The sequence below is a fragment of the Nelumbo nucifera genome, chromosome 1 (genome assembly GCF_055504915.1).
Source record: "Nelumbo nucifera cultivar China Antique chromosome 1, China Antique-T2T, whole genome shotgun sequence".
Classification (NCBI taxonomy): Eukaryota; Viridiplantae; Streptophyta; class Magnoliopsida; order Proteales; family Nelumbonaceae; genus Nelumbo; species Nelumbo nucifera.
This window is the reverse complement of record NC_142649.1, coordinates 160,532,014-160,604,102: the sequence shown is the minus strand read 5'-3', so window position 1 is coordinate 160,604,102 and position 72,089 is coordinate 160,532,014. Positions and strand designations below refer to the sequence as shown.

The window sequence follows — 72,089 nt, the reverse complement described above, 5'->3', positions numbered from 1 at the left end:
GTTATTTGGACTGTTTTTGGTGATTTCCACTAGTTGATTGTGAGTAGGGGCGTGTGGTGAATCCTTTTGTTTGGAGACACTTTGATGTACTTATTATATCTTTATAGTGAAGATTTTAGTGGTTTTTACTCCTCACGTTGAGAAGGTTTTCCACGTTAAAAAGTGTGTGTTCCCTTGCCTATTTTTGTTGGTGTCTTCTCTTTCCCAACAATTGGTATCAAAGCAAGGTTATTTGTTTGTGGATTTGTTTAATTGCATGATAGAGCCTAATTATGGTAGAATGATTAGTTTGAATGGCACCAATTACCACAAGTGGAGAGGAAAAATGAAGGATCTAGTATTTGTGAAAAAGTTACATTTACCAGTATTTACTACTCAAAAACCTGAAATTAAATCTGATGAAGAATGGGCTTTTGAGCATGAGATGGTTTGTGGCTTTATTCGACAATGGGTAGATGATAATGTTTTGAATCATATTGCTAATGATTCACATGCCAGAACCTTGTGGGATAAGCTTAAGACTTTGTATGCCTCTAAATCTAGGAAAATAATTATTTTTGCTAAAACATGCTATGAATTTGAGGTACAAGGAAGGTACTCCTATTTCTGATCACATAAGTGAATTTCAGGGGTGCTTTGATCAATTGTCCAATATGGGTATTAAATTTGAAGGTGGAATTTTGGGACTTTGGTTGCTTAATACTCTACCTGACTCTTGGGAAAATTTGCACGTGACCTTGTCCAGTTCTGCTCCTGGTGGTGTAGTGACCTTGGAATATGTAAAAACTACTATTTTGAATGAAGAAGTCAGACGATGAACTCGGCAGGCATCATCTTCTCAATCAGAGGTTTTGATTACTGAAAACAGGGGGTGAAGCTATGATAGAGACCAAGGACAAGGTAGTAGAGGTAAAAGTAAGGTTAGAAGCAAATCAAGGTCTAAGTACAAAAACCTTGAATGCAACTATTGTGGTAAAAATGGACATATCAAAAGATTTTGTTTTCAGTTGAAGACGAACAATAAAGGTAACAAAGGTAAGCAGCAAAATAAAGATAATGACAATGATGATCGTGTTGCCACCACCACTACAGGTGATCTTGTGATTGTCTGTGATGAGAATTTGATTAATGTTGTTTGTGATGAGACAAATTGGATTGTTAACAATGGTGTATGTTTTCATGTTACATCGAGAAAGGATTTTTTCACATCTTATACTCCGGGTGATTATGGGGTTTTAAAGATGGGTAATAATGGTTTGTCAAAGGTGATTAGCATTGGCACTATTTGTCTAGAAACAAATAATGGGACTAAATTGATTTTGAAAAATGTCAAACATACACCAGACATTCATTTGCATCTTATTTCTATTAGTGTTCTTGATGATGATGGTTATGTTAGTACCTTTGGTAATGAACAATGGAAACTCTCTAAAGGTTTCTTGGTTGTGGCACGTGGAAAGAAGTGTTCTGGTCTGTACTGAACCAAGACTTCAGTTTCCATTGATGGTGTGAATGCAGTTGAGTGTGATAACCCATCAGTGTTATGGCACAAGAGACTTAGCCACATCAATGAGAAGGGACTTGATTGTTTGGCTAGGAAGAATCTACTTTCAGGTTTGAAAGGTGCAAGGCTAGAAAAGTATGCTCACTGCTTGGCTGGGAAACAAAATAGAGTCTTTTTCAAGAGTCATCCTCCCTTTAGGAAATCAGAGTTGCTTGAGTTGGTGCATTCAGATCTCTATGGTTCGATGAAGACAAAAACGTTTGGTGGTGCACTTTATTTTGTTACTTTTATTGATGATCATTCAAGGAAGCTTTGGGTTTATGTCTTGAAGAGTAAAGATCAGGTACTTTGTGTCTTTAAGCAGTTTCAGGCTTCTGTTGAGAGGGAAACAGGGAAGAAGCTGGTATTTGCACTGATAATGGTGGTGAATACTGTGGACCGTTTGATGAGTACTACAGGCAGTAGGGTATTAGACACCAGAAGACACCCATAAGACTCCTTAGCTTAATGGCCTGGCAGAGAGGATGAATAGGACATTGATGGAGAGAGTTAGATGTTTGCTTTCAGAAGCAAAGTTGCTTTGATCTTTTTGGGGTGAGGCTTTATATACTGTTGCACAAGTTATTAATTTATCTCGTGTTGTTGCTTTGTAGGCTGATGTTCCTGACAGAGTGTGGTACAAAAAAGATGTGTCCTATGACCACTTACGTGTCTTTGGATGTAAAGCATTTGTGCATGTGCCAATAGATGAAAGGTCCAATTAGATGTCAAGACAAGACAGTGTATCTTCATTGGCTATGGTCATGATGAATTTGGCTATAGATTGTACGATCTAGTTGAAAAGAAGCTTATAAAAGTCGTGATGTTATTTTTATGGAGGATCAGACCATTGAGGATATTGATAAGGCAGAGAAATCAGAGTCTTCGAGTACTGATGGGTTGGTTGATCTTAATCTAGTTCCTGAGACACATATGCCCAGTGTAGCTGAGTTTGGTAATCATGATGATGGCCAGAATCATATTCATGATGATTTGGTTGAAGATAATGATGATGATGTTGCTGATGATATTGATGCTTTTGCCAGTGGTGCTATTGGTGAACCTGTTGCCCCACTTAGAAGGTCTTCTAGACAGCATATTCCCTCTACTTGCTATTCGTCTAATGAATATAAGCTTCTCACTGATGGGGGAGAACCTGAATGCTACAAAGAGGCTATGGAGTCTGAGCACAAGAAAGAATGGGTTGCCGCTATGAATGATAAGATGAAATCTTTGGTTGACAACCATACTTTTGAGCTAGTCAAGTTGCCTAAGGACAGGAAAGCTTTGCAAAATCGATGGGTTTATAGGTTGAAAACTGAGGATAATACTTATAATTCACGATACAAATGTAGATTAGTTGTCAAAGGCTACCATCAGAAAAAGGGAATTGACTTTGAGGAGATTTTCTTGGCTGTTGTCAAAATGTCTTCTATCCGAGTAGTTCTTGGTTTGGCAGCCAGTCTTGATTTAGAGGTTGAACAGATGGGTGTAAAAACTGCTTTCCTTCACGGTGATTTGGAGGAGGAAATTTACATGGAGCAACCAGAAGGTTTCGTGGTGAAGGGTAAAGAAGACTATGTCTGTAGATTGAAAAAAAGTCTATATGGGTTGAAACAAGCCCCGAGGCAATGGTACAAGAAATTTGAGTCTGTTATGATCCAGTAGGGATTCAAGAAGACTACCTCTGACCATTCTGTTTTTGTGCAGAAGTTTTCTGATAATGACTTCATCATTTTATTGCTCTATGTTGATGACATGTTGATTGTTGGTCATAATTGTTCTAGAATTGACAGGTTGAAAAATGAACTTAGTAAGTCTTTTGCAATGAAAGACTTGGAACCAGCAAGACATATACTTGGCATGCAGATTACTCGTGATAGAGAGGCCAAGAAGTTGTGTGGTTATCTCAAGAGAAGTATATTGAGAAAATACTTCAGCGATTTCATATAGATAAAGCAAAAGTGGTAAGTACACCTCTTGCTTTACACTTTAAGCTTAGTACTAGACAAACTCCATCTACTGATAAAGAAAAAGAAGACATGCAATGTATTCCTTATGCATCTGTAGTAGGAAGTTTAATGTATGCAATGGTTTGCACAAGGCCTGATATAGCTCATGCAGTTGGTGTTGTTAGTTGTTTTCTATCCAATCCAGGTAGAGAACATTGGACTGTTGTGAAGTGGATATTGAGATATCTCCGGGGTACTTCCAAATTAAAACTCTGTTTTAGAATTGGGAAACCTATTATTTGCAGTTATACAGATTCAAACATAACTGGAGATGTTGATTTTAGAAAGTCTACTTCTGGCTATTTGATTACCTTTGTAGGGGGAGCTGTGGCTTGGCAGTCTAGGTTGCAGAAGTGTGTTGTATTGTCTACGACTAAGGCTAAGTTCATTGCTATTACTGAAGCATGTAAGGAGTTGCTTTCGATGAAACAGTTTGTGCATGAATTTGTTTTCACTCAACAGAGGTATGTCTTATATTGTAATAGTCAGAGTGCTATCCATCTTGGCAAAAATCCTACTTTTCACGGTAGATCTAAACATGTTGATGTGCGGTATCATTGGATATGGGATGTTCTGGACTCTAAGGTGATAGAACTTGAAAAGATTCATACAGATGATAATGGTTCAGACATGTTGACAAAGACTCTGCCGAGAGGAATGTTTGAAGCTTGTCGTTTGATTGTCAGTTTGGCATTTGCCTCCACTTGAGTTGGAGGGGGATTTATTGTGGGTCCTCCTTAAGTGGGGGCCCATAACCCTTTAATATAAAAGAAAAACAAACCCTATCTTACGAAACCACCGAATTCATCGAGGGGAATGAATCTTTTTGAAAAGGGGACTGGTCATTGTCCTTTTTTCTTGCGAACGGAATAGGGAGCTCTCGTCCTCCTTGCGGTGATCGTGAACCAGTGGCGGCAGCGAAACCTTCCTCATTCCGGTCAAATCTTTACACCGAAGCATGCGTGCCGCGTCTTCAACCTTCAACGAGAGAAGAATTTTGCTCACTATCTTCATCAAATCGGGTAAATCATTTGTGCTCCGTTTTTTGTGATTTTTTAGTATATTGTTCTTGACATCGTGGGCTTTAATCTGTACGATTAGATTTTCATTTCTTCGTCTCTTTTGGTTGGGGTGTTTGTACCCTATTGTGGGTTATTTGGACTATTTTTGGTGATTTCAACTAGTTGATTGTGAGTAGGGGCTTGTGGTGATTCTTTTTGTTTGAAGGCACTTTGTTGTACTTATTATATCTTTATAGTAGATATTTTACTGGACTAGGTCCCGTGGTTTTTACTTCTCACATTGAGGAGGTTTTCCACGTTAAAAATTGTGTGTTCCCTTTTCTATTTTTATTGGTGTCTTCTTTTTCCCAACACCTATTTCCATAGATAAATCCCCACAAAATTCAGTGTTGTGAATTCAATAATTATAGACCCGACAAATAAACTAAAATCTATACATATCAACGAATTAGGCTGCTTTTCAATAATTATAGCTCAGCCTGACACGCCAAGTCCGCAACGGATCGAGCTCGGATGACCAGACCACCTCGGGACAGGACCACCTCGAGACAAGTCCACCTCGGGACAAGTCCACCTCGAGACAAGTCTACCTCGGGACGAGTATACCTCGGTGCAAGGTTACATTAGGACCACCTCGGTCCCAAGGCACTTCGACATTCATATCAGGTTGGATCTAAAGAGCACGAGTTCAGGCAATGCTGACCGACCACAGCATGGCAACCCCGGGGATCTCGTCACTGTACTCCGCATCTTACGGGATCATACCTTGTAACGGCTAAATATTATCTCCCCACTCCCTGATTCAGGCGGAAATGGTCAGCCTTACCGGTTGGTAGCATTATCCCCAACTAACACGGAAACGGATCCTGTCGCAGCGAGAATTCCAGAACTACTCCACCGAACCCGCCAGGACTCTAGTATATAAAGGCTTCACCCCCTGGGGGTGAAGAGAGGCGTAATCTCTGCTCTCTAGCTCTCTCACAATCTAATATCATTTTCAGCTCGCAACCAAGTGCTAACTTAAACATCGGAGAAACCCCGGGTTCTCTGGTTCACCTCTTGCAGGTTCATCAAGCCCGTCGTTGCTGGTAGCCAGATCATCTTCTACAGGGAGCAGCTGGATTGCGCTACATCATTTGGCGTCATTTGTGGGAAACGCTACAAAAAGCTATGTTCTCACCCTCTGAAGGGCTAAGTCCTCTTCTTCCAGAAATCTAAGTTCTCACCTTTTAGAAACTAAAAGCTCTTGCTTTCTAGTTTCCATTTTTATGAACTCAAAGACTATGCAGGAAGTTGATGGCCAACAGACTAAGCAACTCTGCCGACTTTATGTCAACTCAGATAAAGCCTCATCAGTCCTCTTCGCGAGGTCCCCTCTACAAAGATGGGCTCTTCGTGGCTTCCGTGGGAATTGGCGGCCAACAGACTGAATGGACGCCCTTGCTGGTCAAGCCTTCCAAGGCTCCCGTGCGAGCTAACGTCCTAAAGTCAGTAATGCTGCCCCCGTAGGTCGAGCTCCTAGTAGCTTCTTGTAGAAGTGGGTGACCAGCGTCGCGAGGCTGATTTAATGCAGCCATAGCACTAAAGTACCGAACTGGCGAAGACCATAGTACCACATAAGACCCAGTCGCCCCTTCGGCATGGGCAAATTCAAGGAGAGTGGACTACGAGTCGCTCCCAGAGCGTAAGGGCCAAAATACCGAACTAGGGAAGACCTCCTCACCATATAAGACCCAGTCGCCTCTTCGGCATGGGCAAAATCAATGAGCAGACTACGAGTCGCTCCCAGAGACTAAGGAATTGAATCAACGCTTACGAGCTCATCGAATTATTCATTTCGGGCCAAAAGGAGAAATTTACTCCCTTCGCCGAGTTACTTTCAGCTCGGGAGTGGGGGGCAAATGATGAGGGCAGATTTGGCCCTCCAATGATATTGTGACACATGGCACCTCGGAACAACTGGCTGACACCCGGAACCACTTAGGCAACAACTTAGCCAAGATGATGGTGTCCCGAACTGGCGACCAGGCACAGGCGCCGACTTGGTGACCTGGCACAGGCGCCGACCTGGCAACCTATCTAGTAGGACAACAGCTCAGCCTGACACGCCAAGTCCGCAACGGATCGAGCTCGGATGACCAGACCACCTCGGGACAGGACCACTTCGAGACAAGTCCACCTCAGGACAAGTCCACCTCGGGACAAGTCTACCTTGGGACGAGTATACCTTGGTGCAAGGTTACATCAAAACCACCTCGGTCCCAAGGCACTTCGGCATTCATATCAGGTCAGATCTAAAGAGCACGAGCTCAGGCAATGCTGACCGACCACCACATGGCAACCCCAGGGATCTCGTCACCGTACTCCGCATATTACGGCATCATACCTTGTAACGGCTAAATATTATCTCCCCACTCCCCGATTCAGGCGGAAATGGTCAGCCTTACCTATTGGTAGCGTTATCCCCAACTAACACAGAAACGGATCTTGTCGCAGCGAGAATTCCGGAACGAACCCGCCAAGACTCTAGTATATAAAGGCTTCACCCCCGGGGGGTGAAGAGAGGCGTAATCTCTGCTCTCTAGCTCTCTCACAATCTAATATCATTTTCATCTCGCAACCAAGTGCTAACTTAAGCATCGGAAAAACCCTGTCGGGTAAACAACCCCAGGTTCTCTGGTTCATCTCTTGCAGGTTCATCGAGCCCGCCGTTGCTAGTAACTAGATCATCTTCTGCAGGGAGCAGCCGGATTGCGCTACATCACCTACCTATTTTGCTATTCATCAATCCCTGTGGCAGTGAACCCCAATAGAGCTATAAGAGCACCTACACCAAACTCCATTGCATCAAGCCAGTGCCAGAGTTGTTGATCATGATGCTTTTATATAGAGGAAGGATGCTCTATATTGACATGAATTACAAGTAGATTTCACAAGCAGTAATGAATTTTAATAATTTTCAAGAGCAAGTCATTCTCATTAGTTATCTATGTTATTGTCAACATAAAATTGGCATTGTGCTATTGCCTTGTTCCATTATCCTTCTAAAGAATAAGGGCCAATTTGGTTTGAGGGAATAGTAATCTGGAATAGGCCATTCTGATTCCAACTGTTTGATTGGACAGAATTGAAATCTCATTCTCATTCATGGTGGAATGGCATTCTCCCATTTAAGGAATGGTCATTTCCTCTCCCTCCCTTCGGAATGAAATCTCATTCTAATTTATTTCAATTCTCATTCTGATTTTTGTCTGGACCAAACAGATTATTGGAATAGAATAGACCATTCCAATTTCGATTACAATTCCAACTATGAATAAAATGGACCCTAAGATGCAATCTTCTATTTACTCTTGGAGTCTAGTCCATGCTCATTTTATTTGATAATTCCTGGTCCATAGTCATTGGTCCAAAGAATCCAGACTCCCTTACTTAATTTGCATCATGGAGGTGGTATTGTTTTATAAGAAGTTAGATATCAATTAACCTCAGAAAAATATCCCGCTCCTCTGCACCCGAAATTGATGGACGCAATAGAAATGGACCAAAGTAGGAGCTAGAGGCCACACTGGAGGATAAGTGATGATTTGATCAGATTGATTGCTTGTCATAAGCAGTTGCTAGCTTGTAGATCAGATCTCATTGTTTCTCCATAATTAATTTCCAATTTTTTGCCCTTCTACGAAGAAAGAGTGGAAGATGGAAGGCATTAGCATACAGAAAACTTAGCCACAACACAGAGAATTGCAGGCACAATACAATCCAAACTTGATGAGACAAGAGAAGGACGAAATAGGACATAAAAAAACGTGTTTATTAAGCAACCCTTGCTTTACTAATCATCAGCCAAACTAAGCTAAAGTTTGGCAAGTGGTAGCGGTGGTTGAGAACTGGGTAGAGTCGGTGACGATGGAGGAACCTGCACTCGAACTGCAGGGTTGGCCACAGGTGGTGGTGGTGGAGACGTTCTTCTGGTTCTCCCTGCTTTTATTCGCACAAAGAAATGATTATAAGCATCTGCAACTAGCTCATACTGTGGCATGGATGATTTCTTGGTGTTGGTGGAGGACAAGTAAGAAGCTTCGTCAACAGCATTACTCTGGACCGTGTGAATAGTGAATATCACCATTCCCATCATCAACACAAGGCCACATAAACGGAAGTACCCCATTGATTATCTCTTGTAGCCAAAAAGCTGAATACGTTATGTGCTTTATACAGACACAACAAAGTAGATAGGCTGTAAGGGCTAGCTTTCACAATTATAACCCATTAGAATGAACAAGACTAGTGATTTCAAGGGATACAAATAAGAAGTTGATCTAATTGATAATTAGCTAGCTCTCCCGCATTCATCAAGTCAAAACTGTCCGACGGTAGCAGGTTGGTGGATCTCTGACTTTCTGGTCTGCCGACTCACAACGTGTTGGGTGCTTGCTTGGACATTTCAGTGGACCCCATGAAACTCTGCCTGATACTTCTAAAGTCTTGAGCTTTTGTTCTTGTTCCTTCTTTATATACTGTCATGAAACGATTTGTTTTGGGAAAGAACAATTAAGGATGGAAAATGGTAATGGGTATAGGCTGTAGCTATATGAAAGCGAGTCGGGCTTACAAGCTATTCGAACTCGATTAGCAGATAATTGAATTCAATTCAAGTTTGAATGAGTTAGTTAATTGAGTTCGAGATTCGTAATACAAAGGTTAGCAACTCGCAAGCCTAATCTTTAAAATAAATTTTTATTTATAGTATAAAATAATATTAATTTTTTTACAATTGAGTCAAGTTGAGTCAATACACGAGTATACCCAGTATCGATTCAAGTCGAGTTCAAATAGGAAACTCAGTCTAGCTTGAATAAGAATAACTATTCGACTCGACTAGGTTAACACCACCACCATATATGTGGACAGAATTAGTCTGAAGGTAGGAAGCGTAGTGGATTCAAAATTCTGTAGCCAGGTACAGCTCTGGAGTCTGGATAGGTGACTGTTTTGAATTTTGTCTAACCACCTTTAGAACCCTCTAGTCCGCCAGACAAGTTCTATATGTCCATATGTCCCACTTTGTTTAGCAATTCCAAGCTTTTATTTCTTGTTGAGAGCAACAGAAGCATTTGGTAAATTGTTTTTCGAGAATGAATTTTTGTTCTACAAAAACAGAAATAGCGTTTGGATTACAAAATTATTCCTTTAAGTTTGTGAAGATAACAAAGCATGGAAAAAGTTTGAGTTTGTGAAGATAGCAACAAAGGAGGAAATATGTTTAGGAAGAAAAAACAGAGCATGGAAAAAGTTTTAGGATGACAAAAAAACTGAGCATGCAAAGTTAGAAACGGACACCAATGAAGAAAACCTTACCTGTGTATGAGATTCTGACATGAAAATGGTTGTTGGAGATGATAAACTGGTCGTTCGCCATTGATCCTTGATGCACAGTGGATTTGCAGCAAAAGCACTGGGAACAAATGAAGAAGATTGCTCGAGACTAAGGCTTGGAGGGGTGAAAAGTTTATATCATTAATCTGAAATGATAATGTCCCTTCTCTCATGTGGGAAGGGCGAATACATGTTCGTAAATAAACTGAGAAGATGGAATTGCACGTTCCTTCAGAACATTTTCTCCAAAAGTGTCAATTTGTCACTCCCAAAAACATGTTTCTGTTCCACGGGAACATCGGGAACAAGAAAAACACCCCCGCAGAATGTTGCCAAACAGGCCCTTAATTTTTTGACATCAAAATCGTTTTTCATTGTAAACCAAATTATGTACCGAGTTTGAGTAGTTTATGTGTACCGACCCAAACTCAATGAACCAAACCCAAGATAAATATAATTACCAACAAGGCCCAGTTTAAACCCATCCCATCATCGTATAGGAAAGTTTTGGCTCAAGTTCAGACCAATACAACTAGCTAGTGCTCCATGTACTAGTCAGATTCATAGCTATTGGGTACAGTACTGAAAAAATCTCGTTAGATGCTCGGACTTTATGCCAATACCAATGAGATGAGTGAGTTGATATCGGTTATTAGACAAGCTGCAAAAGACCGATCGAGTCATGTAGTCAATGTTCAATTTGAATTTCATATTGACTCGTTCGGCTCTAAAACTATGGAGATTCACCAGAAATTGCAGGGAGAAAATTAAATGGAGAGATAAAATTAAACATAAAACACAATCTGGAGTAGAAACATTCATCACGAGAGGAAACTCTGGAAGAATTTCCATTTCCCTGTAATACATTAAATGCCGATCGCGTAGACTCTTAAAAACAGCGAATAATTAAACAGATATATTTTCGCGCGATCAATGATCTGAGAATTGATGATCAAGATAGTCCAAAGTGAAAACATCGGTCACTTGCTAATTCAACTCAAAGAAGGCATAAACCATCACTTATTGCTTGTCAGATATCTATCTATCCATAATTCTACAGATTAGGTGGTGGTGGTGGTGGTGAATAAGGATATGAGATAGGTCGAGCGGGTGACATTGGAGGAACCTGCACTTTGACTAGAGGACTGAGTAGTGGTGGGGGAGGTGAAGGTAGTCTTCGTCTGAGACAAGGAAGAGGTGGCGCCGGTGATCTTCTTCCGCGACAAGGAAAAGGTGGTCGAATAATAATCCGATAAGCTATCCTCACATAATAAAAGTGGTGATGGAGATCGGCAGCTGGTTCATAATGTGACATTGACTTGGTCGGCGACACCAAATTGGGGACTTCATCATCGGCATAAACAGCGAGCGTCACCGCCCATATCATCAATAACGCATGTATACACAGCCGGAAACCCATTTGCATCAAGAGAAAGACATGTTCTTTCATCTCTGGTGCTTCAACATCTCTATATATACAAAGAACGAGAAGGGTAATAATTAAGCGTTTCCACTGGAATAAACAAGATTAATATTTTGGTATTGGTCTCTGTACTGGCAGTGGCAGACAATCTGGCCGGTGGACCTCCTTCCTAGCGATAGGACGTGTACCTAGTCTGTTAGGATCATCAATAACCATCTTATCTAAAAGTTCATTTATTAGAATAGGCCTTATAGTTTCACCGATTTGCTTAAACCAATCTTATAGTTTTCATTTTACTAAAACACCCTTTATAATTTGTAACCTATTTACTTAATTAACTTTTCATTAAGAACTATTTGTTTTGTCATCTAAAAATAGGTAATATGATCACCTAAACTAAGCAGAAAAATGTTAAAGGGCATGGGCACATGATTGTTTATTCCAAATGCTTAAATCGAATTGTACACACAAAAGTTTCACTCACTTCTCACTATACAAACACTCTCTTAATCTAATTTGCTACTATTTCACACAGTTTCTTTAAAGATTCTTCAGTTTTGTTGGTTGTAATTTCTCATCCTATGCTCTATTGTATCTTGGTAATGAATTTACTAGTAATCCAATTTGTTATTCAGTAAAACTGAGTAGAGGCAAATTTCTGTAACCATTTTCCCAATAACAAATTCAATAAAACTGAGTGGAGACAAATTTCTATAGCCATTCCCAATAGAAATCTCCATTTGATGTTGGTAATAATGTGGTGAACAAATGGATTGGATGCCAAGTGGTATTGCATTACGTGTAAGGCACAAAATCCTTGATGTTTCAATTTTCCAAGTTTTCATTACCAAAACCACCACCATTTGACTTCTGCAAAATTGCAAGGAAAACATAAAGTGGAAGGAATTTGGGTTGAAAAGATATAGAACTGATTTGGGCCCATGTTGTTTATTCCAAATGTTTAAATCGAATTGTACACACAAAAGTTTCACTCACTTCTCACTATACAAACACTCTCTTAATCTAATTTGCTACTATTTTACACAAAGTTTCTTCAAAGATTCTTCAACTTTGTTGGTTGTAATTTCTCATCCTATGCTCTATTGTATTTTGGTAATGAATTTACTAGTAATCCAATTTGTTATTCAATAAAACTGAGTAGAGGCAAATTTCTGTAACCATTTTCCCAATAACAAATTCAATAAAACTGAGTGGAGACAAATTTCTATAACCATTTTCCAACAGAAGTCTCCATTTGATGTTGGTAATAATGTGGTGAATAGATGGATTGGATGCCAAGTGGTGTTGCATTACGTGTAAGGCACAAAATCCTTGATGTTTCAATTTTCCAGGTTTTCATTACCAACACCACCACCATTTGACTTCTGCAAAATTGCAAGGAAAACATAAAGTGGAAGGAATTTAGGTTGAAAAGACATAGAATTGATTTGGGCCCATTTTGTATGGGTGTGGTTACTAGCGTTGAAAAATAAAAGAGTTGTTGGTTTCACAAGAGGCATGGTAACATCCCCTACTTTCTACTAGGATTTACTTGGAGTTCATTCAGTTGCTTCCAGAATTGGAATCAGAATTAGAATCAAAATCGTAATGGTTTATTCCAATAGCCCTATTTGGTTCAGATGGGAATTGGAAATAGGTAGAATGAAATCTAATTCCCAAGGGGGAGGGATTGGCCATTCCCTCAAATGGAGGAATGTCATTCTATAAGTACATGGAGTTCAATATTACAAAACCCGCAGTGGAGGATGTGTGCACTGTCGAAACATAGGTATAATTGTGTGTCCAAAAACCAAAATTGCAAATCTACATATATCTCAAAACTAAGAGCACAAAAACATTAAAGTTTACGATGTGTGTAGAAATACTAAAGTCTACAACGTGCAAAAGAACACTCATATAGGAAATATCACATTAATTAGATTAATTAATTATCTTCATCTCATAATTAATTCAATTAATTCCATTAAGTATATTTAAAACTAATATTGTATAAAATTAGATATTAAAGGGATTTGAACCTAGGTTGCTTACTTGAAACATAACTATTTTAACCACTAAGCCACTTCATGACATCTTTTTAAACTAGCATTGATATGCAATCATATTATATCCATGTGTATTAAAGTACAGAAAATATTCATTTGATAATACCTAGGTCTTGAGCCAAAAATCCCATAATCAAACCAGCTCTTAATGCTTTTGACTCTATGTACTTTTCTACTACACAACACTAATATTTATTAAACTTTGTTTATTTTAAATTTTGTAACCTTTTACATGATCATTAATGAGATTTATAGTATTAGTTTGTTAAGCTATGCAAATATGTGCATATTGATATTTTCTTAGGACATTCTCATGATTTATACATCCTATTTTTATGGTGAAATTACACTTCACGTAAATTCATAAACTAATAAAATGCATTTTTTATGTATATAGAGTTATTAGAGCTACAGATCATATAAAATTCATATATTTTTAATATATTTTTGAATTTTCATGTTGTATTCATGTGTATCTTAAACTTTCCATTGTATTTATACATATCCAAGCATATCCAAAGTCTAAATACTTTTCTTTTAATTGCATTGCTAATATTCTTTGCATTTTTCAATACTTTGATCCTTGCACCTGATTTTATGTCACATAATAAAAAGTGATTCCCCTCTTAAAAAGAAATAATGTGTTATGTCAATGCTAAAGATGCCTATAATGGGATACAATATATATGTAGATAGATAGATAGATAGATAGATAGATAGACGGATTTATAATCGGGTATCAGGAACGGGTACCAATGTTAGGTATAATTGGGTTCGGGTATTGGGTATCCTATGGTCAAAACCCAAATCCTATAAGTTTTGATAAATAGGTCCTATTACGGTCAAAATAGATTGGATACCCTAAAATTCCCACAAAATTATTATCCCTATATTCAATGGAAAAACTAAAATTATCTATCAACTACCAAAGTGGAAGCTTATCCCAACCTCTTATCTAAGCCTATGGATTTAATTTGGACGGGTAGTATGGGATGTGGAGAGAGAGAGAAGAGGCGTACCCCCCTATGGTTCAGTGGCAGGAGGAAGATGAAAACAGTGTTTCTCCCCAAATCAAGATCGGAGATATTTGAAGGGGTAATATGAAAAATTTCACGAATATCTTTTAAGGGTGAATCACTATCAAAGGCTCTTTGAAGGTTTTGAAAAGTCATGGCAAGCTGAAGAGAAACGTGTAAAAAGTCTTTATGAGTTTTTGATAAAATCCCTTAATATTATATAAAAAAACTTTTGATTCTATAGAGGTTTATTCCTTCCGCCCATAGGGATGGTAGTGTTAAGTTAATGTTGGTCTCTTTTCACTTTTTCCTTTTATTAAGACCCCACAAATTCTTCACTTTCCTCATCTTTGCTGTTTGCAGTCAAACTCTGAATTTCAGCTTTCAATATACAAAGTTGAGCATTAGCTCACATTCCAACTTTTAATCGACCAGAGTACATGATATTGATATTAATATAACTTATCTCATATAATTTAAATATATATTACTGAATAAATAAGTAAAAGCAATGAAAAGAAAAGAAAGTGAGAGGTACGCATTATTACAAACAAGTATTATAAAAAGTAGGGGTGTTCATCGTTTGAGGGCGGTGGTATTGGCTTTTTCATTTTTTCAAATTGAAATGGAATTGGTACCACCGGTTAATCAGTCCGTTGGTTTTGGTTTTTGATTTATTCGGTTTTTTGGTTTTTTGGTTTTTTATATTTATAATATATTATATAAATATATGTATAATATTATATTATAAATAATAAATGATATATAATATATTATAAATATTTTAAAAATATATAATATATAATATATAGAAAATATGTGACATATATTAAAAATATATATATAATATACATATAAATATATATATATATATCGGTCGATTCGGTTAACCGTTGATTTTTTGTAGATTAACTGAAAACCAAATTGGTCCTTCAGTTTTTCAAAAAATTCAAACCGAAACTGAACCGATCGATTCGATTAACCGTATTTTGTGGTTCAATTTTTTCGGTTTGATTCGATTTTTCAGATTTTCGGTTTTTCATGGACACCCCTAATAAAAAGAATCGAACTATCGTTTATTTGAAAATTTTTAATGCATGTTATATAAAAATTACAACCAATCAGATAATGATGTTACATGGCTTATGTACTTTTTCATTGGTTTTCAGTAAGATATATTTATCATTAAAGATTTTAACAAAATTAAAAATGTCACTATAATGTACACTTTATCATTAATTTATTCACCTTTTGAGTTATAATATATTATATTAAAAATGTCACTATAATGTATTGATGAACAGGTCATTCATTATCCAAATTCTCACTCAATTTGGTTGCACGCAAAATGGAAGAAGAAAACGATTATCAGCATGTAAAATGCCTATGGAAAAGAAATGCTTAAATTTCAACAAAGCGAGTAGATCAAGCAGGAAAATGGTTTAATTAATATATAAAATGCAAAACAAGAAGGTGGGTAACCTGAAGGAAATTCATATTCATTGGCAATTCCTGAATAACTTTTTTTTTATTTTTGAAAAATAATCCATGAATAACTAAAATTCATTTCAAGGTTTTAGCTGATAAAAGGTCATGTCGGAACCTGGAATAGGATCTACAATATAACTGGCTCGTTGGCCTGAAGAGAGGAAATAGTAATGGAGCAATAACATAACAAGTGGAAGTTTACCATTATTGTAATATTATTTAATACTATAACCAAGCTCCTACTTTGTTTGATTAACTTAATGCATATGAATCGAATCACTATGCTTGGTTTGAAAAGAGTATAAATATAAATATATACATTGCAAATATATATAAAATAATACAAAATACAAGATTTTGCATTTTATACATTGATATTTATACTCCTTCTAAACTGAGCATTAGATCCTATGTATTTCAAAATCTTGTTAGGATTTCTGGGTTGATTTTCGGCCCAATACTATATATCAAGAGGATCTGGGCTTGGACAATAGGTCTGATTCGAGTGCGGTGTGTGGGATGGGGATGCAAGTTTTTGGTGGGTTACGTCCAACAGATATAAAAATATGCAATTACCCTTAGCCCATATTCAACCCAACCCAATTGGACAAGCTAGATTTGAGTATATCCATTCCTTTATGCGGACCTAAGATTTTCATGTGGTCTTTCAGGCTTTTCAAAGCTTGGAAAACAAAAATTTGGTCTTTCTGTTAAGCTATGAAGCCCAAAATGACTTATGCCCTAGTTAAAAAATTCATAGAAGTCCAAAATGGCCAAAAATCTAAAAGCTTCAAATGAAGCTTTATGTATTTCTGTATTTAAAATCCTTCATTTAACAACTCTAGATCATGATAAACTAGGATATTTACTAAAAGGTCTAAATTTTTAAATACATTACCCCAAATGCTCATTATATCTTTTAGCCATATAAACTTTTAGAAGATCTTCTTAAAAAGACATTACCCCAAACCTGTTTGAGTATCAATTCCATCAAGACGAAAAGGTAGTCTAACCGTAACTTTGTTCAGCCTCACAATTTTCCTTTGGTTGTGTTTGGTTGCAGTGCAATTTTATTTGCATTAAAATAAATGCATGGGAGTGCAAATGTAAAAAATGCAAATTCTTGCTTAATTTTATTTTGAATTTTACTTTATTCTGTTTTATGTCTTAATTTACTTCATTTGTACTGCAATCAAATAGAATAAGCTAAAATTTGAAACAAAAATAGGTCAGAATTACACTCAAATCATTTGCACTATTATGATTTTACATCAATACAAATTTATTTGCATTACAATCAAACACAGCATTTGTTGTTATATGCCCTTCCACGTAAAATTCAATCACATGATCATTCAATAAATGGTTCATTACAAATTAATCACGTTAGGTGGCGCTGGTTGAGTCCTATATTCATATATGATTTAATCTCTTAAATCAAATAACAAACCTACAACTCATATTAACTATGGCTTTCAAACAATATAGGTCAAATTAATTGCTAATAATACGATGGCCAAATAATTAAAAAACATAAAATTAATATTTAATAGATGATTAAAAAATTAGAAAAAACTATGCTGCCGGAAAGAAATGATACCGTAAAGGCTTTGATCTATCAACCCTCCCCACAATGAATTTGATAAATAAGTAATAACCATTGGAGTGGTTATCACTTTTATAATATCAATTGATTGGTTACAAGTTAAATTAATTTATATAAGTTAAATTAATTTAATAATTATTATTTCATTATTATATAAAATAATAAATGTGTTTACAAATTAGAAAATGATATTTTAATTTGTATTAGTAATAAAATATAAATGACTAATAATAATATTATAATGTATATTAATAACTAACAATTATTATTCATTAAGATTACTAAAACTTTATATATAACAGCGAATTTCCATATACTTTTATTATCAACCACCTTTACTAATTTTAATGATAAATAATAATTACTCATTTATTAACTACCTTTTTTACCCTCCCATCTATCCACACTCATTAGTTAAAAAGGTGCTGATGCATGGGTAGGTATGGCAATTTCCGCCCTACCCTCCACGAGAGTATGGATTCAGTCATCAAAACCATCCTCACACCGTGCTTACAGTCTTCTGCAATCATGCATCGAAAATATCTACGTATTCGTATGTTTTTATTTATGGAGAGATATTTTCAAAGCACAACTCCAAGTGGCTATGAGCACCGTATGAGGAAGGTTTTGTGAAGACTGAATTTGAATTCCCTCTCCAGTAGGGTGGATTTTTTTGGTTGAAGAATGGGTTTTGGGGCAGGGATAATGTTAGCACCCAAAATTGAACACCTCACCCCCTAAAACCGTAAATCACCCATATGGATGCTTCATTCAATCAATTGAACATTACTATAAGACTCTACATACCCTAAAACCCTTTCCTATCAAGTTTCACCTCTATACTCCTTCATTTGCCCCCATGATCAAAGCAAGATTCCTTTTCAGTTCTTCTCATTGATTAAGAGCCTAGTGCATCAAACAAAGTTGATGGTATAACCATCTATTGTTCTCTGTCATGGAGGTTACACCTACTTTGTAGTTTATTCGTGTGTGGCAAGTGGCAACATGTCTAAAAGCTCCAAATCCTTTCACTCACCACACTTTACCTTATCCCAACAGTGTCCTAGCCAAGGGCATTGGGATTGTTTAAGACTATTACCCTATGGCTTCTCATCACCAAGGCACAAGACAAATTAACCACATGTTTATCGAGGTTTTCATGCATGAACTGCCAAACACCTGAAAGACACTCTATGTCTCTTAAGAAAGGCAAAAATGCTATATTGAGAATAGGACTGTTGTCAAGTTTTTTTTAATAACTTTATTCAAAATGAAATAGTTTTCTAAATGTTTTCGTCGTAGCAGACAAGCCCTAACTTCATAGGACGCTTAATACCCATTAGAAGGAATATTCTACCTAGAGTAAATACATTTTGTAAGTCTTGAGAGGTTTCTTCACTCCATATCCTTCTGTTTGATGTGGGCCTCTTTAGATCGATTTGACTCTGCCAACGAGTCTATGACCCTTGAAAAGCTCACCCCACCAAATTTCATCTAAAAACTCTATCTCTAGCCTTAAAACCAAACAAGATTCTATTTCACAAATTGTAATTTGCTCGCACAACTTTCTTGTGATATAGCATCAATGCAGTAGCCTTTCTTGAGAAAAATTTTGGCCACCCAAACGTTGCTAACCCTTGGATCAGAATACCTCCAATATCACCTCATTTAGACCATTTTACCCTTAAAAACCCTCAAAAAAACCAAAATACCCCTCACCATTCTTCCTACCCAGAATGCCCCTAAATTCACCTCAGTGGGACTATTTCAGCCCTGAAAACTCTCAAAATATCCAAAATACCCTCCATCCTCCCTCTCCCCAAAATACCTATATTCTCACCACCTATGTACACTTCCGCCCCCCCCCCCCAAAAAAAAAAAAAAAACATCAAAAACACCTAAACTACCCCTAATTTCCCTTTACCCCAGAATGCCTTTGCTTATCAAATTTTTGGACCCTCCTACCCTTAAACATTCTCACAATACCCAAACTACTCCCGCCCTAAGCCTATAAATAGGGGTGGGAGGGGTGACCAGAGGAAGAAAAAGAACTGGAGAATTGAACCATCCTTCATCTCAAGACACATTATTATTGCCACCTCAGCTAGATTTATTTCATCCCTTGAGAAATTTTATTCTCTTGATTTTTTTTATTTACTTAATTCCTTTCCCCATTCCTCTTTTCGTTGGAAAAGGGAGGAAGAGAATTCAAAGAAGGGAAAAACCGTCATCGCTGGTCTAAAACCAGCTTACAAGGTTTTTAAAATCGACTCGGAAAATAAATCGGTCAGGGGTCTGGTTTCTGGGTTAAACGGTCCAATTGTTCGAACCAAATGGTCGACCCATTCTGACAAAAAAATAAAAATTTTAAAAACAAAAAACGATCAAAATCGTTGAACAGTTCAAACGGTTCAACTGCCCTAATCAATGGTTTGCTGACCAAATTAACATTTTTTGGCAAAAATCAGATTTAAAAAAAAAAAAAAACAGAACCAGCCACCGGTTCCCTGTTTTTCCGGTCCGGTCCACTTTTGAAAACCATGCCAGCTTGAACGAGGATCTACAATTCTACATCATCACCCCTTTGTCGTTCGGTGCTACCAACATTAATCCCCTATTTCCCCTCTCTTCTTTTCACATTCGAAGAAGAGTGGCAAGATTTTGGAGTGACAAGACGCCTGTTTATACCGACTTTTCGTCTCCTACCTTACACCAACTAATAGTAAAGGCATCTAGGTTTCAATCGAATTAAAACTTCCAAGAGTTCTTCCTTCAGTCCTATGCGTAGGTAAGTCTTGTCTTGCTATTAGCTCTCTTTTTTTGTCGTTCTATTTGGACTAAGATAATGAAGAAGGGTTAGGGTTTCATCCATAGCTCGATACCTTCCCATTCACGAGTACAAGCTGGCCCTAAGAGAGGTCAAAAGGAGGGACCTCCAGTAACACCCCCCTCATTGGGTTCCAGTCAAAGGAAGGACACATTAAGCAAATAGACGAAACCCAAACCCATCAAAATGGTTGCATCTATGTTTAAACCTAAGGTTGATCATATTCTGCGCTTCTTCACCTGGAGTAATAGGTCGTCCCGTGAGAGGTGTGAGGGAGGAACCCGGTACCACCACCTTCATTGGGTTCCAACGTGAAGTGTGTTTGAATGCATGGAGTGATGAGATCCTAGCTTATCTACTCGATGACCGTAAACTTTCTATCCTTTATTTCTTTACTTATTTATTTATTTATTTCTATGTTCTAACTAATCTTGGGAATTACTTGAGGAGGAAATCATCATTGCATTTTTTAGGCCCTGTTTGCTTTTCGGTAAGTTATTTCTCCGGGTAAATACAATTTATATAGGTAAGTTTTTCCTGGGAAACACTTACCCGAGTAAGTGCATTTATCCATGTTCTTTAATTTCTCATGTAAATAAGGTAATGACCATTTTAGTCATAAAAATTCATTATTAAAAGAGGCATTTTTGTCCCATTCAAGTGTTGACAACTTTCCCTTAGGTGGGAAAGTTATCTATCCACCTAAGAGATGGGTAAGTGATACCCAGGAAAATAAATTTTCCCTGGTCCCCACATAAATCTGAAAAAAGAACATAAGATTCTTGGTCAATGAGATTCCATTGACCAACTTTCCCCCTCTCAAAATCCAAAAAAAGAACACCCCCTTAATATTTGCTTAATTGACTGTAAGGACTCTTCTAGAAGCTTAACCCCCTTATTAATGACAGCCACAAAATTCAATTTCCGAACTATTTTCTTGTGATATTTTTGAGAAAAAAAAAGGAAAGAGGAAGCATCATTATTATCATTTAGGTTTGTTGCAACATTTGATTATAAAATAATTCCCAACAACAGGAGTATGCTATTGAATAAATTAGCATATTCTTGCACATTTTAGAAGTCTACCACACTTTGGGGACTGGCATTCACATCGACAGGGGAGAGGGTGCCTAACACCTTCCCTTTTTCCTCACCAGCTTACCCGGATAGCCCTCTTATCCTAATGTTGGAGTCACTATAAATCAAAAATTATTTTTTGTTCGAACACTGGGAGTCCCTCACTCCTAGACTCCCTTTTCTCTACAATGATAGGTGGTGATTCCAACAAATCTACCATGAAGTGGGTCACTTTCCGGTGCCCACAAATGAGTCTTGGGATTTTATAACACATACAAGTAACAGGGTAATGATTATGAAAGCATGTGACATCAAAACTTAGAGTCTGTTTGGTTCATTGGAATTGGGATATGATCATTCACTCCCCCTAGTGGAATGGCATTCCCCCATGGCATTCCCCCATTTGAGGGAATGGTCATTCACTCCCCATCCCCCAGAGTGAAATCCCATTATAGTTGATTCCAATTCCCATTCTGATTTCTGTCTGAGTCAAACAGACCAATAGCCCATTTTAATTCTAATTCAGAGGGATTTTGATTATGATTCCAATTCCGATTTCAACTGTGAACCAAATAGACCCTTAAAAGTTGGCTTTGCTCTAGGACCTAATGTTTTAAAAACCGAGCTGGAAGCCGAACCGCTTTGATAACCGGTTTCCAGGTCAGCAGTTCAACTATCCAGATTAAATGGTTCGACCTATGTTGTCATAAATATAATAAAAATATAAAATATATAATATTGAAACATGCCATAAAACATTTATAAATAATAAAATTACCATAAAATTAAATAATACAAAAAATGAAAAAAAAAAGTCTCAACCAAGCTTCCTCCGAATCACTAAATCCCTTTTTGGTGGAAATACAAAAGGATGGATAGATTGGGTTTCATGGACACAGCGGGTGATTAACATTGTTAGTTCCCTCCATTTTCATTGAACCAGGCATTCAGTTGAGGTTCCAAATTCCAATTGCTGGTCAATGAATATGTGCTTGTCTTCTTATTTTCCTTCACCCTTTAGTCCTATTAATTCCAAACCCAGCTATAACTAGTAGAAAGATTCTTGTCATTTTAACCTAGAAAGATTCTTTCCATTCCAAGCCCAGCTGTAACTAAGAGGATGAAAAAAAAAAACACAAATTCATTTTGGGTTACTGACCTAGGTCCCTTGTACCCATCCCTATTTAGTATTATATAAAACACTGAGGAACTTGGTCACCGCCACAATTTCAGGGTTGCTAGCAATAGAAAAAACGACCCAGGAACTTGAAGGCCGCCACTGCAAGCCCAAGCACCGAGTCATTGCTACATATGGCGGTCGTCGTGCAAGGTTTAGACTCCTCCCGGCATCGATCTATTCGGCCAAGCACTGTAAATGGTAGTCTCCTTGACTCCCTCTGCCCTCCATCGCCATTGAGTCTCAGAGGTGAAACTTGAGCAAGAAAGGGGAAACCTCAATGGTAAAACCTTAAAAGGCTAAAATGTAAAAAAAATAATAATAATAAAAAATAAAAAATAAAAATAAGTTATATAATGAAATTTGGACTGGAATGTCATTTTCCAACCTGGGTCAGTGGTTTTTCAACCTTTTCAATGTTTTTTTTTCACCAAAAAGCATAACCGGACCCAGAACAATGACCGGTTCCCAGGTCGAACGGTCCGACCATCCAGTCGGGTCCGATTTTCAAAACAATGTTAGGACCAAGACCTTTCCTCGTTTATAGAGAGCGCTGTAGAGGTCAGTCAGCATGTCACCGCAACTCCATTAAAAAAAATACTGATTATTACCAAATAATACGCATTCATTATTTCAGTAAACTGATTTATCGAATTCTTGAGCATGACAGACACTACAACTAATTTTGATATATACTAAAAATCCCGAAGAAAAAATAATAAATTACATAATTTACAACTCCATCTTCCACCGATCAAATGGCCCACCAACTAGGGGTTATTTCAGCTCTTTCTCCTCATCGATTAGACACTGTTCACACTATGATTTTCAGATTCAAATGTTTTCTCCCAAGAATAGATAGTAATGCCTGAACATGTGGTTGTCATACTTGTGCCGGCCTCATCCCTCTGATCGCTGCAGCAAAAATCTGAAAATTCATGCAATTAGACACAAGTTTGAACTCATGAAGTAGCGAGTATTTCGAATAGAGAAATGATCTGAAACATAACTTGCCACATGTTCCCAATCCAAAGTAAAAATAATGCTGATATGTAGGGGCGTCAATGGACCGGATTTGGGTTGGACCCGTCCAAATCGCATTTAAATTGGATGGGTTGGACGGTCCATGCTTTGGCATCGGGTTGGACTGATCCGTATTATTTTGTTCCTAAGTAATTGGTGGACCAAAATGGACGAAGTTGATTAGTCCGCATATCACCTGGGGACCGATTTTACTTCAGACTCAAAGTCTCCAACCTAGGGTTTCTCCAAGGGAATTCTCGCCAACGGCTCTTTTTTTCTGACGGTTCTCTCACCGGCAAGTCTGTGACTATCTCTGTCAGTTTGCTTGAGCTGCATGAGAGAGAATATATTGTCTTCACTTCGGACTCCAACTCTCCAAGTCTCCAACCTAGGGTTTATCCAAGGGAACTCTTTCCAACGGCTTTTTTTCCGATGGTTCTCTCACCGGCGAGTCAGCAACTATCTCTGTTAGTTTGCTTGAGTTGCATGTGCAGAAAATGTATTGTCTTACTAGCGGCTATCTCTGACATTTTTCTCTCCATCTGTTTCTCTCTAACATTTTTATCTCCACCAGTTTTCTCTCTCCAACGGTCATCTCTCTTCTGTGAACTGCAATCAATCGTTGAAATAGGAAATATATCACCCCTCAGTTGGCTTCCTTGATGGTGCAGCTCATCTGTCTTGTAGTCTAGTTTGTTATTTGATCCATTTTTGAAGTGGTTGTCTAATTGTGTTTGTGCTAAGTCTAGTGATGTTTAATGTTGCTTTGTCTTAGGTAGTATCGGTCTGTTTTCTGTTTCGTTTTTTTTTTCTAGAAAATTCAAACTTAAGATGCCTGATTGTTAAGTAGTGGTTGTTCTGGCCAGTTGTTTGCTATTTCAGTTCCACCAATTACAAACATCTTTCACATCTTTTGCTTTTTGAACCAAATCATGAGCATCTCTGGTGAAAGACCTAGATTTATATACAAAAGTAACCTTGGGTCTGTTTGTTTTCTGTTGTTGTGTTGCTTTTTTTTAGTTGTATTTATCCTTTTTTACAATGAAGATATTGCTTACCCAAAAAAAAATGGATTGTTCAAGATTTTCATTTCAGGCACTGATTGGCAAGAAAAAGTAGGCAATACATCCATTTTTTGCAGTTGACAAACCAGAAATAGAGATACATTTTTATCTGAATCAGAGGGTTTTCTCTTTTAGTGAGAGATTGTAACAATAAAATTCACAGTTTTTCGTTTTAGGAAATTTATGGGCCATCTTGCCATTCCATTGTAGGATTGCATCTAAAAACATCTAGAGATGATTCTCAAAATATTGAAAGAAAAAGATGAAGGGGGCGTTCTATGTGAATTATTTTTCATGTGAATTCCAAAAACAAATGAGAACCATCTGGTTTGAAAATAGATTGGGTGTGCATGTGTTGTTTCCAAAATTGAAAGATGAAGGGGGTGTTCTATGTGAATTATTTTTCATGTGGATTATACTAGTCCAATCCAGTCCAGGTTGAATAGTCCAATAAGATAGTGGATTGGATTGGACCAGTCCAATAAGACTAGGTAAATGTAAGGATTGGCTGGATGTGTAGTGATGGAAGGTGGTGGTACTGTGTGGGTTCCTAAATTTTGCAAAATCTTCTTTGATTGGGAGCTGGGCTTTGTTTGTGAGGTTTTACAGGTCTTAAAAGATAGAGAAGTCGAGGAGGGGCAGCTAGATATGTGGAGCTAGAAGTGGAACACGAGTGGAGAGTTTTCAGTTATTGTTCAGTGGTCATTCTAGAATTGCAACAGTAATATACGTTTTAATTTACTGCTTTTTTTCAGATAACATGATTGATTAGTTTTAGTGAACTATCCATTGCATTCTTAGGAATTTTGCCTTGTTAATTGCTCTGTTTCTTTGAATGTGTCTTAAATGTTGTCATACTCTAGTTATTCTTAATTTCACTAGAGCAGAGAATTAAAAACTAAAATTCAGTTGTTTTCTAAATCCCATTTCTTATATTTTTATATAAGAAGAATTTATAGATGAATTACTAATCATATAAAAAAGGGCTACTAGTTGGTAAGATCCTTATTAAAGATCTTTTTAGACTATTAGAAAATTCTTAATAAAAATCTTTCTTTGTCCTCTGCCTCCAACACCCACCTCCTGTGCTATGATATTTTTACTCCAGAACCAAAAGGGATACCAAATAGAAGATGTGTGTTCCATTAAAGATAGCATGTTCTGTTCTGTCTAATTCATATTGTTGTCTTTGGATTTAATCGTTTCTGCAACACCCTCATAGTTCAAATGTTTCTGATTCCCAAAACCATTGATAGAAGTAGCACACATGAACCACTTACTACTCAGAGTCAGAGATGAGCATCTCACCCACCTAGTCCATCATCTGTCATGTGAGTCTGACAACAATAACATGGTTGGGTTGTGATGATATTAAAAATAACATGGTTGGGTTGCTGTCCTGTGACAGCAATATCTTTTGGGTTAACAAAGAAAAGATAAAATAAGGCAGAGCTTCTAGTCCAAACAGTGTTCTCAGATTTGGATCGCACAGAAAATCAGACCAGAATGCTGATGGAGTGATGGGTCATGGAGCTCATGGATTGGTTAACTAGTAACCAGGTCAAAATTTAAGGTTCCAGACATAGATCATGGGGGAGATTCTACTAACTTATTTGAACTGTGCAAGTTGGATTGAATCAAATGGTTATTAGATGTTTGTGTTGATTGTTTCTTGTAACTTTGTGGCTTAATTGGCTGATAGAGTAGTCAATGCAAAGTTCATTTTGAAATGGTAAAACATATTGTTTGAAGTTTGGTAGCTTGAGCATTTTTCATGTCCATAGCCGTTTCCACTGATTAATTAATTCTTTCACTTTCTATACATTTGTTTTACAGGCATTGCAGAACTCAGAGTGATGATGACGACAACTTTTTTGGGTAGTTGTTTCCTCCAAGTAAGCTGTGTTTGGAGACTTGGAGTGATGATGATGATTTGTTGCAACACAAATCTTAGGTAATAAATTGGATAAAGGGTCGGATGATCTTGACAGCAAAGATTCATGGTGATTATCAATTTAATATCTTGATTTTCTACTTAAAAAATCTCCAACTCTATGGTGTGACCGATTTACTGTGTTTTTTTTTTGTGTGAGTCCTCACTCCTCTCCCTATTAAAATCATGTTCCTGGTTTGGGGTGTTCATCATGAGTGTACCTGGCTAGTGGCTCCTCAAGAAGCCGGAAATAGAAAGCAGAATCTGTTTGGATTCAATTGATAAGTAATAACCTGGCATAAGAACAGTATGCAGTAGCTCTTGTGTATTCTTTGGTTAAGAACTTATCAAGATGGTTGGAATTTGGTTCATCTTTTGTTTGTTTTTTATTAAATTCTAAAAGATTATATTGACAAACTCTTAATATGGAATGAAGTGTTGCATTTCAATCTGGTTTGGACTGTAAATCTGTAATTTTTAAACAATATCCGTGTTTCATGTATAGAGGCTTCATTTATTTGGACTGGATTGGATCCGAATTGGATCCGGTTTGTATGGGGTTTGGACCGGTCCATTTGTAAATGGACCAATATTGGACTGGATCGGATTGGACCAGATCCAGTCCAACTGACAGGCCTACTGATACGTGCTAAATTCATTCTCATTATGTTGAGTTATCTCATACAAATACCTACACAGGTCGAACATTACCTATACAATAATGACAGAAGAGTACAAATTTGAAATAAATCACAGAGCTAAACACCTCCAATGCTAGAGTATAAAGCAGAAGTAATATATATTTTATTTTCTATTTTATAGGACGTGTAAAACCGGCCATGCTTCGGGAAGCAAAATGCCAGAGAATATCCATCAAAAAAGAAACAAGGGAGCAGAAAATGAGTGCCATACTTCTGTTTACCATTCGTAACTTTTGAAGGACTTTGCTTCATGCATTATCACTCATGTATCATGTGTATATCTTGTGTTCTGCCAGCCTGTCAAGCCTGATTATGGTTGTTTTTGGTACCTTAAAACATTTTGTTTTAACCTTAAAACATTTTGGTACCTCATTATCACGTGGCTTTTGTTTTTACCTTAAAACATTTTGGGTTGATAGAAACATGTGATGTGACATCACATAAGAGAGTCAATTCAACTAGAAAAAAAAAAAAAAAAATCGTGTGGGAGTGATCATTGGCATTATAGTTGAAACGTCAAATTGGATATTTCAGACAGAAAAAATCTCTCGCAAATTTGTATTGAACAACCCAAAACGTTCAGGTAGAGACAGCAATGGTACCAAACACAACCTGTTCTAATATGAATCAGATTCCTGTATTCCCTTTTATCTTTTTTTTATTGTGGATGACCTCTGTCCTAGTTATTTAGATTCAGAAAATATTTGACATGAAAATACAGATTAACCAACAAAATGAAAAGGTCTACAAGGCTTTTTATGACATTAGCGCAAGCTGGCCATATAGATATATATACATATTTTGTCGACTTTGTGTTATGAACGTGTATCCTTTCATAATGGAATCTGACAAAAACAAAAACAATTCAAGATAACAGGCTACGTACCTTAGAAGGAGCTCCAAGATGCTTATTCAAATCTCTCTGAGGAACTTGACTCTGGCTACTGCTATTTCCTTCATAACCCACCGGACTACTTTGTTCTTTATTGGTTTGTGACAACAATCCCTTACCAGATTCATATAGAACAGCAGTTGCACTACTGTCCAGTTCTGTAATTTTGTTCTTTGATGATTGACTTCTCGTGGAATAAGACATATATTTTTCTGGGGTCATATTGGTTGGGGACTTCAGCTCCTTCTTTGAGAACTGTGTAGCTGCAGCTCGTGCACCAGCTATGGCTGCAGTAAGACTTGGTGGCTTCTCCAAAGATGGTTTAGAGCCAGCGAAACAAGGTGCAAGTGATCCTGGCTTCAGCGAGAAAGGATCACGTGGATCTGGGAGTGGAAACTTTACTGGAAGTGGCCCCTCAACTGGACAAAGACCTCGGACTGCTGCCTCAAAAATCTGATTCAATTTTAAGAGAAATAAGGACAGAGAGAGAAGCAAATGAGTTTTCTCCTGTTTAAAACTATTTTAAAATAATATAAACCAACATTTTGTGGGTACCTTAATTGGAATTCTCCATGTACCTTTTTTTCCAAATTATAAACACCTTGATACCCCCGCATCTCAAATGGAATTACTAATTTCTGCATTTGATTTAAGGAAATAATTCAATCAATAGAACAAAGTAGCCATTCAATCAATAGAATAGAATAGTTATGCAGAAAGATGCATCTTAAGTGATAAAATCTCCAATCTATAGCAACTGCAAAGTTCTGATTGCATGAGTATACCTGTGGCTTCTCACATAGCCAGCAAAAATCTGTTTGTCCTTCTAGCCTTACCTGTAAATAATAGTGCAAGCTATTAATAAGTAGAAAACACTATACTATATTTCACATGCAGCATTTATTTAAACATGGAATACAAAAAGATGGTACAGTTTGGAACCCACCCCTTCAGGTACCTCCTCCCAGCATACCAGTTCTTCACATTTAACACAGCCAACCACATCAACACAACCTGTCACAAGGACCAAAGTTTAGAATATTTAAAGGAATGTGAGATGTTTCTATAGAGAACATATGACCCCAGAATTAATTCGTAAATTTGCAATATACATTAAAAAGTGAAAAAAAAAAATATTGCAAAACACTCCACACACAGTTCAAGCAGTTATTATTTAGTTAGAACATAATGTTAAGGCTTAGTAGCATTCTGACACCGTTGATAAAGAGTTCAAACTTTAGCTTCAGGATCAAAACAATCAAATGACACTTATTTTGGGAGACACAAATTACAAGACTGGAGAAAAGCGATGCCTGCATCATCCTCTCAGAAGTCATAATAAGCATATCATTGTCTATGTTAGAGAGCTTAGGAATACTAGCATAAATATTTTTTTTTTTTTGATAAATGAATACTAGCATAAATATTTCCAAGTTATATTACCTTAGGATATCAGCAGTATAAAAATACCTCCTCTTCAATACATAAACAAAATGCATTGCAACAATATACAATTTCATCCATATTTCTACCTCTAATTTTTTATCATACAAGGCCTCGGCATCAGTTCAGTGAGGACACAATTTCAGTCGATCTATCTTGTCTAGCATATATTTCATTTTTCGAAACCAAGCAAAGAGTCTGAGAATGACATAAAATCATGATAATGTCTATTCTTCCTCTCTCTCTCTCTCTCACACACACAAATAAAAATTAAAGTATAACAAATATAAATACGAAGATATATTTTTTGTTACTTCAAGTACCTAAAAGTCTTGAAACTGGATAGTGTTCTGGAAACTTGAGATCAGTTATTCCATTAACAGCATAAATCTCCCTGTAGAAGTCCTCCATTGCTTTAATTGTATCTGGCTCTGGCACCTTACTTGCAGCATGAATCCAAAGTCGTCCTTCAAAATGACAAGAGATTGTATATTCAGGACCAGCATCAAGGACAATTGTAAACACCAAAAAGGAAGTCTTTCAAGAACAAATTAAAATATGGTAGCATTAAAAAACAATTCCACAAGATTGATCAAAGGGAGAGGGAAAAATGAGGGCTGGAGGATTTTTGTTTGGATTTCCTGTGCTTAGAAGTTTAGAAACTTTAGATGCATTGCCAATAACATTCTATACTTGTTTCTTCCCAAGTATTCATGTTTCACTTTTCCTTGCTATAAAAGGCTCATAAGAGATATGGACAAATTACACCTATTGAACTGCTGATCCATAAACATCTCAGCATGCAAACAGCCATCAGCCAAGGATACCAACTCTAATCACATTCCTTAGTTTACCTTGGACAGTTTATATACCAACTCTAATCACTCTTTCGTCAGTTACACTTTATCCACATAATCTAGTGAACTTGGATAGAATGTATATGAATCAATAATGGTTCATCTGTGAGACTTCCTAGAGTTAAGAATTTTATTCAGTTATTTTCTCACTCTCATTCCACATCCTTTCAAGCTAATACTGAACCCTTCTTTAGTGCTTATTGAGCAACCGCTACATTCCAGGATTAGCATCTTTCCTAATCAAAATCAACTTATGGGAATAAAGACCCACTTCCTCTGACAGCAATAAAATGGAGTTCAGAAAAATCAAGGTACATCGACAAACATGAAACAGAACCACAATGGCAATCAAAATTACCTCTCCAAACCTGGAGATCGTTCTTAATCTTACAATGTGAAACACTATAGTCTCAAATATTATATTAAAATACAAAAGAGATGAATGAAGATATCTACGAATAGGAAAGAACCAAAGACACATAAATATGTAAACACCAACTTGCCCACCTGACTTTCGACTCAAACTCCGCAATCTGAAAATCTATGTCACATAAGCTTAACATTACTCTCTAAAACCCATTTACTCAGAATCCAGAAAATAAAATAAAATAAAATTAGTTGCAGTGAACTAGACATAAAAGCTCAAAGGAAAGATGGAAATAAGGCTTACCAACAGAAAAAAAAAATACAAAAATAAAAAATAAAAAGCAAATCTCAGCCTCCCTACCTGGTCACATTCTAAGACCATAAATGAGGAAGAATAGCCCTACCAAAAAAGAATGAAGAAGAATAATAATAATGAGGAAGCATAACCCAGAAACAAGAAATCGTGACTCGTCCAAAATATCAATTCAATCTTTCAGGCTCTCTAATTAGGCGAAACCAGAAGAACAATACTTCTTGTGATCAAGTTTACCCAACATTCTAAATGTAGTCCATGTCAAAACTTTTCTAACTCAACCAAACTCAAACCAACAATAAGGATTTAATATAGGGTTTTATTTGAATCACTAGCAAGTAATATTAATTACCCCTGATAGGAGCAGGCCATGATCTCCCTTCAATGCGCTTGATGCCGTAGACAAGCAGCGAAGCCCATGGTTGATGCATCGTCAAGCAAGGGTTTCTGTAGTTCCCCTGTGTTCTTCCTCCCATCTCCCGACTTTGTTTGTATGTTCGGTTTGCAGTAACTTACTGGAATTGACAGGGGGAGAGGGTGGCGTTTGGTGTTTGGCAAATTTGACGAAGGCAATGGCAGAATTGATCCTGAGAGGCTGAGAGAGGAAAGGAAAAAATCGACAGAAGTCAAATAGGGAAAGTAACGCACGTTTAATCCGAATTCGAGTCTGACAAAACTTGTGATACCGAAGAAAACACAGAAAAGAAATACTTGAAAGTATTTCCGGTATCACGTCTTTTCGGCATCATAGATTTTTCCAATATAGAAAGAGGAATTGCAAATTTGCAACAAGAAGACTCCAAAGTTTTTTAGGAATTTTTAGGGGAATGTTTGGAATCGTGGCCGTTTTTCAAAAAAATGGTGCCATGTCGGTTCTATATAGGCGTTTCAACAAGTGCTCATATATCTCATTGTTTGGTTCAATCGATTATTAAAAATCGGGTATGCCTCGAAAATCGGGACCCCACTGATGCATGAAACACTAAATTCATGCATCAGTGAACCGTTTCCCCCAACGGTTGACTGATGTGTATCCTAGGTGGTGCTTACCTGTCAGCACATACGTGAAAATCAGTGATGAAAATCACCTTACCAAATAGTATAGTATCGATCACTGCCTACTTGGCAGAAGCGCTCACGCTTCCAAACACCATGTAGATAAACAACCCTTCTAAGGTATAATATATATATATATATATATATATATATATATATATATATATATATATATATATTAAAAACAAAGCGATAAAAAAATTTCTCCTTTTTTGAATTTTTTGTTTTTTATTTTATGTCATTTTTGAAAGGGTTTTTAGTAGATAAGGGCAACTTTTTGCCCTAAATATCAATAAAAAATAATATTTTTATAAAATAACAAAAATAGGATAAATTTTTTGGAAAAATATCTATTAAGGTCAATGAAACTATTCAGTGTCTTCCTCTCTGCCTCTATATTCATGGGAATACAAATTTGAAAAGCTTAGTAGGTTCCTGGTCTGTATTGCTTATATTCTCTTTCTTCTTTAACTTATCTTCTCTCTTGATAAAAACAAGGCCCTGGAAGCTACGACAGAGCAAAGCTGCCAAATCTACCATGTACCTCCAAGTCCAACATCTTTGCACCCTTGTTTGTCCTTGTTGGTATACTGATGGTATAGAAGAGTAGAGTATATGATAGGAAGTAGGAGAGAGAATGCTAGTAGCTTCTGTATTTTTTCTATTTCTCTCATTCACATTTGAAATACAAGAGGTTGTATTTATGGTAGCTAGAGTTGGTGGTTGAAAGGTAAAGCGACTTTACATTTGTGGTTAATATTATTTGCTCTAGATCCTTCTTTTACTGAAGGAATTTTGACCACACTAATTTACTTGCTTCTTAAGTAAAGTATTCTAGAAATGTGTAGCAACTTCTAATACTCCTCCTTGGTGCACATTTCAGTAACTCCAATCATGTCTCGTAACAGTTCGAACTTGCCTTTTAGTAGTACCTTTGAATATGTCTGCTAATTGCTCTTCAGTCTTGCAGTGTTTGAGTTCTATTTCTTTGTTTGCTTCAGCTTCTCTGATGAAGTGATCCTTGATGCCTATATGCTTGGTTCTGCTGTGAAATACAGGATTCTTTGCCATTGCTATAGCTGATCTGCTATCACAGTAGATTTCTGTAGCTTCCCCTTGTGATTCTCCCATGTCTTCAAGTATTCTTTTTAGCCATATAGTTTGGCTTGTTGTCATTGTTGCTGCAATATACTCTGTTTCGGCTGATGATTGCGCAACTGTTGCTTGTTTCTTTGATGCCCAAGAAAATATTCCTAATCCAATTGTGAAAGCATATCCTAGCGTGCTTTTCATGTCGTCTACTGATCCTGCCCAGTCACTATCTATGTAGCCAATTAGTTTTGAGTCATGCGTGACTCCGTACCATATTCCATAGTTCTTTGTTCCTTGCAAGTATCTAAGTATCCTCTTAGCTGCTCCATAGTGAATTTGACTTGGACTCTGCATGAATCTTGATAGCAGACTAACTACATACATGATGTCTAGTCTTGTAGCTATTAAATAGAGTAAGCTTCCAATTAAACTTCGAAATTGTGATTCATTTGCTTTTGGTGAGCCGTCTTCTTTCTTGAATGCTTTATTGTTGTCTAATGGAGTTGATACTATCTTGCAGCCTTCCATTTTGAATTTCTTCAAGAGAGTCTCTGTATACTTCTTTTGTGAGATGAAGATCTCATCTTCTTCTTGAGTTATTTTGATCCTGAGAAAGTAGTGCATTAAACCCAAATCGGTTATCTCGAAAGTCTTCATCATGTCTTCTTTAAATTTCTTGATCATCTTCTCATTATTTCCTGTGCAAATGAGATCATCGACATATAAAGAGACAATAAGTGTGTCATTTGTACCTTGAGTCTTGATGTAGAGTGTTGGCTCACTTTTGCTCCTCCTGAATCCTTGCTCAGTGAAGTAGTTGTCGATTCTACTGTACCAGGTTCGCGGAGCTTGCTTTAGGCCATATAATGCCTTCTTTAATCTGAGAACTTTATCTTCTTGTCCTTGCACCACGAACCCTTGAGGTTGCTCCACATAGATTTCTTCCTTAAGGTAGCCATTAAGGAATGTTGACTTCACATCTAGTTGGAAAATCTTCCATTTCTTCTGTGCAGCTAGTGCAATAAATGCCCTGATTGTGTCAAGGCATGCAACTGGAGAAAATGTCTCATTGTAGTCGACACCATATTGTTGTGAGTATCCTTTGGCAACTAACCTTGCTTTATGCTTCTAGATTGAGTCATCTGAGTTAAGCTTTGTCTTGTAAACCCACTTAACTCCAATAGTGTATTTGTTTTGTGGACGATCTACAAGCTCCCATGTCTCATTTTCTCGATCATCTTTATCTCTTCGTCCATAGCTATTCTCCATACTTCTTTCTTAAAAGCTTCTTAAAAGCTTCTTCAAAGCTTTCTGGCTCCATAAACATCAAGTTGCATGTCTCGTATATCTTTGTTAAGGATTTAGTTCGTCTTGGTGGCGAGTCTGGAGGAGATTCTGAGGCTTGTACTGGATCTAATTGTGTTGCTGGTTGAGTTGGCGATCCAGTTTGATCATAACCTTCTTCAATTTCTTGTCTTGGTAATAAGGGCATGTTGTTACTCTTTCTTTCAACTTCTTCTGTCTCCCAATTGTATGCAACAATTGTATGCAACATCTTCATCGAATCTTATGTCTTGACTGATTATGAGCTTCTTTGTTCTTAAGCTATAGACTTGATAGCCTTTTGATTGAGTGCTATAGCCTAAGAAGATTCCTTTCTCAGTCTTCTCGTCCAGCTTGCCTCTTTTCTCTTGTGGAATGTGAGTGTAGCATATGTAGCCAAAAACTCTGAGATGCTTTGCTAATGGCTTTTGCCCACTCCAAGCTTCGATCGGTATCTTATCTTGCACAGCTTTGGTTGGACATTTGTTGAACAAGTAGACTGCAGTGCTTATTGCCTCTGCCCAAAAAGTTTTTGGAAGACCCTTCTCCATGAGCATGGCTCTTGCTATCTCCATAATTATTCTGTTTTTTCTTTCGGATACTTTATTTTGTTCTGGTGCGAATCCGACTATGAGTTGATGCTCCATGCCTTCATCTTCACAGAACTTGTTGAATTCAATAGAAGTGTATTATTTGCCTCTGTTACTTCTTATCGTCTTGATGTTGTGACCATTTTGCTTCTTGACACGGGTTTTGAATTTCTTAAAAATATCGAAGACTTGCAATTTATCTCACAAAAAGTAAACCCATGTCATTCTAGTATAGTCATCGATGAAGAGAATGAAGTACCTGTTCTGATCATTTGATGGAGTACGCATTGGACCGCAAACGTCTGTATGGATTAAATCTAGTGGCTCTTTGGCTCTCCAAGCTTTTCTGGATAGTAAGGGTTGTCGATGTTGTTTCCCGAGCATACACCCTTTGCAGGCATTGTTGAGCTCCTTGATTGCTGGTAGGTCTCGCATCATGTTCTTCTGCTGAAGGATCTTTAACCCATGGAAATTGAAATGTTCGAACCTTCTATGCCATAGCCACGACTCGTCCACTTGCGCTTGCATTGCTACATTGCTTGCATATCTCCATTGTATGGGAAAACATCTGTTTTCTTTCATTTTTATTTTTGCAATTTCAAGGAATTTGTCTTGCTTGTCATAGATTGTGCAAGAATCTCCCTCAAAATGTAAAGATTATCCTTTCTCCATCATTTGACGTACACTAAGTAGGTTTTGATCAATGTTGGGGACCAAGAGTACATCATTGATGTATTTCTTGCATTGTCTGGTGTCAATGACAATGGTGCCTTTTCCCGTTGCTTCCATGAAGTCGCCATTACCAATTTTGACTTTGTCTTGACTTTATCAAGACTATAAAAGATGCTTTCATTTTTTGTCATGTGGTTACTACACCCATTGTCTAGATACCAAGTATCCTTCTTTTCTTCTAATGCAGCTTGGTAGACGTAGAAGAGATTATTCTCATCATTTTTCTCTTCTGAAAAGTTAGCTTGATGGAATTTCTTCAAACGACAAGTTTTTTCAACGTGCCCGAACTTTTTACAACTTTGGCACTGGGGTTTTCCTTTAAACCAACAATCTTTCTCCACGTGGTTTTTTCTTTTACAAATACCACATGGAGAATACTTGTCATTATTTTCTTTTTGTTTTCCTTGTGACTTTCTCCCATCAGCTTTTGATTTATGAGACCGCGAATTAATTTTAGACTGAAAGGCATTTTCAGTCGAATTTTCGTTCTGCCTATCTCGCCTATTTTCATGTGCTTCGAGAGAGCCCATTAATTCAGTTGGTGATAAAGTTTCTAAATCCTTTGTTTCTTCTATCACATAAATTCTTGCATCATATTTTTCTATACAAGAAATTAGTATTTTTTCGACTATTTTCTTGTCAGAAATAATTTCCCCATAGGCTCTCATTTGTTTTACTATTTATTTTATTCTAGAGTAGTAATCTTTTGCGGTCTCATTATCCTTCATCTTAAGATTTTCAAAATCTCTTCTAAGCTTCTACAGTTTAACAGTGCGTACCTTGATAGTTCCTTGGAACTCCTCCTGCAATGTGACCCATGCTTCTTTTGCAGTTGACGTGCCCATAATTCATGGAAATATATCGTCTGCCATTGCTTGCTACAAGCAAAATAACGCTTGAGAATCTTTTTATTGATTCTCTTCTTGGACCTTCTTTTGATTTGCTGAGAGAGTAGAAGTGTCTTCAGGAATACTAAATCCTTCTTCAACAAATTTCCATAGATTTTGTGATCGAAAATAGGTCATCATTTTGATGGACCAAAAAACATAATTTTCTCCATGGAAAATTGGAAGAGAAAGAGAAGAGTGGTTGGAATCGGTATTCATAATGAGTAGGAAGGATTACGCCCAGTGTTGATCAAACAAAACTCTGATACCACTGTTGGTATACTCATGGTATAGAAGAGTAGAGTATATGATAGGAAGTAGGAGAGAGAATGCTAGTAGCTTCTGTATTTTTTCTGTTTCTCTCATTCACATTTGAAATACAAGAGGTTGTGGTTAGTATTATTTGCTCTAGATCCTTCTTTTACTAAAGGAATTTTGACCACATTAATTTACTTGTTTCTTAAGTAAAGTATTCTAGAAATGTGTAGCAACTTCTAAAAGTCCCCCTCCCCCTCCCCCCAGCTTTACCCTTCCCCAGTGACTCCCACACCATCTTCACAATGCTGGTGACGTCTGCCGAAAAACCCTCCCACCTATCGGAGATCTGATACACATCGGTGTATTTGATGTTATCACTGTCGTTGTATCCAATTCATTGAAATTTGATGCGCGTGGCGTTGGCTGGAGGGAGTAGGCGTCGGATGATGCATACCCGGATAGCCAAGTTGGCTATTGACCGGTAGCCGAATGCCAAATTGGCATTGCAGAAAGCTATAAAAGTGTTGTCGTGGTTGAACTCGCGAGGTGGGGCTGGAGTGTTTACTGAATAGATTTCGGCTCCTGATAGGTTTGATGCATGTGGGGTAATTCCAATGGAGGGTGATAATGCTGAATCTGGGGCGGATGACATAGACCGTCGGATACAAACTCGAATGTGGCCGTTTCCGTTAACTTTTGACTCGGTACGTAGAGAGCGATTAACCAATCTAGTCCTCCATGAGAGATCACAGCCCAGAGGGAGAGCAAAACAAGCACCAAAGATCTTTGAAACTGTATCAGCCAGTATGAACTTCGTGTCCATCTAGTATGGGTTGTTCTGAGATATGAAGTGGAATGACAACACCGGAACAGCAAACACAGCAATGAACCGATTGACGCTGAAGCATTGCTCCAACGTAAATATCTTCTACCACTTCACCGAACCATATGCCACCAACATGGCAAAGTAGAGTGGAACCACCGTGCACATTTCTTGATATTTTTGGCATGAATAAAGAGGCAAAGGAAGACGATGAACAGTGTCACAACCCCTTTCTTGATATTTTTCTAAAAAAGTTATCCTATTTTGGTTATTTTATAAAAATATTACTTTTTATTGATATTCAAGGCAAAAAGTTGCCCTTATGTGCTAGAAACCCTTTTTGAAACAACCAATGACATGCACTTTCCCAATAACCTAAATAATCTCTTCTCCTAAATTTTATCATAAACTACATCCCCCACTTTCTCTAGAATTATCTCTAATTCCCACTTATCTTCTAAATTATCTCCAATACCTATTTATCTCCACAATTATCTCTAATTTAGTAGAGATCTTCTCTCCTAAACTATCTCTAATAACTATTTATCCTCTCCCCTACTTTTTATCTATATCTATCTAAAGAAAATTTAGATTAAAAAATTTAAGAATTATTTAAATATTCTAAAAAAATTATATAATAACTTTAAAATATTTATTGAAAACACAAAAAATAATTTTATATTTTTACAAAACATATCACGAAATTATGTAGGAACAATTTAAATTATGTTTTTTCGGATTATCAATTTAAATGCATTTCAAACATTTAATAATTTGTAATAGCTTTAAATAAATAAAATTCAAATAACAAAAAAATTTAAATAATTTAAAAATTATTTAAATATTTATCATAACTATATTTTGAATAGTTAAAATAACGAAATTATCTAATAAATAATTTATATTTTTACAAAATATATCACAAAATTATGTACTAACAATTTAAATTATATTTTTTGGATCATCAATTTAAATGTTTTTTAAACATTTAATAATATGTAATATATTTAAATAAATAAAATTCAAATAACAAAAAATTTTAAATATTTTATAGATTATTTAAATAACTAGATATTTATCATAACTAGATTTTAAATAGCTAAAATAACGAAATTATGTAACAAATTTAAAGAAATTCTTTAAAGCAGAAAAATAATTGTAACATAATATTGAAATTAAGAATAATTTAATATACTACAAAACTAATAACTCAATTCCATAAACAACTGATATTTTAAAATTTAAATATATTGCACATTATTTAAGTATGTAAATAATTGGGTATTTTAAATAACAAAATATTTAACATAACTAGATTTCAAATAGTTAAAATAAAGAAATTATGTAGAAAAATAATTATAACATAATATTGAAACTAATAATAATTTAATATTTTTACATAATAGTGTAAATAACTAATTTCACTTATATCAAGTGATAATTCGAGAAAACAACTTTCAAAAAAATTAATATTTATTAATAATAATTTTAAACTCTTAACCTATATTTATTATATAATTATATATACTAAAATTAATATTTATTATATTTCAGTAATTATTTATTTTTTTGTGATAAATATATTTTCAGTGATTATGTATAAATTTATTTTTTTATTATTTAATAGAAAACTTTCAATAATTATTGGAGATTAAAATATTATTAGTGAAATTTACAAATTTAATTTATTGTATTTATTGTATTTTTGTTATAGCTTATTGATTAATATTTATTAGAGATTAAACTATTATTTGAGATTATACTATTTATTGACTAAGTTAATATATTTTTAGTACTTATTGTGTTTTTGTAATTATTGTATTTTTTTATTATCAGTATATTTTCAATAGTTGTGTATTTTTGTTATAAATTTTCAATAATTATTGGAGATTAAACTATTGTTATTTATCAGAGATGAGACTATTAATTTAGCTGAAATTATGAGTGTTCATGAGTTGGTTCGGTTCGGTCGTTGGCTATTCGGTCAAGCAAACTGACCTGGTCAAGTTGGGGAGTTGGTCAGGTGAAATCGATTGAACTTTTGTGCAAACTAACCACTTAAGTTGTACCGGTTTTGATCGATTTTTTGGTTTGATCAATCAATTCATAAGATTTAAACCTAAAAATTAAATTTAAGTTTAAAAATTATAGTGCAATTGTTAAAAAATAAATTTAAAAATTAGATTTATGATATAAAACATTTTAGACTAAGAAATATGTGAAATTTCTCACTTTTTCACATTAAAAATTATATTTAAAATATAAAATATTAATATATATCCATGGTTAGATCGTTCGATTTTAGCTGGTTTACAAATGGCCAAAGTGAAATTGATCCAACTTGGTCGAATTGGAAAATTTTTTAACCAAAACCGACCTAAAATGATAGAAAACCGACCAACTCGGGTCGAGTTGGTCGGGTTGGTCGGTTTCATCAATTTGATGAATAAACCTAATTGAAATTAATTATTGTTATTTTTGTATTATAGAAAAATTATTAAAAGTAGTATATAAAATATGAATAATGATTAATTATTTAAAAAGTTGAAAATATAAAACAATTGTATACTCTGATGTGGTTCTATTAGGGTCCTTTACTAGAACACATCTTATAGATTTACATATTTACTTAAACCTACCTTATAATTTTCATTTTATTAAAACATCCCATATATTTTACAACTTATTTACTTAATCAACCTTTCATTAAGGAGTGTTTGTTTTGCCATTAGGCCAATGATTTTTTATTCCAAAAATATCCTTAACACTTTTTTGTACAAAAAACAAAATTAACCAAATATATCCAATAGAGAGGTTGCTTGTGTCTTATAAAGGGCAAAAATGGTATTTTTATTTTTATTGTCCTTTGATTAAATTTATTTAAATGAACATTCGGGTCAACACTATCATTTTCCACTGTCATCTAATGGAAGATTGATTAAATCCATTGCAAATTATAAGTGGTGGTTTACTAAAATTTTAACTATAGGGTAAATTTTAGTAAATCCATGAAACTATAAGGGGTATTTTAGTAAATGGCCCTTTCTATTATTTAGCTTTTGCTTAATAAATCCCGTGCATCACACGGGTCCCCGCTAGTATATATTAAAAGAAGTCTTTCAGGTTACAACCCACATCATTCAGACACATGGCTTTTTCAAATTTAGACACATAGCACTTTCTGAAAAGTTGTTGTTAAAACCCGCAACCCACTATCACTATTCAGGCAAGTGGCTTTCTCATTTTCTAAAAAGCTAGACACATGGCAATTTTTGAGAAATTCCTGCTAAAGCCCACAACCCATTACTAGGCTACAGCTCCCCACCATTCAAACACATGGCCTTGTCATTTTTCTAGAAAGCTAGGCACATGGCATTTTCTAAGAAATTGTTGCTAAAGCCCATAACCCACTACCACAATTTTCCATCCATTCCTAAACAAAATGCAAAAGCGGTTATCCACAACCATTTCTGCCTACATTCTATCAATCTCATTAATCATTAACCTTCTACGTATCATAACAAAAGAAAACTATCTATACTCTAATAATTATTGAAAATCTATTTTTTGAAATAAATATTTCTTGAAATTTTAATAATTATTTAAAATATTAATAAATATAAATTTAACATTATTGATTTCATAATGCAAATTTAACATTATTGATTCCCCATACTTAGTACGGGGGTCATTCACTGGTAAGTAATAACAAGTGAGTGGTGGCTCAGTTAAGTAGTTTGCTAGGTAGTCCAACGGAGATTTGGATTCGAGTCCGTTACTTGTTTCCACCAACCTGCAGAGAAATAATATTGTATTATGTTAAGGAAAAATCTAAAAAAAGAAGTTAATAACAATTAGCCCTATCAATGGGTTGGCTCCGGATTTAATTTTTCTGCCCCGATTATTATCGGTTTAGGATCGGTTTTGGCTGTCCCGAGCTGATTACACTTGAAACGATTATATATATTTACTATATTTTATATGTTTTATTATTTTATATGTAATAAAAATATTAAATAACAATTTGAGATAGCGTTTAAAACCTAAAACCTAAAACCTTTTTGTCCCTTTCCATTTTCTACTAATCGGCACTTCCTCATTGAATAAAAAGAGGGGAAGCCAAAGCTCTCATCTCTAGCTCCGTTTGGCTTACGGGAAAGGGATGGGAAAAGAGGCATATTCTTAAATGATTTCTTTTTCCCATGTTTAATTGTTGGGATGCAATGGTTTGGGATGAGAAAAGATTGAAACGTGGGATCTCAAAAACAAGTGAGCAGGATCCCACCAAAATAGTGTGACCCCGATGAAAAAGGAAAAAAGTGAGATGCATCTGTCTACGAAAAATTATTGGGCTTTGTTAGACTAGAAACTCAAGAGTTTCTTCTCTCTTCCACCTAGCGCCCCAATGGTCATATCTCCGATGGCTTCTCCTATGATCTCGAACAAAGGTGAAACCAAATTTGTAATCCTCTTGCGATGGCGAGCAAAGAGGTTTTCCCCATTGTTCGTTGGATCTCGAACAAAGGTTTTCCCCATTGTTGTTGTTGCTACCAAATATGAGGCCAAGGGCAACAAGGGGATTTCACTAGTGTCCGAGGCCAACAAGTATGATATGTAAACAAGAGAAGAGCACACATCAGAGGCCTCGGGTGTTATCCCAGGGGTAGAGACTCTGACAGTCAAGTTAGTCGAGTGCTTGAGATGGGTCAGACTAGGCAAGAGACGAGAGCTCAGACTCATCTCTTGGTAAAGGACTCCCATCTTTAACATATCGGGCTCAGACTCTAGACCTGAGTGCTATGCCTTTCGCGACTGGAGTGACCCTATCAATTCTTCTTCCACCTCGGCCAATAGAGGGAGTGACAATAGTGACTCTAAGAGCTCTTCTCGAGCGTTTAGCGTCCAAGTATTGAGGGAGAGGACTGCCCCAAGGGGAGCCGAGCGTGACCAACAAGGCATAGGCTCTCCCGATGAAAGTACTGGCTCCAAAAGGCCAAGGGCCGATTCCAAGGGGAATGCCCCTGATCTTTCTGAAGTGGTGGAGTCAGAGGAAGCTGAAGAACCTACACCCGAGGAGCAGGCCGTGGCCAAACGCCGAGGCGTGACATTGGTGCGTCACCCCCACTCCAACCTTGATAGTGAGCTTGGCAAAGAGCAAGTGAGGGCTCTGTTTGAGATGTATCATATCCCAAGGGGCTATAAGGTTAGAGTCCCCTGCGTAGGTGACCAGTCGTGGCAATCCTCCAAGGGGGAGATGTGTGTGCATGAGCACAACCCCCACTTCGGCCTTCGTTTTCCCTTGCCTCCCCTCATCCCAGAGATCATTAACTATTACAACATTTCCCTCAACCAGCTTGCTCTGAACACCATTAGGACCATAGTGGTCATGTTGGTGATGGCTTGCCTTCGAGATGTGTCCGTGACCCTGAAAGTCTTCCGGGATCTGTTCACATTGAGGAAGCATCCTGACGAGGAAGGTCTGTTGTGCTTCTAAGGCTGATGGGGTAAGGTAGTGGACAACCTGTTGTCTATCCACAATAGGAAGAAGAAGTTTTTTCTTCGTTAGTTATCCACAAGGATGGTCCTTCCAGTCTAATTATAGAATGCCGAACTCGTTGGCCGAGAGGATCAAGCTGTACAACAGTGAGGAGTCGGTCGTGATGAATCGGATTCGGATGACTGGGACGATTCATGCTGGACCCTTAGTGATGGAGGATACCTTGGTGTTGGCTGGCCTCAATCTCCCCCCCCCCCCTTGGTATGGGCACTCTTGCTATCGGCTAGTTATGCCACTTGTTTGATGTTCATTGCCTTTCTTGTAACGTTGGTCGTCTTCCTTGGTTGTAAAGATGGATGGCGGCTTGAATGAGAGACTTCTGCAAGTAGTAATGGAAAAGTCTAGGAAGGGTCTAGTCGAGGGGCCTTCATTAAGGCCTAGCGAGAGGGAACCGTCTCGGTCAAAGAGGAATGCTAAGGTCGAGAATAGGAAGACGGCCACTCCCAAGTGACCGGACAATGGCCCTCAAGACCCAAGGGTGAAGAAAGTTGCGATGAGGGACCGTAGAGCCGAGGGTGCTGATGAGAATAAAAATTGTCATATTTTTATCCCCAAATATTTAGTCTTTTATACTTAATTAGTACTTAATTGGACTCATTATTCTTGTATTTCGATTCAGGGCATGAAAGAGGTGTCAGGAGAAAAACAAGGCTAATTGGATGATTTTGCACAGTTTCGGCACTGTTTAGTAATCTGGGCATAACTCTCACATCCAGACTCCGATTGGGATGATTCAAGATGCACCGGAAAGATAAGGGAGAAATCCACAACTTTTATGTTTTGGATTTTGACATATTCAGTCTGTATCGAGTTCAAAATCGGGCCCGAAGTCGAAGCAAATTCGTAGTAAAACCCAGTTCACAACTGAAGCCCAATTCCATAAAAGCCTTATAGAAGCTCAATTTATTAAAGAAGCCCAACTCGAATTCGAGAATAAAGAGTCCTATCAGATTTAAATTTCAATTGTAATTCTAGAAAGATAAAATATTGAGATAGGATAGGATAGGATTAGATCTAATTAGGACTTTCTATTTTTAAAAAAGAACTCCTCAGAGGAGTTGGAAACAACCCCTCCTCCTAAAGCTATATAAAGGGGGGGGGGGGGCAGATTAGCTTTAGGCATCAATCAAGCATTCAAACTCTCTCTAAAGCAATCAAGAAGATAATCAAGAAAGCTTCAAGAAGGAGATCAGCAAGGCAAGAAGGCTTCAAGAAGGAGGTGGCGACAAGGAGAAGACCAGATCTCAGCTTCAAGGGCGACATCATGAGTTCTTTCTCACCCTTGTTTGTTTTATTTACTTTATCATGAATTAATTTATTTGTAGCTAGGGCTGTGGAAAGCCTAACCACGACAATGAATTAAATTTTATTCTGATTTATCCAAGATTGTTATTTTCATATTGTCTATGAGTTATTATGCATAATGCGATTAAGAGCTTGGCCACCTCTTAATTGATTTGGTTTATGTGAATGAATCGAGAGAGGAATGCACATAATCGACTGAATAATTCATAGTGTGAATTGAATGGTATATAAAGATATATATACATGATTCATCTGATGATATAAGTTTTTCATAGAACTTAATGCATTTCTATCACGAGAACTCTAGTCGAGAGATCGAAGGGTTACTTGATAGAGGTAGAATTGACATATCCTGAGAGGGAATATTAAATAAACTTGGAAAAACTTTAGCTTATGAAAATAATAAATTATCTTGGTTAATATAATAAATTGATATCCATTGGAAGGGTTAGGTGGACCAATAGCCATAGCGCTTCCAATTAGATGGTTGCAAGTTTTGTCATTGATTGCCCTTATTTTTATTTCTTTTTCTCTTCTATTCTTAATTTTCAGTAGTTCTTATTGTTAGATCTGAAATTCGGTTGTCCAAATAATTAAGAAGGCTATAGTTCTAATACTTATTTTGTTAAATCCCCGTGGGAATGATATCTTTATACTACTTGATAACTAGTGCACTTGCTAGGGTTATATAATTATAGCTTACAGGTGTTGTAGGAGGATCTCAGCAGTCGGGGCCTCATTCCTCATAGCTGGGGGATGACATCCCTCTAGCGGTGCGTCAGGTGTTCCTCCCAAGCTAGAACGTCAGGGAGGGTGATTCTCTGATCAATGTAGGTGTCGGACACGCCTTGATCACCAGCATGCTTCCTACTGGGGATCGGTAGTCGTAGACCCAAGTCTCCCCCAAGGCTGTCCAAGACGCACTACTCAACAAGTTGGCCAAGGTAAGGCTGAACCTTCACTTGCTTTATGATACCGCCCTATTACTTAGATTTTTCTAACTGACGTGGATTACTACTTGTGTCTTCACAGGCGTCTTCTTGCATTGTCGGCCTCTATGACAAAATAGAGGTAATGATACAACAACTATGGACGCCGTTGGAGGAGATTGAACAACTAAAGCACCAATTGGTTGAGGAGCGGGACAACTAAAGGGAGAAGCTAAGGGCCACTAGGCCTCACTGGACAATGCGGAGCAGAAGCTTCAGGAGATGTCCGCCCGAGTGAGGATGCTTGCGTAGGGACGAGGCTCCCTTCTTCAATGACCTTTGGACAATTTTTTTTTGTTTCTTTTTCTCCCCCATTAGAGGCCTCTTTTTGAAAAGGAAATTGAATATATTGAGTGAATATACGAAGAACTTTTTGCCAACTTGAGTTTCTTGTCAAAATTGTGTAATTTCCTTCTTTTTCTCACTTTTTCTTTTCTCTCACACAAGGGGTTGATGCCTCCCCTGAAGAAGCATATTATGCAAAGAAACTTGTAACTCTTGACTTAGCTACTCACGAAGGCATTTCTCCTTAAGGATGTTAAGTCGAGGCCGACCCTTGTTGTCGAGGTCTCAGGACCATCTTCCTTAGTGAAAAGGAAGGGAGGCGATTGCCTTGGCCTACCTGGCGTGTTCTTCCTTAGGGACTTAGAGACCAGACTCGCATGTGGCCGAGGCCTAGCGAATGATACGCAACCAAGGTCCTGGAGTGCCTTTGCCTTGATGGAGTAGCATTATTCACTTAGTGTTGTTTGCTGTGTTTTGTGTTAAGTAATGGGTCGATGTCGGCTCTTTGGCCTACATAAAGACTCGCTTCTCTTCAGGGTCTTTGAGGCCAATGCCAATGTCGTAGGTTGCTCATTAACAATGGCCGAGGTCCCATAAATTCTTACCTTAGATAAAAAAAGGCAACTGAGCGTATGACTCTCAAAGAGTTGTGCGTCATGGGCTGACATCCAGTTTGAGCATATAACCTTAGTGAAGGTTTTGTGCTATGGCCAATCGTTTGGTTGAGGTATCCTGGCAATTGGATAAAACAAACATTTACACTGAGGTGCATCAATCCGAGGTGAGAGGAACATGCACACTTTATCCACAAAATTTCCACTAGCCATGTTTACATCACTGATAATACATCCAAAGGTTGTTGGAGTTCCAGGTATGAGGTACTGGTCTTCCACTCATGTACTCTAGCCAAAAAGTGTCGGGATCAGCTTGGACGGGATACACATGCTTCTCATCAATGCTGGGTAGTGCTAGTTTGGACAAGGCATCGGCTCTTGTCTTCTCGACCCGTGAGACCTAGTGAAGGGCGAAGCATCGGTGAGCAGGGCCTCATACTCAACTTCAATGTTGGAGGCAGGGAAGCCAAAACGCAGCACATACTCCAACTTGTTGTTATTTTGGGTGAGAAGTATGAGGCGGACTCCACTTCCTTTAGCGTTAGAGGATCCATCCATGAGCAAAGTCCAAGTAGGCCAAGGCCTCTCATCCTCTTCGGGGGGTCTAGTCGAGGGCGCGACTAAATGTGCATTCGACCAAGTAGTCTTTCAATGCTTCTTCTTTTATTGCGGGCTCGACCCAATTCATACCGTCTTCTCAGGCTTGGCCTCATCTAAGGGAACTGAGATGAGGTCCTCAGTTAATTGGCCTCAGCTTGTTGGTTTGTCCCTGAGGTTGAGCCCTGACAATGATAAGGCTTCTTAGTTCTTGCCTTTTAGTGTTGTAGCGTAGCACTATCTGGCAACTTGTTGGTTCCCCCTAACCACTCCTACACCATATTCAGTGGGAAACTTCATGGTGAGGTGCGAAATGGCCGCCTTGAGTGCATAAAGAGTCAGCCTCCCTATGATGGTATTGTATGGGAAGCCTATCTTCAAGACTAAGAGCTCGGTCATCTGGGTGACTTTCTGAGGAGCCGCTATTCACGAGGATTCTCTATACCATGTAGTTAGCAATAGTCATAGATACCACCAACACATCATCATGGGGCAATGAGACCCCTTGCAGGTTATAGTCAAAGAAGGAGATTGTGTCTTCTGTCGGCCTTTTAGGCGCTAGGCTCTGGACATTGTATTGCCTGGTGTATGCATTCCTGGCCGAGGTGAATGCTCCACCCAAGGCCAAGCCCCCAAAGATGACTTCAATAACTCTAGCTAAGGGGTGATGGACCTGGGGCCCGGCCTCTACTGCAAGGATGAGGCACCATCGTCGCCCTTAACATACTCCTTTAGGTGTCCGTGGCAGATGAGGGACTCAATCTCATCCTGGAGTTCATAGCAGCCCTTGGTATCGTGGTCGGTGCCACGGTGGTAATTGTAGTACTTCTTGGGGTTACCTCTTTTAAGGTTCCTCTTCAGCTTGGTTGGCCATTTCATCTAATCCTCCTTCCCTATTTGCATGAGTATATGTGTTTGGGTGGAGTTCAGTGGCATATATTTGTTAAAGGAAGGGGGCGATGGCTTTTTCTCACTGTCTTTGTTGGTGTGGCCATGGCTGCGGCCGTTCCTTTCCTTCCTCTTCTTGTTAGGGGCCCCTCGGCTTTTGGTTCTTGGAGGCGCTTGTTGGCTTCGGTCTCCTCGATGGCAATGTACTTTTGGACTTTCTTCAAAAACTCGGCTTTGTTCTTAGATGGAGTCTTGGAGATGGACCAACTAAGGGGTCCAGGTCGGAGGCCGCTGATGGCTGTGTGCATGGAGACCGAGGGGTCAAGATCCCTCACTTCAAGATCTTCCCAGTTGAATTGGTCCATGTATGCCCGAAGGCTTTCCTCGCTCTTCTACTTGATGGACATTAGGGAAATGACGGTCTTCTGGCACCGTCGACTGTTGATGAAGTGGGAGAGGAATAGATCTGCAAACTAGTCCCAAGAGTTGACGAATCGAGGGGGAGCGTGGAGAACCATCTACGTGTCGTTCCCTTGAAGGTGGCTTAGAAGGTTTGGTACATCGGGGCATCAAAGTTCTCGTAGAGGAGCATGAGGGTTCTAAAGATTTCCAAGTGGTTGTCTAGATCTATGCTCCCATCATAGGTCTCCAGGGTTGGAGCCTTAAAGTTAGGTGGGAAAGGCTCTGAGGTGATGAAGTCGATGAAGGCCTCCATCCTGGTGGATGGGAGGTTATGACTAGTGGAGGCATAACCTCAGCCCTCCTTCACCTTCCGGATCTGATCTTAGATGGTGCCTACCTACGCCTACATGTCACCATGATGTCGGTCGATTAGGGCCTCAACCTCATCCAGGTTTTCTTTCATGCGGGATAGGTTGGCCCTGTTCCTAGAGTGCTCGGATGCTGGTACATCCTGAGCCTTGCAAGTTCGGCGATCGTTGAGGAGATCATGAAGGTCAGACACTAGTGGAGGAGAGGCGTAGCGTCGACTTCCAATCCTCAAATGGGGACTGTAGTGATCGGTCCGGTTGCTCTCCATGTGGTGATGACGGCGATCATGGTCCCTGTGGTTGTCGTGGGACCCCACGGGTTCGCCTCTCTGGCTCGAGAGCCAAGAGGTCCTTGGTAGGGGCTTACTAGCCCGTTGGTTGTTGTTGTTGGATGTTGAGGAGTTGGCCTTCTCCTAGCCGATCAGGCACTGACCCGATGATGCATGGGTGGATTGTCCACTATATTGCTCCTGGCTTCTAACGGGGTGGCCTCCTGTCGTACGCTTTACCTCATCCAAATGTTGGGCTTGGTTATCCAACCTATTTAGGACCAGCTTGAATTGGTCCATCGTGACTAGGTTTTGAGCGCTAGGAGTGTTGTCTTGCTTATCAGCCTTGTCAGAAACTTGATGGATTAAGTTAAGTTGTTTTTAGAATGAAGTTTTGAAAATGTTCCCACAGACAGCGCCAATTGTTGCTGCCAAATATGAGGTCGAGGGCAACAAGGGGATCTCACTGGTGTCTAAGGCCAATAGGTCCGATCTGTAAACAAGAGAAGAGCACATGTTAGAGGCCCCGAGTGTTATCCTAGGGGCGGAGACTCCAATGGTCAAGTTAGCCGAGTGCTTAAGAGGGATCGGACCAGGCAAGAAATGAGAGCTGCCCTTAATAGCCAAGAATGATTCTCTTGAGATTCTGAATGTATGTGCTTACCTTGAGATGAGTACCCCCCCCCCCTTTTATAGCTAATCTTGCTTTAGGAGTGCTTGGAAGCAATTGGTAATGTACGACCAAGATTTGATGCCATGTGGCGTGATCTAAGGCCCACCAAGTATCCCTACATCAATTGCGGCAGTCTCTATATGAACTAAACCTCTTGTCATCTTCTTAACTACTTCCAACAAGGAGAAACTCCATTCTCCTTTCCAAATATTAGCATACGAAGGTTTTCCCCATCACCACGGTAGATGCAACAAGCAATAACCATTTTCAGGTGCAAATGAAGTCAAAGCTTTTGACGTAGCTGATACGGGATGGTTCATTTCACCATCAATAGATCTTTAAATAGATTTATGAATCATCAGAGTCAAGACATGATTTTCGAGTGGAAAGAGTCAGTATGACTGACCTGCTCAAATCAAAAGGGGGCGAATGCCGTTACAATGAGGACTTGTTTAATTGTTTGGCCGTTAAGGCTCCATTTAGAAGGAGTACAAATACAGATAATGTAGAGCGTAAAATCTTATATTTTGTATTTGTACTCCTTTCAAACTGAGCCTCTAATTGACTAAATGGACGGAAAGTCAAATTCCTAATAATTTGAGGTATTCAAGTAATTAATTGTATTTTACAGTTGAGGTCTGTCACAACATACTATCTTTCCATAAAAATAAGGCTGTGTTGGATTTAAAAGAAAAAGAGAAAAATGAAAAGCAAATTAAAGAATTTAATTAAGCTTTCTTTAGTTCTCTCATAAATTTCTATCCAGAGCCAAACATATCATATATGTTCATTTCAACCATGCTGATGGTGATGACTCGCCCTTTGAAAAAATAAAATAAAAGTTTTAACAAATACACGTATACTCGAGGCTTGTGTTGATGTCTCAAGTCTCAACGAAAGCAAACATAAATAATAAAGTCGTAAATTTATTTGTCTACGTCCACGCAGATGTTATAGATTTATTTGATTCCTCGGTGGTGCGCACTACGCAGTCTTGTAAATGGACGGAGAAGGAAGGTACACAGCTTCAAGGGCCGGGGGCCGGGGACCGTGGGATGTACGTTAATTAAAGCTTTTGCTGCCTTTGTCTCTGCACTCTCGCACGCCGATCGATCTTCGGTGGAAAAGGAGAAAAACGAAAAAGACAATTGTCGCCCGCCTTGGCCGCAGTTTGTTGCCTTGTTCATACGGTTTTTTAATTAAGTGGACCGGTGCACACAAAACGTTTTTAAATGAAAATAATTTAGGGGCTGATCAACAGTTAAAACCCCATTAACGCACATAGCTAGATGGGTGGTAGGTAAGTGGTAACACGTATACTTAATTATCATCACCTAGTGTGGTGACTAGCTAAGTAACAACACGTGTCGTGTAAACATAGGCCAGAGCAGAGCTCCTTATAAAAGGCCTAGGCCGCCCCCTGGTCCTTCCCTTACCCAAAAATAAATAATCCCCGTGCTCATGGAATTCATTGGCACACACTAAACAGATTTTCACCAAACATATATAGCTTCTTGTCTTCCCTTGTGGGGGCCATCTTGGAACGCCATAGTCTAGTTCTTGAAAATTAAAATCATTCTTTTTTTATTGTTGTTAGTGCCCGTTTGGGAGGGCACTTTTAAACACACTACTGGAATACTTGGATTTAGAGGCACCTAGCCGGAGGCGGTAAAAAAAACTGCCTCTGTACCATATTAAAGAAGGCAGAGTTATTTCATTAGTATAGAGGCACTGGAATTTAGTCGTAGTTTGAGTTTCGCGCCCAAAACATTTGTGTTCATAAAGTCTATTCTCGACTTACGACGACGACTCACTTTCTTTGGAAGCAAACATAGTTCGCTATTTCATCATTCTCTTCCTTTTCTTCTCCATTTCTTCTTTGTTTATTCCTTCATCTCCTCTCTAGTTCCCCATTTTCTTTAGCACCAGCCTCCTTGCGCAATGTCAAAATCGAGTTGAAATCGTCCAACTCGACGATTCCACTGGTGAAATTTGCTCAGACCCAACTCTCTCCTTCGAACACCCTTACCCACCCACCAAGACCATTTCCATCCTTGACAAAGGAGTGCCAAAAGCCCGACCTCTTCGCCACCTCTGGTGACTTTCTCCGTGTATGGCGCATTTTTGACAACCAGGTCGAGCTCAAGAGCCTCCTCAACAACAACAAAAACAGCCAGTTCTGCCGCCCCCTCACCTCCTTCGACTGGAACGAAGCCAAGCCAAGGCGAATTGGGATTTCGAGCATTGACACCACTTGCACTATTTGGGATATCAAGAAGGAAACCCTAGATACCTAGTTAATCGCGCACGATAAGGAGGTCTACGATATTGCCTGGGGAGGCGTCGAAGTTTTTGCTTCGGTTTGCGCAGATGAATCCGTCAAGCTTTTCATTTTACACGACAAGGAGCACTCGACTATCATCTATGAAAGCTCCGAGCCCGACACGCCGCTTGTGTGGTTGGGGTGGAACAAGCAAGACCCAAGGTACATGGCAACCATAATCATGGACTGTGCTAAGGTGGTGGTTCTAGACATCCGGTTTCCGAAACTGCCGGTGGTGGAGTTGTAGAGGCACCAGGCTAGTGTTAACGCAATATCTTGGGCGCCACATAGTAGTTGTCATATATGTACAGTTGGAGAAGACTCTCAGGCATTGATATGGTTGCAAACAAGATTTCCAACACCAATGTGGACGGAAAGTAGAAAATTATGTTCGCCCTTTCCTCAACCAAAGGAATTGGGAGGTAATTCGCTAATATTGTCTAAAAGAAGGCCGATGCGGACATGATTAAGAGGGCCAGTGAACTGTCCGCGGCAGAGTTGGAGAATCTCATGAACATGTTGCGAAATCCCAAACTAGTTTTTGAATAGAAACAAGGATAAGATGGGAGGTATTCTCAGGTAGTGTCAAATGCATTTGATATGAAGTTGAGAGATGATTTGGAACGTTTGAAAATTGTTACTTTTTATCCTTTACCGGCATTCTTGATCTTTTTATAACTTTGATATGATTTACTAATTAGGTTTATTAGGTTCAGTTTTACAATTAATTTAATTGTTTCAAATAAATCTCTAACTTCTATATCCCTATCCTAAATCTTAATCCTATTGGTTGTAAATAGGAATCTTTCAGTTGTTATTCTTATATGCGTTTTTTTACAATTTTTTTTATGTATAACATTTTTTACAGGATGGTTAGTTCCATCTAGTTTGCACATGTGGATTAAGATTTGTGTTAGTGATTCTTTATCCAATCCATTCTTGGCCTTGCCAAGTTTTCGTTGGTTAATCTGACCTAATTTTGGACCTTTGGGTCAAATTTTGGTTTAACATTTTAGACTGACCTGAATTTGATTCTACATATTGTCATTACCCTGTATACTGAAAAGGTTTTATATTTCATGAAAATTTATGGATGCAACACTATTTCCTCTAGCTATGATTGCATTAAAGACCACACCATTCCTTGTTTTCCACCTTAATTAACATTTTCTTCACCGAATTTTCTTTGGACTTTCCCCTTGCTTTTTGTTGCTTTTGTAGAAACTATAGTGCCTTAATATTCAGTGTTTGGGTAATGTAGAAACCTTGCTTTTGCCTAAGGTTGAGTTTGTTTAGCATCTTCTTTAATTTGCTAAAAGAATACTAAATTTGTTTTTAGGTTCTGACCATTAAAGCAATCCATCGTATGGAGGTGATCAGTTAATGGATTGTTTACATTTGATTTTAAGGTGTGTATCTGTGTATAAAAAAATGGAGTGCTTTGTTAGGTCATAGATTGAAAGGCATAGAGGAGTTCAATTTGAAGATTTGAAGGCAGAGCAATTGCATTGAAGCCAGAGAGTTCAATTTCTGTCTTTGTTCTCGAAAGATTAGGTGTTTTGTTGCCTAGCCAGATCTTTACAGTGAAGCTACTTCTGCTGTTGAACATGGGAGATCTTTGCTGCTCCTCTCAGTTCTAGATATGCCTTGTCAGATCTTTGCCGTTCATCTCAGCATCATGGTAATGTTTGGATCTATGAGATTTTCTATGGATATCGGGAGTGAGATTTTCTCTTGGTAAAAAAAATGTAAATAAGGAATCCAATTTGATTGAGAATCATATTTGTATGAGGAATTGCAGATCTAGAAAGCCTTAATATCTATGTGGAGCCAATAATCAGACCATGGTTATGAGGATGAATGATTAATCAATGCAGTAGGGAAAGGTTAGTTGTAGAAGATGGGGCAAGGGCTCTGAGTGAGCTAACAGTACCATGGATGAGCTACAGGGTGTTGATAAGCTGAAGGCATTTGAGTTTAAGTGCTTGGTATTTTTTCATGAGTTTCATGATTCTGTCACTAGGATCCATTGGAAAGCACCTTGTTTCATTGGTGATGGTGAGTGGGTGGTTGGTGCTTTTGCTAGCAAAGGAGAAAACAAAATCTACATATGGGACAAGGCAGGGCATCTAGTAAAGATCCTTTGGTGGTCCCAAAGAAGCATTGACAGATCTTGGATGGCACCAAGTGCATCCTATTGTAGTGTCAGTTTCCTTTAGTGGAGTGGTTTATATATGGGCTAAATATTATAATGAGAACTAGAGTGTGTTTGCTCCAGATTTCAAAGAACTTGAGGAAAATGAAGAGTATGTAGAAAGAGAAGATGAATTTGATTTGATGCCTGAAACTGAGAAGGTGAGAAAAAGAAAGCTAGCTTATTAGACCATATATTTTTGTTTGATCTTTAACTTTTAGATTTTCTTAATTTTAGAGCTCTTGTCCACAGGTGAAGGAATCAGATATTAATGAAGATGATGATGTTGATATTATGACTGTGGAGAAGGATTATGCTTTCAATCGTTCTGATATCTTAGTGGAAGAACTGTGTTTTTTACCAACAATTCCATGTCTAGATGTTCCTGAATAGCAAGATAAGTATATTGGAAGCTCATCAAAGTTGGTAAACGGTAATCATTCTGGATCTCCTCTCTCGAAAGAGGGAGCATAGAATGGGCAAGTAACAAATCCTGCTTCAAGTCCAGTAGAAGGTAAATCTATGGTTTCCATGTTTATTGTAACTCTTTACACTCTTGATTTGATATGTCTTCTGAACAGCTACGAAATATTCATATGTTTGATACTCTGATGTTCATCTTAACTGCCTAGGCACAGCTCTGTGGTACCCAGTTGTACATGGGTTCAGCTATGGAATATTCATATGTTTGGTTCCAAGGTCAACTCGTAGAACTTACCCATTTATTCACCCCTACCTAATGGTGTGTCTCTAGTGAATGAATAATGAATTAGTCTAGAAAACAAAAATAAATAATTGATAAACAATAAAAGTTAAAAAAGAAGAAGAAAAGAAAAGTGAAACAAGCTCAAAGATTTCCAAGGCAATAGTTCTAATTCTCATTTTTTACATTTCCCATTCAAGCCTCTTTATTGGATGTTTTATAGCCTTCTTTGTTTGATATTTCATAATGGCTCATATCACCAAGATGTACACCTAGGAATATGATATAATATACATGGAAACTATTTATCCTGTGCTTACATGAGTTTCCTTCACTGCAATTAATTCACTATTTTTTTTTTTCAAATGAACATTATTGCAAGTAATAATACATTACTAATGTGTCCTCTGTTACACTTTTGGACTCCCTGTTTGCAGCTTGTTCAGTCTACTATTTCTGCACTTCTTTTTGTATGGTTGTAATATTTTCATGTGGAGAAAGACCCATATAAACTACAGCTTCGTATTTGAATTGGCCTCCACAAAAGAGCTAACATACAGAGATGTGTTCTTGATCTGCACCACATCAATGACTGCAGTAGTGGGGATTATGTTTGTTCACTTGTTCCTTATTGCAAAAGGGTATTCATAATTCATCGACCCGAGTTCAAGCAATACCTGTCTTTTTGTTATTGGTAATTCTTCTTCTTCTTCTTCTTTTCTTTACATGATACAAAAGAGAAAGACAATTCCTTTTCTGTTGGTTTATTTATGGTCCACAATGGCACATGTTTACATAAACTTAAAGAAGATTAAAATTCTAATACTTTTTTATTTTTACGGATTTTTTTTTATATTGATAGTCCGTCCTTTCAACATCTTCTATCGATCAAGCCGTTTTCGTTTCCTCCGGGTGATTAGGAATATCATTCCGTCACCTCTTTACAAGGTATGATCGTCTTCAAGAAGATTAGGGTCATAGAAGAAAATGAATAGATAAATTGAATTGAAATTTCATTTTCTGGTTAAATTATTTTTTTTTTTCTAAATTTTTGTTACACTTCATGTGACGTCATGTTGGACTTCTTCATGGCTGATCAACTTTGTAGTCAGGTATATATGTCTAGTGATTCTTGTTTTTTTTTTTAATTTAATTTTTGGTAAAGAGGCTTAATGATCTTTAGTTATTACCCAAACCATAACCAACCAAGCAAAGCCAATTATTAAAACAAATTAGCATCCATTATTGAAACAGGTGCCACTGCTCAGGAACCTGGAGTATGTTGCATGTAACTACATAACTGGAAGCTATAAAACTAAGGACTATGGATTTTGCATGAGGACCAAACATTATAAAGATATGGCTTATGTTGTTTCCTTCTTGCCTTACTACTGGAGAGCCATGCAGGTTCATTTATTGCTAACAAGTCTGCCTTAATTAAGTTATTATTTCCAATCTTCTGGCTGTTGCTGCTTCTAATGTTTGAATTCCATTGGTTAAATCAATTCTAATTGGGACATAATTTTAATTTACTTCTCCTTGGGAATGCAGTGTGCTAGGAGATATTTTGATGGACAGATAAGCCACCTTATCAGTCTAGGCAAATATGTGTCAGCCATGCTGGCAGCGGATGCCAAAGTGGCATATGAGAAAGAAGGGACCATTGGATATCTCTGTCTAGTTTTGGTGATGTCAAGTTCCACAACTGTAAACCAATTGTACTGGGACTTTGAAAAGGGTTGGGGTTTGCTCCAGTTCCACTCCAAAAACCCTTGGCTAAGGAATGAATTGATGCTCTGACGATGGTTATTAGGATGCTCTGACAATGGTTATGAGGAATTGCAGATCTAGAAAGCCTTAATATCTATGTGGAGCCAATAATCAAACCATGGTTATTAGGACGAATGATTAATCAATGCAGTAGGGAAAGCTTAGTTATTATTATTGCCATCATTTATTATATTCTCTATATTGTTAATTTATATTTTAAGTGTTGTACCATGTGCAATAATACATGCATTACCCTAGTCTTAATTTTATATGAAAGTTCTTGCTGCTGGGAGTCTACTCTTAATTACACCTTCTATTACTGATAAGAAATGCCTCATTTTTTATGACTGGTTTATTAAATTTTGATTGTTAAAGGATCAACACACTACTAGAAGGTGCACACATCAGGCTTAATAGGTGGCAGCAAGCAGTTGTTGCTCTTGATTCAGCACTTAGTGCATTAATGGAACCAAGAAGGACATCTAATAGCTGCTTTAGGGAAACAACTGGAAAGATAGCTTTTCTCACTGACTGGTTTGTTCTTTGTTGGGCTTCTGGTGACAAACTTGATGAACATCGACACATCAGGAATCCTTGCATTAGAATAGCTTCAAAAGAAGTTGGTTTTTCATGGTATAGAAGCCAAAGATGAACAATCATTGGTTTCCTTGAAGCATTGCTTGTAAGGAGTTGCTTCATAAGTGTCGCAAAATCATTTAGAGGCGTTCAAATGTGCCTTTAAATTGAACTTTTAGAGGCACTTTTAATTGCCTCTATACAAAACTTTTAGCGTCGGTGCAATAGAAGCAGTCGTATGTGCCTCTAAAAGTCTAATTTAGAGGTGGTTTTATAATCCGCCTTTAATGCGCAACCAAGCGCCTCTAAAACATTTAGCGACAAGACTTTTAGAGGCACTTGCCTGGCTGTTTCCTATTTCCTTTAGAGGCATTTTTTAAGCTTTTAGAGGCAGTTATGGCCGCTTCTATAGATGGATTTTTCAATAGTGACATTACATTTCTTGTGACTGCGGTTGTAGGACAAACGTAGACCCCAATGAAATGTGAATGCAACTGGTATTTCATATAAAGCACTGGTGTCTTGGTCAATTTTTCCCATGGCGGCTTTTGGCTTTGTAAGGTGGGCCTCATCTACATATTTTATAAGTTGTGTTTGGTGAAAAACTTAGAAAACCCAAATTTAATATATTTCAACCAAAAAAGGGCTTTTTGTTGAAGCTATTTTTAGGTTGTGTCTGGTTTAAAAAAATGAGCAAGGAATAGAAGAGAAAGATAAGGAAACTGTTACAAGCCTTTAGCATCTCAACCCTAGTGTGTGCGGGGATTCGATCCCAAACTTCTACCACAACTAGACTTATTCATGAGTCGGGTAGTTCGATAGGATAGCCTAGCTCAACCCGTTCTAAGTTAGGCTTGGACAAAGTTTTGAGCCTACGGGCTTGGGCTTGAGCCTAAAACACTGGCCCTAACCTTTTTTTGAGCTTTCTCGAAAAAGTTCAACTTAAGCCTGAGACCGACTTGATAATATATATTAAATAATAAAAAACATATTTTATTTAATAAAATATACATACAAGATTTTTTCTTTGTTCATCTTCTCTTTTCTCAAGTAATAGTGAGATCTTTTATTATTTTTAAGTTTTGAGGGTTTTTAATATAAATAAAACACTTTTTTATTGAACAGAAAAAGAAAAAAATCTATTTTCAAATGTTAGTCTGGGCTTAAGCTCGAACCTAAAAATATTCTATTAATACATAGACAAAGTCCGGCCTAAACCCGATCTGACCTGGCCATGAACAGTTGTAGCCACAACCAGCAAGGAAGCCTCATCACCCAACCAATTGGTAAGTAATTTAACAAAGCATAAACCCTCCCAAAACGTGATGTTAGTACAAAATCTAGCAATAAAAGTGGGGCGTATTCTCAAGCATGTTAAAGGCAATTTTGCACCAACTTTTTTTCATTAATAAAAGATATGGCAAAAAGAAATCGAGACTCCTTTTGAACTCCAAACTCATATAACAAGTGTCAAATTCCTTGGCCTCTAATATTAAGAAATGCATGGACACAAACATTTAATACATGCATGAATTCATTTGTCAATGAAAATTAGGGTTCACGTCTTGATGACTTCGCAATTATAAACCAGAAGTTAGGGTCTGTTTGGTTTGCAAGAATAGGGGTCCGGCATCGGAATCGGGATCATTCCGATTTTAAGCATTTGATTGAGTGGAATCGAAATCCGATTCCCATTCCGAGCGGAATGACAATCTCCCATTTGAGAGAATGGCCATCCACCCCCAGGAATCAGAATCCCCTTCCCGTTTCTTAAAATAATAAAAAAACAAAATTGCATAAAAGCCCTCAACCCCTTTTCACTCCCCGATTCCAACTTTCTAACCCTCTCTCCTTCATCTTTCGTCTCTCTACTTGCAACTGAAGTTTAAAGAACGGATTTGGAAGCTCCGGCGGCGGCAAGGTAAGTCACTATTGATTTTGCTCTCTCCTCTCCTTTTCTCTCTCACACACTTTTTCATTCCTCCCATGTCTTTCTATTGCAGACCAGACCAGACCACGACGTTTTGAAAAGGAGGTTTTGTTGAAAAAAAAGGATATTGCATCAGATGCTGAAGATTCTGGCCCAGGTTTCAATAGAATATTCATTTGTTTTGTTTTTCCCTTCTGGTGTTTGCATTCTCTATTTTATTGACTAATTTAGTGCTATCCCTTGGTCGAGCTGAAATATCTATACCACTGGTGCTAATTCTTTTCAGTCTTCCATTGTGATGTTGCATGGGCCACCCCAATGTAGGTTGGTAATCTCAAGTTGACCTGTACTGGACTTGTGGGAACCAATGACTGATTTTTTTCCGTCTCTTATGAATCCAATGAGGTTATGATTTTGTCCTGAGTTGACATGTTTAAATGCCAAATTATGGTACATGCAATTGCTTCCATAAGTCCCAAGGAAACAAAAAAACAAAGGGAACAAACTGTAAATATTTTTCATTCAACAAAGAGATGCATATTGCATAAGAATGGAATCAATACTATACTGAAACTTACAAACAGGTTTATTGTACACATGGAACATTGAGAGAAATGACCTGAAGCTTTCTTATCAAAAAAGAACATAAAGACCCGAAACTTAGAGAAGAGGAAATACTAGTTCATCATTTTACCTCGATATCCTACATTTATTAGTTTCACAGCTCCATACAAAATTCTGGGAGAAATGGAATCCATCTAGAAGGCCTACTAAAACAATTAACTTCATCATATATTTTAAACCATCTAATAGAATGGTTGTATCATCATCATCATCCATCACATAAGCCTTATCCCAACCATATAGGGTTGGCTACACAAATCCTGTTTTTTCATCCTATTAAATTAAGTGCTTAATTCATTTCTTATTACTTCAACAGTTCAACCCATGTCCTGTTTGGTCTGCCCCTAGCCCTTCTAGCCCTTCAACTTGTAGCAGATCTTTCTTCTTAGGGGTTCTGTAGATGGTCTTCTATGCACATGGCCCAATTGGAAATGCTCCTAGGTTCCTTTGAATGATTTTGTTTCTGCCCTATCCTTTCTAGTTTTTAAATTCATCCATCTGAAAATACAAATTTCTGCCACACATCCAATAGAATGTTTGTATCATGCTTTGAAATATTAGATGTATATAGTTTCTGTTTAGGCCATCTCAATCTCTGGCATATTGCCAATAGTATTATTCATTTTAAATCAATAAAAAGCAAGTTGTTACGTACCAAGAGAGAAAGCAAGCCTCAAATCCTAGGACCATTTGAGCCATCTCACATTGCAACCAACAACAATCTGGAAATCATCTTCATCTTTATTGCTCACAGTTAAGGACTCATTAGTCTGAGCTGCTGGAACAGAGCCATGATATTCTCAAATAGAGTTTCCAACTCCAATTGAAGCATAACAATGGAATTATCTCACCCCCATGACCTATCTAAACTCTAGTCACTCCTAAAAGTCTCAGGTTTCTAGTACATCTGTCAGAATCGAACTTAACAACTCATTTGGAATTTTTTTTGCACAAATCCTGCATAACAAGCTCTCCAGAAGCTATTTAAAAATCACTACTGATTACAAGCACAAAGAGGTGTTAAGATAACACCCAACCCAACTACAAAAGACAGACAACAGAAATGCCAAATGTAATAATCACCAAGGGACCACCTAAGACAACTTAAGAGACTATTCTATAGCAATTTTTATCCTTGTCCACATGATTACATGGGATTTAAACCATACTAAACTCAATATTTCCAACTATAGGGATTTAAACCAATGTTACCTGGACACAACAAGGACATTACTAGACAAGGTGTTTACACTAAAAATTGAGGTATGCAACATAAAATGTAATCCTTGTACAGGTATCTTGGTATCATAGGTTTAAATGGTACATGATTGTCTAATGTTTAAAGTTGATTTTGTTTTACAATTTCATATTGTAAATACATTTGATTTTCTTTTGCACTTCAACACCCTGCCTCCCTTGTGTAGACCCTTACGAAGAAGTTAAAGATGTTGGTATGAATGACTTCTTGAACTTCAATTTAAAATGTAGAGAGTGGAAGGCATAGATTAATGTAGTGATGGATATTTGAATGAATTCAGGAGAATGTGGAGCCAATGAAAGTAAGCAATGCATCTATTCAATTAACCAAAGATTGAAGCATTTCTTTGACTAGCTACCGGAAATTATGGCTGTGAGAGATTTGGATGCTTTCTTTCCTGCTGCAACCCATGAGTATGCCCCTGTTGTAGATGAAATTTAGAAGAATCATGCTCTTCAAGACACATATAAGAGAAGAGATGAATTGCATTTTGTTCCTGATGTTGCCAATTATTTCTTAGATCGGGTATGTCTAAAGATACTTCTTGCATACATATTTCAAAATAGTCATGGAAATTGTTTATGTTATTTCTCTCATGCTTATGTTTTATAAGTTGGTATTTGATTGAGGCAACTTAGGGGCCATTGCTTGGTGCAATGGTAAAATCTCAGGCTGATAAGTGTGGATGTGGTTTCGAGTCAAAGAGTGGCCACTTCGTGCAAGAAAATGCTGAAGATTAGGTTTGTATCTGTATCCAGTCCATTTCTTCCAAAACCCCGGATAACCAATGCCCTTTTCTGATTAGGGCATTTTATGTTTTCTTCCTGACTAGACATTTTACATTGTTTAGGAGATGAATTGTTTCTTATGATTTTTTTTTTCATTTGTGTATTTATTTCTTATTTGATCTTTTGATGTGCAAGTGGGAGTTACTGGTAAGTATTTTAATGGGTGTAAAATTTTGAAATCCAATCTGGAAGATGCAAAATTTACCAGTAAGATGTCATCACCAATATAAGGTTAACTGGCAGATTAACATCATCTTGGAGCGGAAAAGGTGCTACTAGATCAACTAATAGAAAACTAAAGTAAACTAATTGAGGCAAAAACCAATATAGAGGCAAGTCCTATTGCTCAGGTTAACCTAATAATCTCAAAGGTTTAATAGCCAATTGAGAAGAGTGAGAAGAGTGTCAAGAGACAAGAGAGAATGAATCAGGGGTCATTACAGGGGGGAAAGAAGTAGAGAATATTGTTACTAGTGAAAAAATCGAAGAGGGACGTGGAAAAAATAGTCAGGGAAGAAGAAAAATAATTAGCAATATCATTTTCAAAGGTTTTTAAAAGACAGAGATGTCAGGAATACGTGATTCCAATTCCAGCTTCTAATTCAACCAAATAGGGGTAGAATCGAAAATTTTGGTTGATTCCAATTCCAGTTTCTAATTGAACCAAACAACAATTGGAATCCAACCAAACAGATGCCAAGAATAGGTGATTCCGATTCCGATTCTGGTTATGTCCGTAAACCAAATACACCCTTAGAATTCTTTTTTCTGGAAATTTCATTTCTTTAACCTCACATGATTATATACTGATAAAAAAAATTACCAATAAAATATGCATTGGTCTCCCACTGGGATTAATTACATGGGACTGTTAAATGAGGGACATATACCGTATAAATATGAAACAAAATGAAAATAATATCTTCCCACAAATTGTCCCTTCACCCTTTCCTACGGATAATATCTATTACAATTCACATAGGGTGGTATAACATAAATAGAAATTTGAGAAAATACAGTTAGAAAATAAATAAAAAATTATGAGAGAAAATTAATAATAAATTTTCCCTATGATGTACCACAGAAAACCTTTTCATCCCTACCTTTCCTATAAAGATATACCATTAGTTAACTGAATTGATTGAACGATTTACCTTGGGGCCATTTAAAAAGAAAATACTTTCCTAGAAGCAAAACTTTGCCAAAATGTTGATAATAATAATAATAATAATAATAATAATATAAGTAAAGGAATCCAACTACTTTCTGTTGATTATTTCTATAAATTATTAGTTTACCCAACTTTCTCTTCCTTCATGCCTCATGTCCTCTTGCTCTTATCTTCCTTCCCCGTGCCTCATGACTCATGCAGTCATGCCCTCTTCATCAGCAAGACTTAAGCGTGTTTGATGCAATATCTATGCAGATAGCCTAACGTGGTGCCACGCAGAAATATCAAGTTATTTATTTCTATATCAGCTTTCAAACAGTAGCTTTTCCCTCTTATATCTCTTTCTCTGCTCGCCCTTTCTGACCAGAAAAGTCAGGCAGTACGGCTTCTTAAGTTTCTTCTCCGCTCCCTTTCAATACAATTTTTTCTATGTCGATGGCCTGCCTGTAAGCAAGCTTTTCGATCCCTTTCTAAATTTTCCGGGCGCCGGAATGGGAATGGAATCCGTCAACGTTCGTCGCCCCAAAGACAAGGTCGTCTTCGGGCACCGAAAATCTAAGCTCTCCATCGACCTTGCTACCCGCTTCGCTGCTAAGATTGTAAATTCTGATAAAATGTAAGTGTACGAGGACCTGGATATTGTCACCAACAAGGTTAATTATTGAAGAGGAATAGCACATCATCCTGCCGTTGACTTCTCAGCATTGGACTTCTGTTGTTTGGCCTTCCTTCGTGGGTCGTGATCGGCTTCCCATCATCGTGTGTGGCTCCAACTCATACATCTGGGCGCTTGTAAATGACGATCTTTGAGTTTCAGTTCAGGTACGACTGCTGCTTCCTCTGGATCAATTACGGCCGTAAAATTTTGGTGCACTCCCTGACTCCCTCACATTGACGTAAAAGACTATATCCACGTGGCAACAATGTCGAGGCAGCCATTTATTGTTTAGCTTAAGGATTGTTGCAGTTCGCCACTACTGTCTTCACCAGACCGCAGCTTTGATGGTTGCCGCAGTGGCAGAGGCGGTGGGAGCATGGTTTCTCCCAAACCTCTTCCGCTTCAATTCCTTTCCGTGCGTCAAAAACATATTTCGGTGGCATCGAGGCGTTCCATTAAAAGCTCCTTCAGCCGATAGATTTTCTGCAACCGCATATGATAATTTGCACGGGTTGACCTCGATCTCCTTCATGCTTTATTAGCTCCGACAATCCGATGGCTCACCTGTGTCCCCGAGAATAGTCCAACTCTTCCGGTTTAAAGAAACTCTGTACTTCTGCAACCAACCCGGCCTCAACCACTCACTTCGGTACAAACGAGTGGAGCAGAGGTCCACCCGGAGGAAGTAGCAGTCGTACCTGGACTGGATCTCAAGATTGTCGTTCACAAGCGCCCGGATGTATGAACTGGAGCCACCCACGATGATGGGAAGCCGGTCACGACCCACGACCGATTCAACGGCAAGGGAGGCCAAACAACAGAAGTTCAATATTGAGAAGTCAACGGCAGGATGATGTGCACTCCTCTTCAGTAATTAACCTTGCTGGTGGCGATATCCAGCTCCTCGTACACTTGCATTTTATCAGAATTTACAACTTAGCAGCGAAGAGGGTAGCAAGGTCGATGGAGAGTTTGGATTTTTCGGTGCCCGAATACGACCTTGTCTTTCGGGCGGCGAACGTTGAAGGATTCCATTCCCATTCCGGCGCCGGAAAATTTTGAAAGAGATCGAAAAGCCTGCCTACACTTTACAGGCAGGCCATCGACAGAAAAATACTCGTATTGAAATTAACCCGTGTACCTTTTCTTTGTTTTTTTGGCAATTTTCTAAAAGTATTCTTATGGTACGTAATTGTTATATTTTGAAAAAATTATAGTAATACCCTTTTTCTTAGGAGATTTATTTTGCCTTATTTTTGAATTTCACTCTCTCTCTCCCCTCTCCTTGTCTCTTGTCTCTTTGTATCTCCATCTCGGAATCACAAGAGCTCGAACTCAAAAAATTATAGTAATACTCTTCTCTATTTACATGGGAACCTTTTCTCTGGTGAGATTCCGTTGTCTTTGTTCGGACTCAAGAAACTTGTCCGCTTGAACCTTGATTTGAATAACTTCTACAATGAGATCTCTCTGTCCATCAACAATCTCACCAGGTTGGCGACTTTATATCTGCAGAACAATAAGTTGACTGATCCGATACCGGAGCTGAGCCTAACGAATCTCGGTCAGTTAAACGTCTCGTTCAATCATTCCAATGGCTCGATTCCTATGAGTTTGCAGAAGTTTAAAGCCGACTCATTCCTTAGCACTTCGCTCTGCAGCTCACCGCTGGCTCCTTGTCCTGACTAAGCGGTGCCGTCGACAAGCTAGTATCTGATTGCTTTTCTCTTGATTCTTCTGATTTTGTTCCTTCTTTGCGGAAAGAAGAGTAGCAGAAAAAAGGAATGATTTTGCAAAGACGAAGCAGCTACCGTCGGAAGTTGTACATGTTGCTTCTCGTAGAAAATGGTAACTCGAATAGCTCAAAATATTCTAGCGCAGCAACAACAGCTGTTTTGCTTCTTTCGTAAGGACTCACCATTGGTTTTGTACCAGAACCGACGAGGTGGAGATGTGGGGAGATGGGAGCAGATTTTTTTCCTAGATCTGTACCTGAACCGGACCTATGCCAAGCGGCTCTCATGGCCATTGCTGAGGGAGCCCTTAAGATCAATATCGTGAGGACTCACCGTTGGCATCTCAAATTGGCTGCAGAGATCGTATTGTTTCTTTTTCTCTAATTAAAAATCTAATGCCCTTGCAGAAAGCAGCAGGTCACTTTTTGTGGTGCCAGAGTCCGCTTGTTTCTTTTCTCCTTGAGTTTAGGCTCTTTTCTGTATCTTTGAGTCTGACTGAATGAAGGAAACTTAAAACTATATAGCTGCAGCTCCGATTCTCTTGCCTAATGAGTAGTTAATCAATGTAGAAGATAAAGGCTGTTTGCAGAAAGGCCATTGTACCTTTTCACCCAAAGTTTGTAGAGAAGGCACCTGAACATGCTTTCTTAAACTACCCTTGTCCGGCATGGCAGCTAACATGGTTGGTTGCAGGAAGAAACACCAATCTTCCTCTCCGTCTCTCTACTCCCTCTCTGAGAATGCACCAACAGTAGAGGCACGGAAACACCAAGATCTCACTCTGTGACACCTTAATCGTTAGCAGTGGCACAAAAATCTGTTGCAAAATAAGCTAAGAAACTTATTTTGCAATCTTCCAAGCAAAACCCTTCTCTTCGACCCACTCTTCTTTGCTCAGACTGTTTTTGTAACCTTGGATTGTAAGAGATCTCCCTCGCAATCATCGATAAAATGGGCAATATCTTTTGCGATTCTTCAACACAGCCGATTACTATCTACATGATCGGCGCCGGCAAGAACTCCATGTACAGAAGTATATATACTACGTGCTCTAGTTTGGGTTGAATCTCATCGTCTCTTCGCCATCATGCTCTGCATCCTCGTGCTTCTTAGATTCCACTCTTATTCGAAGCTTCAATCTTCAATTTCCTATCACGTGTCAATGAAGGGATGAGAGATCCATCCTATGGACGCCCAAAGATTGTGGAATAAGGGGCGAATTTCAAAAATTTTTCTCTCCCTTCAACTGGGAATCGTATTCCCTATTTAGAAAATCATATTTTCAAGGATCAATCTTGAACCATAAACTGAACCAGATCTGAACCAAAAAGAAGTGGGAAGGATTATACCTGATACGGAGAAGTAATATCTCCCAACGAAGGTGTTCACGCCCAAGGAAGGATCCAAAGACTGCTCCCACTGAAGATGGCGCAGTGTAGGTGGAGCAGAATCAGCAGTGTTCTTCTCCAAGAACTCTGTCCTTCGCAAGAATCAGCAAGATGGTACGTGAGCACAGCTTCCTTTCAATCCTTTCTCAAAAGACTGATGTCAAGATCCAATCTTGACTTCTCCCACAACTGGAGATCGAACTGGCAAACAGGGCAGCAAGAATAGGGAGGCGGCAAGAGAGCATTTGCAGGGAGCAGAATTCTCTCTTCTTGATTTCAGCACTAAAGAAAACCTGATGATTTGTGTGTTGTGTGTCTTAAGGCTGCCGCCCCCTTCTTCTTTTATAATCTTAAAGGGATCAGCTCCTAATTAGATTAGGAGTTGCTAATCCAAATCACATTTGGGTTAGGAGTCCCTTTAAGTGATAAGGGATAATCCTTATCTTATCTGGAGATCAGATCAGCCATCTCCTAATCTGATTAGGAGGTTTCCAGATCTAAATCTTATTTAGATCTTGGACTCTCTAAGTGGATAGGGTCTAAGCCCAATCCTATTAGCTGATCCACTTCAGATTTCGCCCCTTTATTAACTAAATAAACAGCCCAGTTCGAAATGGGCTTTAGGCCCATTAAGCTTATGTGCTCACTTAACCCTCTTAACTGCTGCCCAGTTGGGCTTCCTTGTATGGCGTGGGACCCAAGCATTGATCTACACATCAGCCACATGGGTTCGGCCCAGCCTTTGTTACAAGGCCTGGCCGAATACACTGTTAAAGACAGTGCACCCCCTGAAACCCATCAAATGGGCTCTACGGGCCCAACACTTACCCTAAGAGGTCCCTGGGCCAAGCCACCTTATAACACGCAGGGACTGTGGGCAGATGCAAGATTAGCCCATCAGGTATTATCCTCAATGGTCTTACACTTAACTTCTCAGCCCTTAATGATCATACACTGCCCGACAAGAGAGGACCTCTCCCTCGGCTGCAAGGAACAGTGTTGCACTCTCCACTCACATGGATCCCGGGAATTAAAACCTTCTTGCAAACAATTTAGAAACCATATATATATACTTTTATATCTTATATAAAATATATTTTGCAAAACAAATCTCAACGGTTGAAATCGGCTGCCGGCAGTCTTGGTTTCCATTAGTGAGAGTGCATCCCCAATCATTACCTTTGTCCGACAAAGGGGCTGATCCTGTCACTATGATCACCCACTCAGATGAATTCTCGGACTGTCCCAACATACCCAGGTTTTGACCCCCACTAAGGATCTCACTGATTGGTACATCAAAGATAGCCCAATCTGACACCTAGTGCAGTATCATAATCGAGTCTAGGGGTCGGGTGTAACTTTCCAGTTTTGCCCATCAATCTCCAAGGTCCAGGGCAATACTGGAAATCTGGTCCAGTTCAAAGATTCAATTAATCCTACACTGTATGTGCCTAGGGTCTCACCCTGGCAGCTGAGACAGGCCACCCCAACCGACTTGGTGGCACCACAGTGTCAGCCTTGTCAGGATAGGTCTCCCCAGACCGACCCACTGGCTATGAACATTCTAAACTAACACGAGTCTCATTAAGTGTCCAGTTTAAGGGTATTACACAGAAACATACCAAGGGAACATGAATCAAATATGTATCTTTATTCATTTACAATAAACTCATAAAGTACATCATTCTGATTGAAGCTAAGGGCATACAAAACTGTCTAACAGTCAAAACCCTTGCAACTCAATACCTTCCAATATTTTGAAAGATCCCAGGTTATGCGTTTGGGGGATAGCATTTCGTAGCCAAGGCTCAGTTTGGAAGGAGTAATACACACAAAATAATATAAAATACAAGGTTTGGCACACTACAAATTTGCATTTGTGCTCCTTCCAAGCTGAGTCTAAGGGCTCATCAAGAGTGGAAGACGGAACGAAGACAAAAACCTCAACGTTTCATAGTTGAGGTGGAAGACAGAGACGAGACAGAAAACGAAGGCAAAGGCCAAGGCAAAAATAAAAATCTCAACATTTCATATTCTTTCGTTAGAACTTTCAAACGTGTTATTTAGTATCCAAAAGTGTCAAATTGGTCCCTGTAAACCGATCACCATCATCAGTAATTTGATCACGTGACGACACGTGCAATTTAAAATTTTTAGAAAATGTTAAAACTATCCTTCAAATTAAGAAATTATTCATTGTCTTTTATCTTGAAACTGAGCTAGTTGAGATGTAAAATCATTATCATTTTTTTATTTTTTAATTAATAATATCTGGTTCATTGTTTTAGTAACCGTGAGCTTTGAGTAGAGAGTTACGGAGATGGAAAATAATCTTTAGAAAATAATCAAAAAAATACAAGTAAAGCAACTAGAAAATAGTAAAAAATCCCAAAAAGGTAATTAGGCTCGCGGGCCTGACCTCGAGCTTAACACAGTAAGCCCGATTGTGTTTCGGGTAATATGTATTTTATATATTATATAAAATATATAAATAATATAATATTTCTTGAAATATATATATTTACAATTTAATATATATATATATTATTTTTTTCTTTATAATTTCTCTCTCTCTCTCTCTATTCAGCCACTTCAGCAGTAGTAATAGCATGGGCTAAATTTCGGGCTCGGGCCTAAGTTGTAGGCCCGATGACTGGACTGGACTCGGGCTCGGACCTTAAAAAATCTGTTAATACAGAGTGAACAGGTCTAAATACAAATAATTAAAGCATTAAACCGATAATTGATCATCGACCGATGAACATTAGTAGGACAAAAGTTTTGCCAGAAACGCATAAATGTTAGTTATAGGTTAACATCGGCTAATAGATCAATCGAACGGTCGAAGACTATCAAGAGAGACAAATAGAAGGATTTTGCTTTAATTTCCCTTTTCCCTGTCTCGAAAGACAATGAAACTCAAGAGGATTGGAGCGGTGGGCATGTTGATCGCCAAAGAAGATGAGAGATTGATTTGACGCACACCACCGTACCAGAAAACCGATATGAGTTCGGTATGGTAGATCCGGTTTTAAAATCCCAAGCTACTGCTTATTAGCCAGGTGAAAGGGGTCCCATCGATCTTGAAGGGATGGGATATCCATCACATGGACGCCCAAGTCTTGCAGAATGGACTGGGCGAATTTCAAAAAACAAATTCTCCCATCTTTGTAGGGAATCGAATTCCCTATTTTATAAAACAAATTTTCAAAGATTAATCTTGAACCATGAACCAAATCAAATCTGAACCAAAAGGAGTAGGAAGGAGGATGTACCTGATACGGAGAAACAATATCTCCCAATGGAGGTGTTCACACCCAAGGAAGGATCCAAAATCTGCTCCCACTGAAAATGGCGCAGTGCAGGATGGAGCAGAATCAGCAATGTTCTTCCAAAAGAACTTGACCCTTCACAAGAATCAACTAGATGGCTGGTGAGTACAGCTCCAACCAATCTTTTCCTAAAAGATTGAAATCAAGATCAGATCTTGATTTCTCCCAAGAACTGGAGATCGAACTAAAGGTGATGGCGGCGGCAGGAAGGAGACGGCAAGAGAGAATTCGCAGGGTGCACAAATCTCTCTTCTTGTGATTTTCAACTCTGAAGAGAATTGAACATCAATCACTAACTGTTTCACCCCTTTCTTTCTTTCATAATCTTAAAGGGATCAGTTCCAAATCCCATTAGGAGTTGCTAATCCAAATCATATTTGGATTAGAAATCCCTTTAATTGATAAGGGATAACCCTTATCTTATCTGCAGATCAAATCAGCCATCTCCTAATCTAATTAGGAGGCTTCCAGATCTAAATCTCATTTAGATCTTGGACTCTCTAAGTGGATAGGGTCTAGGCCCAATCCTATCACCTGATCCATATTAGAATTCGCCCCTCTTAATTGACTGATCGAATCAGCCCAGTTCGAAATGGGCTTAAGGCCCATTAAAGGTTATGTACTCACTTAGCCTTCCAAACTGCTGCCCAGTTGGGCTTCCTTGTATGGCGTGGGACCCAAACATTGATCTACACATCATCCACATGGGTTCAGCCAGCCTTTGTTACAAGGCCTGGCTGAATACACTGTTATGGACAGTGCACCCCCTGAAACCCATCTTATGGGCTCTATGGGCCCAACACTTACTCTAAGTGGTCCCTGGGCCAAGCAACCTTGTAACACCCAGGGACTGTGGGCAGATACAAGATTAGCCCATCAGGTATTATCCTCAATGGTCTTACACTTAACCTCTCAACCCATAATGATCAAACACTGCCCGACAAGGGAGGACCTCTCCCTCAACTGCAAGGAACAGTGTTGCACTCTCCGCTTACATGGATCCCAGGAATTAAAACCTTTTGCAAATCATTTCGAAACAATAACATATATATATATAAAACAAAATCTCAACAATTGAAATCGGCTGCCGGCAGTCTTGGTTTCCATCAGAGAGAGTGCACCCCCGATCATTACCTTTGTCCGACAAAGGGGCTGATCCTGTCACTATGATCACCCACTCAGATGAATTCTCGGACTGTCCCAACATACCTAGGTTTTGACCCCCGCTAAGGATCTCACTGATTGGTACATCAAAGACAGTCCAATCCAACACCTAATGCAGTACATCAAAAATAGCCCAATCCAACACTAGGTCGCATATTTCTTCAATCAGGTCGATGTTGGTCCACAGTTCGTTGTCATTGGCTTCCTCGTCATACGTCTCTAGTCAAGGTCGGTACTTCGATCTTAGTTGGGATGACGACCTCCATATCGTATGTCAGGTTGAACGGGTCTCTCCTACCGTGGTCTTGATGTTGGGACACTGGGCAACTTGTCGACCCACTAACCCTTAGCTCATGCAAGCGAAGCTTTGAATCCACGGAAAATCGCCATGTTCGTCACCTCGGTCTGACCTTCGCTTGTGGATGTACCACCGACGTAAAACTGCTAAATCCCCATCTCAACATACCAATTCTAGAACTTGATGTCCTCGAACTGCTTTCCATTGTTGGATATGAACACAAAAAAAAAAGAATAATTG

The 72,089-nt window shown here is 38.1% G+C and overlaps 1 protein-coding gene and 3 long non-coding RNA genes across 4 annotated transcripts; 2 read left to right on the top strand and 2 right to left on the bottom strand.

Annotated features, from left to right (window-relative positions):
* Nucleotides 1-8,198: 8,198 nt before the first annotated feature.
* LOC148804070 (uncharacterized) lies at nucleotides 8,199-11,558 on the bottom strand. The gene is made up of 2 exons (XR_016080511.1): nucleotides 9,939-11,558; nucleotides 8,199-9,097 (listed from the first exon to the last, which is right to left on the bottom strand). It is a non-coding gene; the product is annotated as an uncharacterized LOC148804070 (long non-coding RNA).
* An 11,690-nt stretch (nucleotides 11,559-23,248) lies between these two features.
* On the bottom strand, nucleotides 23,249-31,919 carry LOC104610028 (RNA-binding ASCH domain protein). The gene is made up of 7 exons (XM_010276484.3): nucleotides 31,581-31,919; nucleotides 30,016-30,159; nucleotides 29,196-29,263; nucleotides 29,035-29,085; nucleotides 28,828-28,887; nucleotides 28,244-28,702; nucleotides 23,249-23,564 (listed from the first exon to the last, which is right to left on the bottom strand). The coding sequence occupies exons 1-7, from the start codon at nucleotides 31,702-31,704 to the stop codon at nucleotides 23,520-23,522; spliced, it is 951 nt and encodes a 316-aa protein (XP_010274786.1). The 5' UTR covers nucleotides 31,705-31,919; the 3' UTR covers nucleotides 23,249-23,519.
* A 22,587-nt stretch (nucleotides 31,920-54,506) lies between these two features.
* LOC104610087 (uncharacterized) lies at nucleotides 54,507-57,504 on the top strand. Its single transcript, XR_016082662.1, has 4 exons — nucleotides 54,507-54,614; nucleotides 54,706-54,967; nucleotides 55,594-56,563; nucleotides 56,708-57,504. It is a non-coding gene; the product is annotated as an uncharacterized LOC104610087 (long non-coding RNA).
* A 1,657-nt stretch (nucleotides 57,505-59,161) lies between these two features.
* LOC148804069 (uncharacterized) lies at nucleotides 59,162-62,608 on the top strand. The gene is made up of 3 exons (XR_016082650.1): nucleotides 59,162-59,423; nucleotides 59,506-59,589; nucleotides 61,595-62,608. It is a non-coding gene; the product is annotated as an uncharacterized LOC148804069 (long non-coding RNA).
* The last annotated feature ends 9,481 nt before the right edge of the window (nucleotides 62,609-72,089 follow it).

Excerpts from the sequence above, each read along its gene's own strand:
- LOC104610028 (XM_010276484.3), bottom strand. The coding sequence starts at position 31,704 with ATGGGAGGAAGAACACAGGGGAACTACAGAAACCCTTGCTTGACGATG. Across the intron at positions 29,264-30,015 it reads TCCAGTTTCAAGACTTTTAG|GTTGTGTTGATGTGGTTGGC; the intron begins GTACTTGAAGTA and ends TCCTTGTGACAG. Across the intron at positions 28,703-28,827 it reads TTTATAATTTGGAAAAAAAG|ATTTTTGAGGCAGCAGTCCG; the intron begins GTACATGGAGAA and ends AAATTGAATCAG.